This window comes from Nicotiana tomentosiformis, chromosome 3 (assembly GCF_000390325.3).
Source record: "Nicotiana tomentosiformis chromosome 3, ASM39032v3, whole genome shotgun sequence".
Lineage (NCBI taxonomy): Eukaryota > Viridiplantae > Streptophyta > Magnoliopsida > Solanales > Solanaceae > Nicotiana > Nicotiana tomentosiformis.
The window spans coordinates 112,835,225-112,907,313 of NC_090814.1; the positions used below are offsets into that span (position 1 = coordinate 112,835,225).

At 38.1% G+C, this 72,089-nt stretch overlaps 3 protein-coding genes across 3 annotated transcripts; 1 reads left to right on the forward strand and 2 right to left on the reverse strand.

Annotated features, from left to right (window-relative positions):
• Positions 1 to 5,274: 5,274 nt before the first annotated feature.
• LOC138908346 (uncharacterized) lies at positions 5,275 to 6,665 on the reverse strand. The gene is made up of 3 exons (XM_070199007.1): positions 5,966 to 6,665; positions 5,622 to 5,839; positions 5,275 to 5,571 (listed from the first exon to the last, which is right to left on the reverse strand). The coding sequence occupies exons 1-3, from the start codon at positions 6,663 to 6,665 to the stop codon at positions 5,275 to 5,277; spliced, it is 1,215 nt and encodes a 404-aa protein (XP_070055108.1).
• A 15,373-nt stretch (positions 6,666 to 22,038) lies between these two features.
• Positions 22,039 to 23,823, reverse strand: LOC138908347 (uncharacterized). The gene is made up of 2 exons (XM_070199008.1): positions 23,467 to 23,823; positions 22,039 to 23,181 (listed from the first exon to the last, which is right to left on the reverse strand). The coding sequence occupies exons 1-2, from the start codon at positions 23,821 to 23,823 to the stop codon at positions 22,039 to 22,041; spliced, it is 1,500 nt and encodes a 499-aa protein (XP_070055109.1).
• A 13,312-nt stretch (positions 23,824 to 37,135) lies between these two features.
• Positions 37,136 to 40,532, forward strand: LOC104095833 (histone deacetylase 6-like). Its single transcript, XM_009602049.4, has 5 exons — positions 37,136 to 37,888; positions 38,751 to 39,191; positions 39,302 to 39,444; positions 40,113 to 40,203; positions 40,294 to 40,532. The coding sequence occupies exons 1-5, from the start codon at positions 37,331 to 37,333 to the stop codon at positions 40,363 to 40,365; spliced, it is 1,305 nt and encodes a 434-aa protein (XP_009600344.1). The 5' UTR covers positions 37,136 to 37,330; the 3' UTR covers positions 40,366 to 40,532.
• Positions 40,533 to 72,089: the final 31,557 nt, after the last annotated feature.

Consider the following 72,089-nt stretch of genomic DNA (forward strand, 5'->3'; position numbering starts at 1 on the left):
GGCATCATAAAATGATTAGTAACAAGCTTATAGCAAAAAGAAGTCTAGCTTAAGTTAACTCATGCCACTTGTGTGCATACAACATGACTAAAATAGATCATAAAGACATCTGGGGAGAGGGCTTAGAGGCAGAGGCAAGGGTTTGGAGGACGAGATCCATTCGAGCATTCGCCGACATTTGCTCATTGAGCAGTTTCTCTTTCAGGTCCTCCAACTGTTTTTTGAGCTCAGCATTCTCCTTGGTGAGATGGGCAACTTCTTTACTTTGAGAGATACTAGAACCAGGTGCCTCCTGAAGCTGACTCAACTGACTCTCAAGAATAGCATTCCTTGCTTTTAACTGCCTTATCTCAGCAGTAACACTGTTCTAAGCGTTGATCAGCTGAGAAATGGTAGAAGTGCTTCCAACTCCTCCAGCACTATCAATGCACTCACATTCTTCCAGAGTGGACTTGGAGAATGTTTGCTTCTTAGTGCCCAGTTTAGCTTGTCCCAGAGAAAGCTTTAAGTACTCAAGGACCTTGGTGAGAAGGAACCCATAAGGCAGCCCATAATTACCATCTTTAAAATCTGCCACTTTTTGCATGTGCTCTATCATGATCCCATGCAGGTTGATGGTAGTGAAGTTGTCCAGTGCTTCCATGAGGAACAGGTCTACACGAGAAGTGATAGATCTTCTCTCAACACGAGGGAGCAAGACGTTGTTTACTATCTCAAATAGCAGTTGGTACACTGGAAGGAGGGCCTTCTTCTGTACCCGTAGCCCCTTGCTGAACTGCTCTGTCTTTCAAGATGGCGTTTTTGAAATTTTGAGAACAAGATCCCTGAACACTAGACACCCCTTCAGCAGGCACACCCAGAATAGATCCCAACAAAGCAGAGTCCATTACCATATCAACTCCATTCACCAGCACGCAGATGTGATCATCCTCAACTTTGAAGAGGTCGACATAGAAACTTTGAACTTCCTCATCATATACCTTTGGAGCATCACTTGTGAACAAATGTGTCCATTATTGAAACTCACAAATTTCAACCAGCTGTCTCATACTATCCTCCTCCAAAATGTCAGGGGCAAATGTGCGGTCCCACAGCATCTTTTGATTCCTCAACTTCTCTTTCCCAGCACTCTTTGGATCACCATCTTTGGCCTTCTTTGAGGAACTAGGTTTCTCATCAGTATGAACTTTTCTCTTAGCAGACTTGCTAATATTATTTTCTTTTTCATCAGACTTCATAGACTTTTCACCCAATTCTTCCATCATCCTCGCAGTAGACTCTTCTACCAACTTATCACCAGATTCTTTCACCATATTTTCACTAGCGACGGCATCATCAGACTTGTTCAGACTTTCAGCAGACACAGAAGATCCCCTTTTAGGCTTGGGGAGACCATGCTTATGTGAGCACTTTCTAGTCAAGGAACTAGGTTCCTCTTCTACTTCATCATCCACATTCACAACCGGCACTGTCTTCTCGCTCACAACTTTCCCATCTTTCACTAATTTTCTTCTCCTTGACTTAGCTTGATTGTTCTTAAGTGCAGACTCAAGATCCTTCTTCCTTTACAACCTTGTAGTAGGTCGCTTAGGATTGGACTCTTGAGCAACCATTGGTCTACGCCTAGTCAAGCTAGCAATTGGCATATCATCAAAATCCTCTTCACTTTCCCTAACTACTTCTTCATAATCAGATCTCATCTCAGGCATGACCACAGACAAAGGCTCAGCATCGCAAATGAGGGGAGGGAGCAGGATCAATACTGACATGGGGCTTTTGAGAGGACCCCTGAGTTAGATCCTTTGAGGAGGGATCAAGTCCCTCATTTGGGACCCTGATAGTATTGTCCTGTGCTGATTATTCAAGAGGCACAAGCTATCTACCCTCTACCACATTCTTAGACTCTTCCCCCTGAGCCTCAGGCCCATCCGCGCTTCTTTCTATAACAACCCCTTCATTAGCTATAGATAGCATGTTCTCTATTGCTTCTTTCTCTTGTAACTCCATTGAAATCACAAAAGAAGAAGAATTTGTACTGTAGGCTCAAGATTGGGAACTGAAGCATTCTCAGAACCAGCAGTTGGATCTACATTTAAGCCTTCATCCAAAGGAAGACTAGAGATTTCTTGATTCTCTTCTTCATCAACAGGACCCTTTTTACCCAGTTTTTCCGGCGAGGAAGGAGGAGATCTTGTAACCACAAATCTTTTAGGAGTTGTGATTTTGCGACTCCTATGAGAACCAGAACTCGATTGGGTAGAAGAGGAGACAGAATGTGGGGGTAACTCTGCCCTAAGGTTTTGGCTATTGGTGGTGTTGAGGGAGGAGTCTAAAATCGGTGGTTGAATGTCTGAGGACTCAATAGGGGTGTCACTTAGAGCACTTAAGGTTTCATTATTTTCAGCCATGGAGAGAAGTGATGAGTTGAGGAGAAGAGATACGTAGTTTGAAAGAGATAAAGAAGAAGGAAATTTTTAACGTTTGATGTGAGGAGTTGTGACAGTGATGGATGTATTTAAGATTGATGAGAGACCAGTTAAGAAAAGGCGACAGTTTTGGGAGTCGCCTCGATTTCTAACAGGTGAGACGTTTGGGTTCAAAAGATGCAAAGAAAAGAAACTGACATACTGATGATGTGGCACTTGTTTTAACCGTTCAAAATTGTGCATGAGAGGACAGAGAAACTACTAACTTGTGTCGGGAGAACCAGGTTCCCTGACTAATCTTGCATCTGTAAGCTTTTCCCTTTTTACCAGCACGTACTGCATCAACTACCTATTTGCTTTGTAATCATCATGTGTGTCTACCTGTAACGGTATAGAGATGAGTTAGACTTTGCCAGAAAATACCTTTTAGCTAATTTTACCTGAACATTTCTTTCATAGCCAATCATTGAGGGACCATGTTCTCAGTTGGGTTTTATCAACCCCATTGCCAGACGATTTTTTTCAAAATGTTCTCTGCTCAAGGCCTTGGTAAATATGTCTGCAATCTGATCTTCTGTGCTGCAGAATTTTATGCAAATGAGCCCCTTTTTAACATTGTCTCTGAGGAAGTGGTGACGCACATCAATGTGCTTGGTTCTCTTATGTTGGACTGGATTTTTAGCCATATTGAGTGCACTTGTATTGTCACACAGGAGGGGCACACAGTCAGAGAATACTCAAAGTCTTTCAACTGCTGTTTGATCCACAACAATTGAGCACAGTAAGAAGCAGCTGCTACATATTTCTCTTCTGCAGTTGAGAGTGCCACAGAGTTTTGCCTCCTTGTACCCCATGAGATTAGACAGGAACCCAGGAAATGTGCCATTCCATACGTATTTTTCCTGTCCACAAGATATCCTGGATAATCAGCGTCAGCATACCCAATAAGATCAAAGCTGTCACCTGAGGGATAGTAGAGAACCAGGTCCTGCGTTCCTTTGAGATATCTCAATATTCTCTTGGCAGCCTTCAGATGAGATTCCTTTGGATTGGATTGAATCCTTGCACAAAGGCCCACGATGAACACAATATCTGTTCTGCTTGCAGTAAGATACAAGATTGACCCTATAATCCCTTTATACATGGTCTGATTTACAGGAGAACCAGGTTCATCCATGTCTAGACGAGTAGCTGTGGCAATAGGAGTGTCAATAACTTTTGATGTTTCCATGTCAAACCTTTTTAGTAGCTCCTTGATGTACTTCTTTTGACTTATCATTGTTACCTTTTGAGATTGCTTCACTTGAAGTCCCAGGAAGAAATTCATTTCTCCCATCATGCTCATTTCAAACTGCTTCCCATGAGCGTTGCAAACTCTTCACACAGAGAATCATTTATTGCATAATGAGCAGGTTCCTCCCGCGTTTCTTCAGAAATAGAGTGTTGTCAATTTTTCCTCTTGTAAAGCCATTTTCTAGAAGAAACTTGGACAACCTTTCATACCATGCACGGGGAGACTGCTTTAGTCCATATAATGCCTTGTCAAGTTTAAACACGTGCTCGGAATGCTCATGGCACTCGAAACCAGGTGGTTGCTTGACAAAGACTTCTTCTTTTAGAAATCCATTCAGAAAAGCACTTTTGACATCCATTTGGAACAATTTGAATTCCATATGTGATGCAAAGGTAATAAGAATTCTCATGGCCTCCATTCGAGCAACCGGAGCAAAAGTTTCATCATAGTCAATCCCTTCTTCCTGATTGTAGCCTTGAACTACTAGCCTTGCCTTGTTCCTTGTTGTGTTTCCAAACTCATCAAGTTTGTTTATGAATACCCACCTGATTCCTATAACAGTTCTGTCAGCAGGTCGAGGAACCAGGTTCCACATGATGTTTCTCTCAAATTGATGAGGTTCATCTTGCATAGCAGTAATCCAGTCAGTATCCTTTAATGCTTCCTTGATATTTTTGAGAAAAAAACATTTGCAGCCAAATGTCCTCAAATGTGTTAGCTTGGGCTTCCTTCCGTTCAGCAGTTCATACGGGGTTTTGTTCAGGAAGGACCTGATCATGCACCTGTTCACCAAGTAGCACGCAGTGTTGACTGCTTCTGCCCAGAAATTTTTCACAATGCCACTTTCAATCAACATTGTTCTTGCCATGCCTTCAAGAGTCCTATTCTTCCTACTTCTTGAATGTATCCCTTTTTGCCATTTCCAAAGGACACACTCCCTTCTTGCAGAGCTTTGAGTGAAAGGAAATCATTGATGCTTCCAGTCATGTGCTTAGAATAGCCACTATCCATGTACCATTTTTGGCTGCTTCCTTTCACTGCTCCCTGCACAAGAGAATCAAGTGTTAGACTTAGGAACCCAAACAAGTTTGGGTCCCTTGTAATAAGGAAAAGGGGGAATTAGACTTCTTCTTGTCCAGGCAGGCAATATACATTTTTAATGGAGGGAGCAGGTTCCTTAGTAGTGGTTACCTTTTCAATAAAAAATTTATTTTTCTGTTGGGACTGAAATCTAGCTTTACAGGTTTCTTTAAAATGCCCAGTGTTACCACAGTGTGTGCAAAGCCAATTCTCAGGTACCGTAACGTACTTGCTATGAGGGTTGTAGGGATTTTTTTCCCTTTGGAACCCGATTCCATGTCTGTTTCCCCCATTGTTTGTGTACATGGCAGTGATAGCATCAGAGGACCAGGTCCACTTAAGAGATTTTTCTTGGTCACTCTTCACTCTGCCTAGATCTTCCTGAAGTTGTCTGTTTTTCTCTAGCTCAGCACACATACTAGATTTCACTGATTTTAGCTCATTTTCAAGCCTAAGGTGTGCCTCACTTGCAACTTACTTTCCCTTTTGAGTGTTCATAAGCCTACTTTCCCTTATGAGTTCCTTAATTGTTTCCTTTAGGTCTACAAGTATTACCAACAGGTCATCTCTCTCATGCTCTATGTTTGCACTTCTCTCAGTCAAAATATCCTTTTCCCTTTTTAAACTCTCAATGGTCTCTCTTAGATCAACCGCAACCACTACTAGATCATCTCTCTCGTGTTCTATTTCTCTTAGTTCCGTGGTTATTGCATTTCTATCATTAATGAGACTATGAAAAACATCAATTAAAATATTAGCCAAAGATATAAGCTTTTTTGAGAGTAAGACTTCAAATTTCTTTGAATGTCCAGAAAGTTTACCTCATTATCGTCAGATTTTGCCATCAGAGCAAAAATGGAATAATAATTAGCTCCTTCACTTTCTACTGTCATCATGGAGTTGTCACTTTGTGCATCATCTTCTCCAGATTCGCTAGAAGAGTATCCCCATGCAACAAGAGTTTGTTTCACAACATTATCAACAACTTCTTTTCTTTTAAATCTTTTGTCAGGAACCGGGTTCCTCTTGGCTGCTTTGTCTATGTTGTGCTTGTACTAGTCTTGCTTGAGGAGAGGGCAATCCTTGATGAAGTGCCCTGGCTTCTCGCACTTATGACATAAGTCATATCCTCTTGTCTTGATGGAGCTGCCCTTCTTCGTAATACCTCCATTTTTGAGGACCATCTTCTGAAATCTCTTTGTCAAGTAAGCCATATCAGCATCCCCACAACTTGATACATTGTTGTCTGTCTTGAGGACCAGGTTCTTCTCCCTTTTGGGCTCTTTACTCTTATGATCCTTTTTCTTCTTCATTTCATAAGTTTTCAAATTACCAATGAGTTCATCAATGGTTAGCTTTTGTAGATCCTTTGCCTCTGTGATAGCATTTATTTTGCTTTCCCAAGAACCAGGTAATACACTGAGTATTTTTCTGACAAGTTTGTTCCTTGGAATGATTTCTCCTAGGGAATGGAGCTCATTGATGATAGAGGTGAAGCGAGTGTGCATGTCCTGAATGGACTCATCGTCTTTCATCCTGAAGAGTTCATACTCAGTGGTTAGCATATCAATCTTCGACTGCTTGATTTGAGTTGTCCCTTCGTGTGCTATTTGGAGTGCTTCACAGATCTCTTTGGTAGATTGACACGCTGAAATCCTGTTGTATTCATCTGGCCGAATGCCACAGACGAGGATTTTCTTTGCTCGAAAGTTCTTCTCTATAGACTTGCGGTCAGTATCGCTGTATTCCTTCCTAGACTTGGGAACTGTCACTGCTGGTTCTCCAATGGTTTTCATAGGAACAAAGGGACCATCGCAGATAACATCCCAGAGCTCTGAATCTTCAGCTATGATAAAATCATGCATCCTTGTCTTCCACCATCCATAGTATTGGCCATTAAATCGTGGTGGTCTGTAGGTTGATTGTCCTTCTTCAAAGTTTGGTGTAGCAGCTATGAGGATCCTTTCTAGGTGTTAGTCTGATAGAAAGAACCTACTCTGATACCAATTGATAGAATTTAAGGGTCCACCAAACTATATAGAGAACCAGGTTCTATATTAGTTCCCACAGAACACACGCACACTGCAGTAGGTAAATGAGACAAAGAAGTTTTACGTGGAAAACTCTCAGATCACGGGATTAAAAATCACGACCTACCCTTGTAGGATTTCAACTTTACTACTAAGCAAACTTTAGATTACAACTTATTGTAACCTAGGAATTAACCTCTTAATCCCTCCCTAACTTGTAACAACTTTATTACAAGCCACTTTGTAATAACTCCATTACAAAGACTTTACAACTCGACTAACTCTAGCCAAGACACAAACACAAGGGTTTATGATTTACAAAGATTTCCTACACAATGCTTTTAACTAAGCTAAGTAGGAATTACAAGTAAAGAACTTTAACAAAGGTGCAACACAACTAAGGACATGTAATGACTCAATACATGAAACTGGTCCTTCGTTATGTTGTTCTTTGTTCTTGATGCTCTTGAGAATCATTTGCAAGATTGGCACAGACTTGAGAGAAAATGCTTGATCAATTCTTGAATGCGCAAGTATTTTGTTTTATCTTTGCTTGATGTAAATAACTCATTTGTGACATCACTTGAATGATGTAAGCAAGTTAGGTAAAGGGCATTCCCCATAAAGTTGACAGCTGCACTGTTTCTGCAATGTAGCGTATGCAGGCAGCAACTTTACAGCTGGGGCAGTTGACTTGTGCAGTTTCCTCGGAAAACGGTAGCTATTTGTTCCCTCTATTGTTCCTTTGACTCTGAAGAGTTGAACCATATCCCAAGCTGGAACCTTTTTATCGTAAGGTCTTGAGAATGTGTAACAGGTTCCTTATCTGGTTTTTAACAGTAAGTTTGTTAGATCATCAAAACATAATAGGGATATACATATAGCCTATCAAATATGGATATTGTAATACCTATAGATATGGTTGCTCATTAATTCACCAAAAAGGATGGCCAACCTATTGTAAATAGCCCTCGAAAATATAATATATCACCATATGCAGAACCAACATGATGGATTTAAATGCGTTAGCGAGTGACATCTGAAAATAATAATAACAACAAAACTAAATAGTCGTTGGGCCAGGGCATACCCTCACTAGTAGACCATATAAGCTTGGGGTAATATCGAACACTGATTTTTCAGTTTCTTAAATAAAAGTAATTTTATGTAGAAGTTACTCTACTTTGAAAGTACTATCAATTATATTCTTTTAATTTTGTTACAAAAAATATTTGAAAAATTGTCGTAATATAAAAATTGGACAATGAGTACCTGTTTGTATGTTTTCACATCTCAGACCAATAATAATGGGAAAACTTTATTTAGATAGGGACCAATCATAAGACATGTACCAACTTGTTCGACATATATTTAAGAATATAATATTTTACTCCCATCTTCTCCTATAATCTCTTTCTTCTTTATTCCCCTTTTCTCAAATTTTCTTTTTTGGGTTTTCCAATTCGTGGTGAGGGATGTTCAGGCCAAGAAGCTGCATTGCTGCTTAATAGTTATAGAGGTCTTATCCTACAACATTATCCATCTTAGGGTGGACCCTTTTAGTCTTCCTACCACAATATATATACATAAAAATATTGCAAACTATATTTGAATTATGTGTAAAATATGTATATCTAAGAGGTCGATCGAGTTGTATTGTCTCAGTTTTGGTCCAGTGCAGTAGTCATATAGAGGGTAGACTATTTAGTTGTTTTGTTTGTAGCATCACTTGAACTTCTTGAAGCCTCAGACATTTCTCTAATTAGAAAAGGTTTTTCAGTTCTCGCTTCATATCCAAGGAAAATCCAACACAAAGGATAGATGCAAGAGATTTCTCGATATAGTGTTGGTAGATATATTGATGTGCTTCATCATAAACGAGGGTTACACTACCTTTTTATCTAGAAAATGGTAAAACCCACAAAGGAAGGGGAAAGAAATACTCCCTCCGGTCCAATTTAATTGATTTTTTGACCTTTTTTTACGATCCATAATGTTTGATTTTTTAAGATATCAAAAAAAGAATTAATTTATTTTTTCAAAATTGCCAAAGAGTCTCGAAAAATATGTTATATTCTCAATGAACAAATTGAAAAGATAGAAAATTTTAATATGGTCAGTTTTATTGTTAATTAATGTTAAAAGGTAAATTCCTTAATATACATAAAAATAACTAAAAAAATCAGTTAAAGTGGATCGAATGGAATAAAACATAACCAATATACTCAAGGAGCTTAGCTATCAATAAACTTGGTGAAAACGATGAAAGAACAAGGTCCAAATCTCAATAAATAGAGACAAAATATAATTAATTTCTTTTAATTTGTCTAAGTCTAAATGAATATATTAATTACATCGATATATGAGAATAGCAAGCAGGTGAAATGGTCGAGAGATCTGCACGAGTTGGCCCATACACCACCGTTAAAAAAAGGACCGGCCTGAGTTCCTTGCGGATTGAATAATGAGGCATTCATTAACAGCATGACCGCAGCCTGTCCATGACTTGTTGACTAGTATAGTCTGGTCCGTATGAATTAATGGAAGTGAGACATTTCTTTTCTGATGATGAAGGCAGCAATTATACCAAGAAAAGAATAAAATATATAAAAGATACAAAATTGGATTTTGCGTGGTCATGCAAGCAAGATGCGTTTTTGTGAGAAGTGGAAATGATTTAAAGGACATCACACCAACCATTCTCTAATATCACTAATGATTTTATTAATTATCGCACTGTTAAATAAACGACTTCTTAACGGAATTATTAAATTATTATAGGTACAATATTCATCTTTTTCTGCTTTTTACGAACTTTGCAAGTGAAGAAGCAATTAAATCTGCTTGAACCATCCAGCCAACGAATGTCCAGGGACAGACGGCACGTTACTCGAAATGGTATCATCTGACAGGATTTGACTCCTTTCCATTTCCTATTACCTTCGGTTACTCAAGTTCTTACTTGGATAGGAGACACCTACACTATTTTAAAATTAATGATCTAGATTTATTTAACTAAAATAAGGCATTAATCATAGTTAAGTAATAAATATTTCAAATATAATTTTCAGAAATTTTGATATTCCCTCCTACAAACTTCATTTTTGGCGCCAAAAATTATCCCCAAAAAAATTTACCAACATGCATGTCAATCCTTTTAAAAATTTAAGTTGCAATCTACTGTAGTAAATTTACCCTTTCATTCCACAATTTTCTTTTCATATTCTGAAGTTCATTATCCTTTAATTTTTTTTTTGAAATAATTATTTAAAAACTCAATCTAATTTTAACTGAAAAATTAAACTTTATTCGTAGTAGAACCATGTATCGGAGAGCTTTGAATTATTATTGTTGTCTTACTTTCTCCTTTTCAATGGTAGATTTGTGGTCACATCTCAAAATTAACATATGGATGTTTATCAGATAAAATTTGATTCATTTAGACTTGCATATGAATACTACGCAGTGTTTTAAAAGGCGTGGGGCGTAAGACGGGCGTTTTACATATGCCTCGGCGAGGCTTATGCCCCGTGCGTAAGCCCCGAGGCACGGGGTGTAAGCCTCATAGGTATTTAATTTTTAATATTTTATAAAATAATATAATTACAGTAAATATATATATATATATATATATATATATATATATATAATATCTAGCATGATTCTTAAGTATAACTAATGCATACAAATCACGTATAACGTCTTTAATTTTCAAATAATTAAAAACTTACAATTTCTTTAAAAAAGGGATCAAACTTCACATTTTACCTTCCTAAAAGTAAATAATTAATAAAATCTTATTAGTACGATAATTAAAATATTACTCCTTCATGAATAAATACAAATTAGTTTAAGATATCAAATTAATAAAAGTGTATAACAATGAGGGATAAATGAACTAAGACACGACCAATAACAAGTGAAGATATAAATTCGCAATACTATGTCTCATTATTAGAGTTATGCTCAATCTTCATATTTCTATCGATGAATAGAACTTTTATCATTAATTTGTTAAAGAATTTGAAGGTCAACGATATTAATTAGGAAATTCGACACGTGATTTGCGTTAGAACTGTTACGCGAGCCCCGAGCGTTGGGCGCTAGGCGTGTTTAGGGCGCACGGTCGGGCGCTTGGGGCGTAAGCCTCACAGAACTAAGCCCCATACATGAGCCCCGGGACGTTTTGCAGTGCCCCGCCCATGGGCGAGCCCTAGGCGAGTCCCAGAAATGCCTTTTAAAACACTGAATTACTACGAAAGAAATTAAAACGCTGCTAGAATTGGTTGGAAAGAAAATTACTACAAGAAAGAAAGAAGAAATCTTAGATAATGTGTAGCTATAATTGTGGGATTGAAAAAGATATTATTTGGGAATAAATAAAAGAAAGAATTAAATACTTTATTAACTATGATTAGGGCTTTATTTCATTCAATTAAATCTCATATATTAATATTTAATCATGACAAATATCTCCGATCTAAGTAGGAACTTGGAAAAATTGAGAGAATAGAAAATTGAGGGGAGTTAGATCCCATCTGACATTTCTTCGTCGTATTGTTTTTCTAAATATACATATAAATAGTGTACCAGAAAAAGGATATATTAGTAAAATGACACCATTTGACAAACAAGTATTCTTGGTTTGATGGACTGCGCGTCCATTTCCCCAGAAGGGTGGGCGACGATCGAAACCCAGTCATTGGATCTTTTGCATATTTTTAAAGCATTTTTAGCTTAAAAATTAGATTATGTAAGGAATCGAACTCTATCCTCTAAGCTAAAAACATTGGTTAAACCAGTACGCCCCTATAATTATAAATATCTGTTCCATGCGTACATGCACCCGTCTTATAGCTTTATATTTTATTTCTTACATTTCTTTAATTATATATTGGGGAAGGGGAATGTGGAGGGCATTATATAATGAAACATGGATTATTATTATCATTATTTTGCGAATAAAATCATTCAGATAAAATTGTAGATTGCGTGAAAGTTATACCAACATTTTGGTCTTAATTAAGGCTAATGTCATATAAATGCTCCTCTTTTAGTTTCATACACTTCACTTCTCATTTTTAACAAGAATTTAAAGGTTTCCACTTCTCTTACGTCTTGACATCGGTTAATGTAACACAAACAAATGAGCATATAGTACATTTTACAAGAATTTTCACATTGTAAACTTTTTTGTTCTCCTTCTCCACTTGTTTTCGGGTTTCCCAAAAATATTGTACAACACTTCTTTTGAGCTTCCTTTTAACATATTCTTTCTCTGCTCCGATCTTTTTGTGGAGCTTAGAGTTGAAATTCCTATGACCTTCCAAACTAAAGAACCTATTTTTAGAAGCCACGTACGTGTATTTTAGTCCCAAACAATGAGGAAGGGCGAATCTACGAGTATAGTAGTTAAGGGCGAGGTAGACCAATATCATTTATTGATTAAGTTTTGCAAATAGTCAATTTTGGAATTAATGGAAAACATGAAAATCTTAATACACAGAAATTATCAACTAAAGTTGATGATTAGACAAAGATGGAAAGGTTTTCTTCTTAAAGCACTACAATTACAACTTTTGACTTGAAGCAAGAGGATTTGGGTCCATGAAAAATATGTTGGCCATGGAATCTTGATACTCCTGACTGCACCTTAAACAAAGACAATACTAACCCCTGTTTGAAGTTAAGGTTGTAATTATTTGACAAGATATGTCCCACTAATCAACTAATGAGCATCACTATATATGTCTACTAACTTACAGCAGAAAATTCTCTTTATCTTTTTAATTAACCGCTTTTATATTGCAAAGATCATGAAAAGTAGCTTACTTGGTACATGTACAATTCTATGATCTCACTCTAAACTTTCTTCCTATTTTCTTGTTTTGTTTTTCTTTTTAAACTCGTGCACACAATTTTTCTCCTACAACGATGAGTAGAAAACAAAATTAAACGTTTCAGAGGAAAAAGTAAACTTTTACTGCCAAAAGAAAGGTAAGTAGTTTCTTATTATGCAACTCTTCCTGTAAAGAAACTAAATCAGGAAGGATACGATCAGAGGCGGATCTATGTATAAAGAAGAAGGATAACCGGTAGGGGTGTTCATATAACCCCGAAAAATCGAACAAAACCGAAAATCGAATCAAACTAAACCAAAAAAAGCAATACCTTTTTGGTTTGGTTTGGTTTGGTTTTAATTTATTCTTGAATTTTAAAAACTGATCAAATTTAGTTTGATTTTAATTTTAATAAAAAAAATAACCGAAAAAAATTGAACCAAACGACTATAGAAGTAGCTATTTAAAATTTATTATTATACCTATATATATATATGTATATTTTTATACAAAGTTGCTAAAATTTTATGGTACATGTTAATCGTTTGCACTTTTAGTCTAGTTCTTTGTTATTATAATAATATAGTGCTTACCTTTACATTCTAATTTGATTGGTAATTTTATTTTGGTAAGTATAAGAATCTATTTCATGTTAAAATTAATCTATTTTTAATTGATTCCTTAAATTATTCATCATTATTTGATTCAATTATCATCAATATATCTTAGTAAATGATAAATTTCTCAAAGAGCAATGTGTTTGATAGTGTTATGTTAAAAATGTAGTCGCCAAAATATATGTTTGGCAGTGTATGTCTCATATTTAAGAAAAAACTGATAAATAATCAAAAAAATCGAAAAATCGAAAAAATCCGACATAAACCAAATCGAAAAAAACCGACTTTATTGGTTTAGTTTGGTTCCAATATTTAAAAAACTGATGTACTTGGTTTGGTTTCTTTTTAGAAAAAAATTGATTCAAATCGAACCATGAACACCCCTAGTTACCGAACCCCGTTAACATCGGCAAAAATTCTAAATATATATGTACATATATATTGAAAATGATTATATATATATTGCTTGAAACTTTTAAACCAAACGTTCGATATGGCACTGGCTGAGCAGTCTGCTCTTGTGTCCTACCACCTTCAAATCCTGGATCACCCTTGATGGTAATCATGACTTTAAAGAATTTTTTGTGGTCGGGCCAATCCCAATTTCTTTTTAAGAAATTATTTATCCGTAAAATGGTACAGTTGAATTTATACGTGGTTTATAGACAAGTGAATTAATTTGATCCCAAGATGAGTAAATTAGATTTTTAAAAAAGTAATACTTAGCCTTGAAATGGAGATGAAACAACAAAAATCATAATTCCGGGAGCAGGGCATCCTGGGACAATAATAACGATTTAAATGAGTAAGAAGATAAAATTATATTGAGCTTTGAACAGAGTGTAGGATATGTTTGTCAGGAAATTTGTGTCCTTTACAATGATAATAGAGCTCACTATGTTGCACCTAAGGAACAAGGTCCTAGGATCAAACCTCTCTTTAATGACAATTATGAGGGCCATTGAACAATGTGTAACGGTAGGCAGTGACATATTCTCTGTAACGGGCCACATACTTAATGTTATAGAATATTCTTCATTAAATACTATCGGGTGACAGACATTTATTTTACCTTTATGAGTATCATTCTCTTCGGTAACAGACGACACTGTTGCCTTCGGATCAGACCGCCTTCTGTCTTTGGCTCCACGTGTCACTTTATCATGCGATCATTTGATATAAACACATTTCACCCTATATAGATAGTCCCTGTTTTCCGGTGGCATAACTTTATGTCACTGAAAAATTGATAGAAATACCTTTTTTGGCGGAAAATTCTTTGACCCCCTCTAAAACGTTTCAGACGGTTGATTAGATGCATATCTCTCCGCATTTAATACCCCGAACATGCGTCATCACACGATTCAACACCACTTTTACCGGTTATCGAGGTAATTATAGTCACGATTTTAGCCGCCTATTCCTTTACTTATATGAATCAAACTTCTCCATTTACATTTCATAACCTTCGAAACTCTCTTGAATTCTCTTTGCTTAAATCATACTTGTCTTCAACTTTCCCAAATCTTCTTCTTTAGTAAAAACCATTTCCTCTCTTCTGATAGAATTGGCCTCTTCTTCCAGAAACCCTAGTTCTTCAAAGTACGTAGGTAAAGTTGATCACGCTTCTCCTCCTACGGTGAGCATCATCATCCCAAAGAGTCTTGTCTTAACTAAGGACTTCGAAGACAAGTTTCCTACCGCGAATCCTCGCATGTGGGATGTTGGCGTGTATTCATCTTCTATACGTCCTTCCAGCATCCTTACTATGAAGGAAGACTAAAATTGCCCTGATTTAAACATCATCTCTCATGACCTAGCGGAGTGGATAATCTTATCCAAGAAGAGTTTTATGTATGTTTATACGTATCCCTTCACTTTGGGGACAATCTCTTTGAGCGGGGAGCTTGACTTTGTTATCACGGAGTTCTGCATCCGTTACCAGGTATGCCTGGCACATGTGAGTTCTTCTGTGTGAAGGACAATTGCTTTTCTTAGGAGTATATGCCAGGAGACGGGAGAAGAGCTAACCTTGGCTCGATTAATGAACCTTTATTTCCCCAAGAATTTTCGCAGGGGAATGATAAATTTCAGCAAGCGTGGACACTATGCTCTGCTATCCAGCATGGATGATGACAACGACCGTGGATGGATAGAACGGTTCGTTGTAGTTGCCACCAGTGATATCATTCCGTCCACCGCTTCGTCTTTTCCTGAATTATGGAATCGCACTCGTAAGTTTACTATTTGTCTTTTCTTCTATTAAAGATCGCCTCATATCATTATTGACCCTTCTTCTTTTTCTTATTTGAGCAACTCGGTGGGTACCACCTAGGGTTGAAGGCTTAGACCAGCGGGTCCAGAAAAATTTGGACGTTACTATGCCCGAGACCTGCACGTGAAAAAACCTGACCCTTAAATACGGGTGGAAGGCCAAAAATCATGGTAAGTCGAACTCATCTTGTTTTTATCTTTCGTATAAGGAAGTTGATTAACCTTTCTCTCCTGTTAAATTCAGGTCTACCCCAGGGCTCAGTTATCGTCCCCGAGGAGGATGTTTTGGCTAATCCTGCTGATGTGGCGAGACTGCTACAGGAGACTTTTACCCGAACATGTGTTTCCGGGCTTGCTTCTGGTACAAGTGCCTCTTTTCGGAGTCTCCGGCGGAGAAAAGGCAACCAAAAATAAGACGTTCCTCTGCAGCCGGGGAAAAAAATAAAAAGGCAAAGAGTGTCGCAACCGAGTCGTCTCCGAAAATTATGGTGATGAGCCACGCGCCCGAGCCGGACATAGACAACATGGTGATCGACGATGATGGAGAATCCAGTGCGGAGGGGGCTTCTCTACATAGAAGACGACGACCTCCTCAGCTCAACAAAATGCTCAATTTGTTGAGTTAGTTACACCAACTAAGGACAATGCCTCGGCATTCTAAGGGGAGTATGATATGGTGGAAAATTCCAACTCCCATTTTCGAATCCCAATCGCCGTTCCCGGTACTGTGAGGCCGAGTACCGGGTCCATGTTGTCTTCAGTTGATGAGCAACCAATAACCCGCACTGCGCTTGTCGCAACCACTTCTCATCCTTCAACGCCATCAACTTCATCTCCTTATTCACCAACTCTGCCTTCGCCACCAGCAGCTGCTATATCATCTCCACCGATTGTGGTTGCACGAGAGGAGAACGTCCCTCCTCCACAGTCCCCAGTTCACGGGAACTTGGGGCAAAATTATGCTGCCCCCTCAGAAGATCCCCAAAGGAGGAGGAGCGTCACCCTCTCGGTTTCTATGAGATGCCATCTATTGTCCCGGCCAGAGGAACTTGCTAACTATCTGAAACCTTTGGCTTCAGAGAAATATTGGGAAAAAATACAAACTCTCTCGGGAAAGTGTTTGTTGAACAATGCCATGCACAATGCAGCGACAGTATAGTCTTTGTTTTCTCTGATGTTTCTTCTATATGTGTTATGGCAGGGTTTTAAATTTACATTCTTATTTTGCAGGCCAACTTCCTTGCTTTCGAGGGCGTTTAAAGACTGATTCGTGATAAGGAGGAACTTACCTCCGAGCGGGATCAACTTTTGGTCAATGGGGACCAAACTACTGCTCGCATCTCAGAACTGGAAGCGCGAGTTGTTGAGGCCGTTGAGTTAGAGGCTCGGTTGCAGCAAAGCGAGCAAGAAGCGGTGACTCTTAGCCTAGAGGCCACCCTATTAAGGGCACAATTTGAAGAAAGTAAGGCCAAATGACTTGAGGTCCACAATGTCGTTCTTGCTGCATCCTATGGAGGTTGAATAATTTGGAGGCAACCTTAACCTCCAAAATTGAAGAAGTTACTACTGTCGAGGCGAAATATGCCCGGTTGGAGGAGAAGCATAAGAGTTCCCTCGAGTTCAATAGGGTTTACAGCTCCACTGTACACGAGCTCGATGTCAGCCTCCGATCCACCAGATCCGCGCCGGATAATCTTTCTGCCGAGGTCGACCGACTTCAAGAATAACTCTAGCGCTGAGCGAATTCTCTCATTGTTGAAAAAACATATGCTATGTATAGCATGAGGAGAAAAACTTTGGAAGAGGCTAAAGCGGGTGTCATTGACTTTGATACCGAAATAGCTAAGGCCCGTGAGCTGGAGTTAACTGCCAAAAGGGGTCTTCCAGCCCGGCCTGATGCTACCGATTCTTCTGGTTTCAGTTTTGAGTTCTCGAGAACTGAAGAAGAAGCGGAAGGTGATAATGTTGAAGGCCAAAATGATGTAGTCCAAAATGATGAGCCGGCGACGGATCCATCCACTTCTCCTGGGGGTACAAATGCTTCTCTTCCTCCGGGTTCCGGAGATACGGTAGTTTAGTTTTTTTTTTCTTTTCTTTACCATACTTTTTTATTTATGCTCCTTGGCACGTTTGCTGTGAGTAGAAGTACTTTTTTTTAAAGTATTGTGCAAACTTTTCTCTTTGCATACTTTTTCATTTAAGTATTTGTGTAAGTCTCTACATGCTTTTCATTTAAGTATTTGCGCAAGTTTTACTCTTTGCGTTGAATTGTGCAATGCTTCGGGTACGTTTTTCCCGAGAGCGTTTGGATTTTGGACATAAGTTCTTTCGAAATCAACACTTTAACGTGAGAGTTTTATAAGAGAGGGCCCTCTTGTGTTTACGGTGCTTTTGAAGAGGACGTCTCATGTTTATTATGGCACTAGCATTTGAAGTACTTATTTAACTTTCAATTGATAAAGTCAATTCATCGTTCATACAAGAAACAAGATAGAAATAAAAAGACTTTACTTTATTCCTTCTATTTTCAAAAGTACATAAGCATTCTGTGCTAAAAAGAAATTGCCATTAACTTGTAAAACTTGTTTCTACGGGGTTGGCCGTGCAGTCCCCGGTCCCGATGATACAACTATGTTTTCGGGTTTCGTCTTCCGGTCGATGTGGAAGTTATTGTTGTTGTAACCTCATATCATTCCCCCCTTAGTGTTCGAATACGAAGAATGCGAATTTGAACACTGAAAGTTTTACACCTTCAAGGATTCCACTAGTGAATTGCTAGACAATCTTCAGTCCGATAGCAAACTTCACTTCCCCTTGAGAATTTATGCTATCGAGCCAAAGATTGTCTAACAATCCCCAGTGGCTTGAACTTGTGAACGGTCGGGTAATCTCTATTCGACAACAAACTTTACTTCCCAGTAGGAACTTTGTTATCGAGCAAAAGACTATCTAACCACTTCGTAGTGGTTTTTTGCTTGTTTGCCTTGTCATTTAAAGGTCTTATTGTTACTGATGAAGCTTCCTTCGTAGTATGCTTTCTGTTACTGCCTCATTAAAAACCTTGCCAGAAAAATCTAATTGAGACAAAAATTGAACGAAGGGAAAAATAGTGCAGCACATACTTTTAGTAAGGCGATGTTTATCAGCAATAGTATCTCTTAAGGTATGCCACGTTCCAATTGCTTGGCAACTTTTCTCCATCTTGATTTTCTAACTCGTATGACCTTTTTTCGGTGACAGCTAAAACCCGGTATGGGCCTTCCTATGTTGGACCTAGCTTCTCCACATTGAGATCTCGGGTGTTCTGAGTTACTATCCTTAAAACCAATTTTCCAACTTTGAAATAACGTAGGTTGGCTCTTCGATTGTAATATCTCTCTATTCTCTGCTTTTGGGTTTCCATCCTTATGTGCGCCAAGTCCCTGCGTTCATCGAGCAACTCCAAATTGACTAACATTGCTTTATTGTTAGCTTCTTCATTCGCCTAGAAATACCTCAAGGTAGGCTCTCCTACTTCCACTGGGATTAGGGCTTCAGCCCGTACACAAGATAGAAAGGAGTCTCCCCCATGCTCGATTTGGCCGTTGTTCGGTACGTCCATAGTACACCTGGCAGCTCTTCGGTCCATTTACCTTTAGCTTCTTCCAATCTCTTCTTGAGATTTTATATAATCACCTTGTTCGTTGATTCTACTTGGTTGTTTGTGCCTGGATGATAGGGTGATGATGTGATCCTCCTGATTTTCAAGTCTTCAAGGAACTTTGTGACCTTTGCGCCTAAATATTGTGGCCCGTTATCACATGCTATCTCTTTTGATATCCCAAATCTGCAAATTATAATCTCCCACAATAAATCTACCACTTCACGTTCATCAATCTTCTGATAAGAACCTGCTTCAACCCACTTAGAAAAATAGTCAGTTAAAATCAAAAGAAATCTTACCTTACCGAGGGCCGGGGGCAGTGGTCCGACGATATCCATTCCCCACTTTATGAATGTCAAAATGACAAAACTGAGTGCAATGGTTCCGCCAGTTGAGGTACCAAGGTGCGTAGAGTTGACATTTATCACATTTTTGAACATAAGCTTTGGCGTTTTATTCCATCCGAGGCCAATAGTATCCTGCCCTAATTAATTTTAATTCTAAGGAATCTGCGCTTGAGTGATTTCTGTAGATCCCTTCGTGGACTTCTCGTATAACATAATTGGCTTCGGAGGCTCCCAAACATCGGACCAACGGTCCTTGAAAAGATCTTCTGTACAGTTGACCCCTCTTGCAATGTATCAAGATACTTTAGCGCATAGTGCCCGAGATGCCTTAGGATCTTCAGGTAATTTTTCGTGCTTGAGATAGTCAATAATCTCATTTCTTCAGTCCTAGACCAAATTAGTCGCTTTTACCTCGTAATAGCTATCCGCGTCCAATATTGAATGCATAAGTTGTACTATCGTGCTGGAATCTGATCCCTTCATCCGTGTGGACGATCCAAGGTTGGCTAGTGCATCTGCTTCTGCATTCTCTTCCCTCGGGATATCCTAATTGACCACTCCCCGAACCGAGCGAGCAAAGCCTGGACCTTCATAACGTATTGTTCCATGCGTTCCTCTTTGACTTCGAAGATCCCGTAGACCTTATTTACCACCAACTGGGAGTCACAATTGATTTCTATGATCTCGTAGTATAGTCCTCGGGCCAATTCGAGCCATGCAATCAAAGCTTCATACTCCGCTTCATTGTTAGTTAGAGGAACAATTCTTATGGCCTGCCTTAGGGTTTCTCCCTAGGGCGTGGTTAACAATATGCCGAGCCCGAACTCTTTCACATTGGAAGATCCGTTCGTGAACAAGGTCCAAACTCTTGATGTCGATTCCGACACCATTACTACTTTTTTGGTAGCCAGAGGTAAAAGTCCTAGACTGAAATTGGCCACAAAATCTGCCAAAACTTGTGACTTAATTGCAGTCCTAGGTTTATATTCTATGTCAAATTTGATCATTTAGATGGCCCACTTGGCCAGCCTACCTGAGAGTTCAAGTTTATGAAGAATATTTTGTAGGGGGAAAGTGGTCACCACAGCTATCGGGTGACATTGGAAATAAGGCATTAGATTTCGAGCGGTGACTACGAGGGCTAAGGCCAATTTTTCCAGATGTGGGTAGCGAGTTTTCGCTCCCGTCAAAATTTTACTTATATAATAAATAGGAGATTGCAAACCTTCATCCTCGCGGACTAAAACAACACTTACCGCAACCTCCGAGACTGCTAAGTAGATTAGCAGTTGTTCATTTTCCTCCGATTTTGACAGTAACGGCGGACTTGACAAATACCTTTTCAGATCCTTTAAAATCTGTTGGCATTCTGGTGTCTATTCGAAGTTATTCTTATTTTTGAGAAGTGCGAAGAAATGATGGAATTTTCTGAAGATCGAAAAATGAATCTGCTCAAAGCGGCCAGTCTCTCTGTTAGTCTTTGAACCTCTTTTACGCTCGATAGATGGTCGGGGATGTCTTCGATGGCTTTGATTTTATCGGTGTTAACCTCGATCCCCCTTTGCGACACGATGAATCCCAAGAACTTACTGGAGCTGACCCCGAATGCACACTTCTCGGGGTTAAGCTTCATGTTGTGTTTCCTCAAGATGTCAAAGGTCTCTTGCAGGTGTTTCAGATGATCACATGCGTTCAAAGACTTAACCATCATATCATCTATGTAAACTTCCATAATTTTCCCTATTTGCTTCTCAAACATTTTGTTTACGAGCCGTTGATAAGTGGCTCTGGCATTCTTTAGCCCGAAAGGCATCATATTGTAACAATATGTGCCAAAGTTTGTTATGAACGAAGTTTTGTCCTGATCCTCGGGGTTCATCTTGATTTGGTTGTACCGGGAAGTAATCATCGAGAAAACTCATTAACTCGTTCCCGGTCGTCGCATCAATCATTAGATCAATATTTGGTAATGAGAATGAGTCTTTCAGGCAGGTCTTATTTAAATCCTTATAGTCTACACACATGCGAAACCTATTCTTCTTCTTTGGAACTACTACTATGTTAGCTAGCCAGTAAGGATACCAAGCGAGTTACCTCTTCTTTGACAAATTTGTTTCTGACCTCAGCAATAGGACATTTTTTTTGTCTTACCGGAGGGGTGCTAGGGTCCAAGCTTAGTTTGTGCACGACTACTTCTAGCGGGATACCTATCATATTTTCATGCGACCACGCAAAACAATCAACATTAAATTTAAGAAATTCAATAAATCCATACTAGAGTTCGTGGTGTAGTCTTGTCCCCAAGTGGAACTTCCTCTCCAGGAACTTTTCGAACAATGCGACTTGCTCAAGTTATTCTATTATGGACTTTGTTGCGTCCATCTCTTTTGGTACCTGGAAATACCTTAGTACCTGATAGGATACTGATGACTCCTCTCCCTGGTTGACTTTGCTCGGCTCAGGAGCAGGCACTTGTTCCTGTAATTGTTATGCCTCATGCTCCTTCCCTTTGCTACTGGAGACTGAGATTGCATTCATCTCCCTTGCCTTTGGTTGGCCACTTCTTATTTGTTTAATTCCCTTATTAGTTGGGAATTTCAGCAACTGATGATATGTTGATGGCACAACCTTCGTCTCGTGCAACCATGGTCTCCCCGGGATGATATTATAACCCATATCTCCATCCACTACCTCGAAAAGGGTCGTCTTCATCACCCCCTCGGTATTTGTAGGCAACAAGATCTCTCTTAGGGTTGTCACACTTGCCATATTGAACCCTGCGAGAAGTTTCATGGCCGGAATGATACTTTCGGTGAGCTTGGCTTGCTCCAGCACCCTCCACTGGATAATATTGGCTGAACTTCCTGGGTCCACCGGAACACGTTTAATTTTAAAATTTAAGACATTTAGAGAGATTACCAAGGCGTAGTTATGCAGTAGCAGCAGTCCATCCGCGTCTTCCTCCGTGAAAGTAATGTTTTCCTCGGCGACTTCCCGAAGTCTTTTGCTATGGGTTACCAACACCTTTGTTTTTTTTGCCGCCGAAAATGTTACGTCATTAATCTCGTTTCCCCCCAAAATTATATTGATCGTCAAACATGGAGGATCATCTCCTGCTTTCGAAGGCTCAGCGTTATCGCAACCGTGGCCGTAAATATTTTTAGCCAGATCACTCAAACATTCCCCGAGATGGTCATTCTTCAGCAATATCGCCACCTCATCGTACAGATGTCGACAGTCCCCAGTCCGGTGGCCGTTTGTCCCATGGTATTTGCACCCCAAATTAGGATCCCTTTGGTTAGGATCAGATCTTATTGGCTTCAGAAATCGTGCTTCTTTAATGTTCCTCATAGCCAACACCAGCTCCACAATGCTGACATTGAAGTTGTATTTGGAAAGCCTGGGGTAGGAAAAATCTCGAGAACCTGTTGTCTCCTTGTCCTGTAACGACCTGTTATTTTGGCCACGATCAGTTCTCCTATCAGCAGCGAATTTATCCACCGATTGAAAACCTCTGCCATGTCCTACGGCCCGTTCATAGGGAAAAAACCGACCCCTTGAAGACCGTCGATCTTTGTTGAAGTCATTTTTCGATTTCTCTTTATTCTTCTCCTGGTCCCAACCCTTGGCCTACACAGGGAAACCGAGCTGATTATCCTCAATTCTTATCTTTGACTCGTACCGATTGTGAACATCAGCCCTAGTTGTTGCTTGGAACTCGAGCAAACTTTCTTTCAATTTTTGGGAAGCGTCAGAACTTCTCAGATTCAGACCTTTAGTGAATGCTTCAGCTGGCCAATCGTCAGGTACGGTCGGTAGCAACATCGTTTCCTTCTGGAATCTGGTCACAAACTCCCGCATCAACTCGAATTCTCCTTGTGCAATCTTGAATATGTCGGCCTTTCAGGCATGTACCTTTCTAGCCCCGGCATGGGCCTTGATGAAAGGGTCTGCGAGCATCTCAAAGGAGTCTATGGAGTGCTCGGGCAACAGCGAATACCATGTCAGGGCTCCATTCGTAAGAGTCTCCCCGAATTTCTTCAGTAAGAATGACTCAATATCGTGGGGAGCTAAATCATTCCCCTTCATCACCGTTGTATAGGTAGTGATGTGCTCCTGAGGATCTGAAGTCCCATCATACTTCAGAACGTATGGCATTTTAAACCGCTTCGGGATCAATTCTGGTGTCGCGCTTGGTGTGAATAGCAATTGTGTGTACTTCTTTGAGTCCGGCCCTTTCAGCACTGGTGGTGCACCAGAAATTTGATCCATTCAGGCATTTATTTCCCTCATAACCGTATAAGTTCGATGTTAAAGGGGTCACTCTCGTTGTTGTCGTTCCCCCTGGTTCCATCGAAGCCGACCTCGCCCCTCGGGTTGTTGTTGTCAACCCTCTGCGTTGTTTGATTTGCGGGAGCATCGGGAGGAACTGGACCTCGTCCATTTGCGTCGTTGGAAGCACCCGACAACGCCTGCTTCAGTTCCGTCATGACCTTATCCTGTTGTGTGAGGTGGCCTATAATGGCCTCTTGTTGCTCCTTCAAAATCCTTACTATTTCGACGACGTGCTCGTCTTCAGCATTATCAGAAGTCGCCTCTCAAAGTTGTCATTGTTATCGTCCGTCGTGGACCGGCATGGCCTCATCCCCCTCGTTCTGGGTATCACTGATTGAATCCTCGTGCTGAGGCTGATTTCCTTGGGCCTCAACGTTGTGTGCGATGTTGACATTGTTATCTGTCATTTTCTATGATTTATTTTGCTGAGAACAAATAATCAAACGAGTTGGTAATAGATGCAAGGATCGACTCAATTACACAACTGTCTAAGCCCCACGGTGGGCGCCAAACTGTTTACCCGTAAAACGGTACAGTTGGATTTATACATGGTTTATAGACAAGTAAATTAATTTGATCCCAAGACGATAAATAAATTAGATAAAAATACAATACTTAGTCTTGAGATGGAGATAAAACAACATAAATCATAATTCCGGGAGCAGGGTTTCTGGGGACAATAATAACGATATAAATGAGCAAGAAGATAAAATTATATTGAGCTTTGAATAGATTGTAGCATATGTTTGTCAGGAAATTTGTGTCATTTACAATGATAATAGAGCTCATTATTTATAGTTGCACCTAGGGAACAAGGTCCTAGGATCAAGCCCCTCTTTAATGACAATTATGAGGGCCATTGAAGAATGTGCAACGGTAGGCAATGGATGTCATATTCTCTATAAATGGTGTGTCTAATTAAAGCAAAAAATAAAAAAGTGAATATGTATTAATGATGTGATGGATAGTTAGGAAACCAATTTTTAGAAGAAAAGACATATGCTAATAAATAACTTAATACATTAAAACTCTATAATATTGCATTAATTCCATCACGTTTATTTGAGAATGTTAAACGGACTGCATAAAGCATTAAAATTGAGAAAAAAATTCCTACGATAATATATTATTATATTATATTTGAACTGTTTTCCTACTCAAATAATATTTTTTATTATTTATTTTTTTTATGTAATATAGAAAATATACCCAATTATTAAAGAACAACTAAGAAAATTTTTAAGAATATAAATGTGTGAGAAAGAAAAAGAAAAATATTGGTACGAGTCAATACCACTAATAATTTTGCAAACATAAAGTTATAAAACTAGAATGTCATATCGATATTTTTACTCTTTGAAAATAAAATGTATGATGGATAAAACTATAATTACGGTTAAGTATTCAAACATGAGATGAACTAATATTAAGAATCTGAATCAACAGAAAATAAATTATTTTTATGTTAAAACGAAATAATCAAATCTTTTAATTAATTATTTAGCAAGAGAATCTAATTAAATTATTTTTTAAATTCATCATATGAGTAATATTATTTTTCTAAGTTAAAAAAATCTTATGGTACATAACTTCATTCCATAAAAAGAGTGTTAGAGAATAAAAAATTTAGATCATAAAGTAAAAAATATTAGTATAATATTTAGAAGGCCATACAAGTGTTTGAAGAAGCACAATCAAAGCTAAATTCTGAACAAGAATAAATTTTCAAGACTATATTATCAAAAATCGACTCTGGTATAGAGAGATTATCCTTTGTAGATGCCTTCGGCGGAATCGAAATAATATTCATATGTCATGCATTACTTGCAAATTGTTAGATCAGGAGGCATGATATTGTAAGCAATAAGAACAAATGGTGTACCAACAATAATTTTATTATGAGTCCGTACAACTCACTTTAGATTTGATATACCTCTTCAAATAATTGAAATAACCATCACAAATATACTAAAGCAGAGCAATAATACTAAATTTATAAGGAAAGCAAAAGTGATAATATGGGATGAAGCGTTTTTGGTTAAGCGTCAAACGATAGAAACAATTGCCCAGAGTTTTAGAGATATATTGTATATCAATGAATCGTTTGGTGAAAAATTAATAGTTTGGGAGGTGACTTTTGTCAAGTACGATCAGTAGTTTCAAAATTGATGAAAGCAGAAACTGTAAAAGCTAACTTGCCAAAATTTTACTTATGGCCTCAATTGAAAAATATTCAAATGACAAGAAATATAAAAGTAAGAACAGATCCAACATTCAGTGACTTCTTACTTTGTGTCGTAAACGAAAAAGATGATCTAATAAAAGATAATTTGGTTCTTCTACAATACTTTATTATCAACCCCAATGAAAATAGTAGTGCATTTAATAAGGAAAGTATTTTCATCATTAGATTAAAACGCAATTTGTGTAATTACATGATAGAAATTAAAGAGCTATCTTAACTAGCAGAAATGAATATGTTGATTAACTACATAAAAGGTTGATTACTAAGTTTTATGGTAAAAATAAAATATTTTCAGTTTTGACTCAGCAGAAGATAATACCAACAATTACAACTAAGAAAAATACTTAAATACTTTAATACCAAATGGCCTTCCACCGTACATGTTTGTTGTCAAGTTCATTATTTCTTACCTATGTTAGTGTCACAATATATATATAATAGACTAAGTTAAAATTGATCTTCCATTGCATATAGGTTGATTTTGAAGAAAAATATGTTTGTCATGCTACTGAAAACTTAGATCTGTTGAATAGCTTATGTAATAGTACACATATGATATATAAAAGTTTCGATAATAACGTCATACATGCAGAACTTATGTGTCACGACCCAAATTCACCTATAAGTCATGATGGCGCCCAACATCCCACCTAGACAAGTCAACTAATGATTTAAACATATATTCATTTCTTTAAAAATTATTCGAGCAATAAAACTCGGAGTACTTGCAAAAATTAAGACAACGTGAAAAATAAGATAAATTAAAACCCAAGTAAAATAATTAAATCCAAAAATTCTACTAGTGTGTGTCAAGACCTGGTGTCACGAGTATATGAGCATCTAGTAAATTATACAAAATTCTAAATACTGTCTGAAATAAAATAGACAGAATGCAAATACAAGAAGAGACACTAGTTGCTGTAGAACGGCTCAGAAAGGCAGCTCACCACTAAGCCTCTGGATAACGTGGGTGCGCTCCGATAGATCCTCCGATAGTACATGTCTCGGGTCCTGCACAAAAAGTGCAGCAAGCGTAGCCTGAGTACGTAAACAACGTGTACCCAGTAAGTATCAAGCCTAATCTTGAAGAAGTAGTGACGAGAGATCGACTTAGACACTCACTATGGGTCAATAATATTACAATAGATATATTTAATTAAACATGATTTTTGGATGAACAACAATAAATTTCTAAACAAGCAGAAATAATTAATTCCTTACATTCCAATAATTTCTAATTTATCAATTAACTTCACAAGCAGCAATTAAAGTACCAAGGTATCGTGTAATTATTATTATTAGGCATGAATTCTGTCGAGGTCGTACGGCCCGATCCAGAGTATCGTGTACACTGCCGAGGGACATGCGACGCGATTCATAGATGCATCTATACTGCCGAGGTGTTCGGCCCGCTCCACAAGAAAGGAGGACATTTTCTTATGAACCTACGGAATGAGAAGTTATTATAATATTAACACGTAGGATGTTCAATCTCTATTAACAATTCGATAATTTACACAAAATTCAAGTATATGAAGTTTCGATCTTTTACTATTTCCTCAAACAATTTACAATATAATTTCAGTAATTTAATTAAATAAAAAGAGCAATTATTACAAGTAATTCATGATTTGAGTCCTAAAACTATCCGGACATTAATATAATTAGTAGCTACGCACGGACTCTCGTCATCTCGTGCGTACGTAGCCCCCACAATTAACAATAATTATTAATGTGAATCACCTATGGGGTAAATTTTCTCTTACAAGGTTAGGCAAGAGACTTAACTTGTCTCAAAGCCCACTCCCGATCACAATGTCGCGAAAAATCTCAATTCAATGCTGAAAAATTCGAAACTATCCAAAAGTTATATAAAATAATTAATATATACTCAATAATTCGAAATTAGACTATTAAATAAATTACCCTATCTAAAAATGGTGAATTCCTAAAATTTACCCGGACCCACGTGCCTGGATTCTAGAAATGTTTGGAGGAAAACGTTACCCATAATCTCAAGAACTCAAATATACAATTTTCATCCAATTCCATAACCATTTTCGTGGTTAAAAGCTCATTTTTGTCAAAATATAGGTTTTTCATCTAAGCCCTTGATTTCCAAGATTTACATGTTATAATATACCCATAATCTATATATTTAACTCAAAGTATGTAGAATTAACTTACCTCCAAGTTGCTAGTTGAAATTCTCTCTCAAAAAGCTCCAAAATCGCCCAAAAATAGAGGAAAACGGACTAAAATGACTAAGCCTCGCCCCCCTTTTTAACATTCTGTCTAACAGTCATTTCCGCACCTGCGGAGGCTTAGCCGTACCTGCGGTTCCGCACCTGCGGAAAACGTCTCGCAGGTGCAAGATTTTTCCTCTTGGCCTGGCTCCGCACCTGCGCCCAAAGGACCGCACATACGCGTCCGCTTCTGCACCCCAAGCCTTCGCACCTGTGGAATTGTTCGCTTCTGCGAGCTGAATGTCGCACCTGCGGTTGGCCAAGCGCAGGTGCGATTCTGACAGCAGCTGGGAGCTTCAGTTTTTGGGCTCCCAATTTCCAACTTGGTCCGAGCCTCGTCCGATTGACACTCAGGCCCCCCGGGACCCCGTCCGAACATACCAACAAGTTTAAAATCATAAAACGGACTCGCTCGAACCCTCAGAACGTGTAAAACAATATCAAAACTAAGAATCATACCTCAAACCAAATTGATTCAACTTAAAATTTTTAAATTCTTCAAACTTATTCTGAACATGCCGAAATATACTTATACTATTCAGAATGACATCAAATTTTGCGTGCAAGTCTTAAATCACCATACGGAGCTATTCTCATGCTCAAAATTCCAAACGGACCTCAATTACTCCAAAACCTACTCCAAACCAAATTTAAAGAACATTAAACCTTCAAATAGTTGATTTTTCCTATTAAGCGCCGAAACACTTTCGGGTTGTCCAAAACCCGATTCGAACATACGCCCAAGTCCAAAATCATCATACGAACCTATTGGAACCGTCAAATCCCGATTCCGGGGTCATTTTCTTAAAATGTTGACCGAAGTCAAACTTAACATTTTAAGGCCAACTTAAGGAACCAAGTGTTCCGATTTCAACATGTACACGTCCAAATTCCGAACCAACCGTCCCCGCAAGTCATAAATTAGTAAAAGCACATACAAGAAATTTTATTTAGGGGAATGTGGTTCTAAAAGTCAAAATGAACGGTTGGGTCTTTACATTATGATACTGGTCAATGTGCTTCTAAGTATGTGTTTATCCCCGAATTCAACTTTCGTCTTCCGAAATAAAAGAATATCCTTTTAAATTTGTGTGAAAATAATTTTTATTATGTTTATGTTTTGTAATTATAATAAATAAAGCACAAGGAAAAACATCCTAAATATTGGACTATATTTACAATAATTTATTTTCTTACACGAATAATTATATGTTGCACTTTCAAAAGAGATATCAATATCGACAAAGAGTTCTGGTTATGGCAGAGCAACCAAAGCACTGGAAGAAAATATATACAAAAAAATATCGTCTATAAAGAAGTGTTCGGTAAGATACCATCACATTATATACCTTTAAACTACAATACATAGTTAGCTACTTAACATGACTAAAATTGATCATTATAGTAAGTTCTGATGATATCCATTCATTTTGAATTCAAGTATTATGCTAATGTAATAATATTTTTGACACTTAGATGATTGTTATATTTTTATATATAAAATTTCTCTCATTAATTAAATTTTATTATTCCTTTATATAAATAAATATTTAAATCATCATATATCATTAGTAACATGCATCGCACGTTTATAGATACTAGTTCACTAAAAAATGGGTTGGATAATGAACTTTTTAAAAACGGGTCAAATATGAATAAAAACCATATTATCCATTTAGAAAATAGATAACCAATGGATAATTAATGAGTTTAACTTTTATATTCGTAAAACCTCAAATTGGGGGTTCCTCAAGTTTGGAATAGTAGGAATTCTCCCAAAAGTGAACATATTCACGAAGTCATAGATAATAGTTACCCACATTATCCGCCGGTTAACCCGTTTTTATCCGTATTAAATATTGGTCGGATCGGATAATTTATCCATTTTTTCATTACCCTTTTTGACCCGTCCCATATCCGACCTGACTCGCCCGTTTACCACCCCTACTTCGTGGGGACAAGTATGATTTTTAGCATTTCCGCTTAAGACCAAAAATAATTTAGCTAATTCTTAAACCATTTATTGAACTATAAGGTCTAGTATCCCACGTGACGTAATAAACGAGGATTCAATTTCACTATTATTCTTCCTCTTTCCCCTTCCTTGCTGCACCCATATAATAATAAAAATTAAGAGAACGTTTAATGAATTTAAAAACGTGGGTTAATTGGATAAATCCTTATTCAACTTAGTCCCCATTTCACAAAAACGTCATTGCTTAAAGATATTTCTGTTGTGAGCTCCTCCATTTTGCCATAACACACCTTTTCAACTAAAGGTTCAAATTTACCCTTGATGTATTCGATTTATTTTATATTTGTCCTATATGTTTACCCTTCAATCCATAAAGGCCCTAATCGTTAATTTGATCTCCTATTTGCCCCTCGCTTTAACAATTGTTTAGCTTGGCTCCAAACGTTAGCTGGAGCCACGTAAACTAACAAAAGATCCAAATTTACCTATAAATAATCAAGTTAGTCTGTATATATAGTATGCAATACTTAAAAACATGTCCTTGAACAATTGAAAAAGCCCAAATATACTCTTGTACAACTAAAGATATTCAAACCAATGGAAAATCATTAGCGGAAAACCAATAGTGGGAGGGACATATTTGTGACTAAAGATAAGAGTAAATTTTATGGATGGTCATTCAGTTTTGAGTTCATTATCCAAAAGTTACTTTTCTTTTTTTTGTTACGTAAAAGTTATTTAAATTTGCGTTTATTACCTAAAAGTCACTTTTCTTTGTTTAGTTACACAAAAATCATTTCACTATGCTCTAGTAATCACGATAATCACTTTGACAAAATTTTATCTACCTGAAAAGTCTATTATACCCTTGACATTATAAATTCTCCAATTTATATAATACATTCTATATTATATATTTTTACCTAGGTATTTTACTTATAATTATTTTATATTATTTTATTTATTATTTTTATAATATATTAGTACGTTTAATTTTCCCATAATACTGAATTTGTTTAATCATATTCGAGGATGAACAGATTTTCAAATATGAAAACGACAAAAAAATAGTTATTTGAAATAAGAAAAAAATATTTGTTTAACAAATGATAGATTTTTATAGTTAGTAAAACTTTTAATTTTTAAAAAATATATTTGAGTTTAATATAAAACTTGTAGGCTTTATCTGTTGAAATTATTTATTTAAAAGTGTTAATATGATGTGTGAGTTTACTAAATGTGGGTATTTTATTTATTGGATTACCAAATATGGCTTGACTTATAAATTTGTGAGCTTTGATTTTATAATTCTTATTAAAAATATTTCACTAGGCAATTTAAGAACGTTAAGTTGAGATTTGTTCATAATAAAGTTACTGACAAATTTAATAACTCTACCAATATATCTTGAAAATTAACGTTATAAAAATAATAAATAAAATAATATTAAGTTAATTTAGTTATAAATAAAATACATAGGTAAAAATATATTATATAGTATATAATATTGAAGGTATTACATAAATAGGAGGATTTATATAATATGAAGGGCATAATAGACTTTTCAAGTAAAAATATTTTAAAATCTGACCAAGGTGACTTTTATGATAACTAGATCAAAGTAAAATAATTTTTGTGTAACAAAAGAAAGAAAAGTGACTTTTGAGTAATGAACACAAAGTTAAATGATTTTTATGTAACAAAAAAAGAGAAATGACTTTTGGGTAATGAACACAAAGTTGAATGACCATCAATAAAATTTACTCCGAAAGATAACCGTGGAACTTCTATGTGTCAAAAGGCAAACAACACATAAATAAAACAAATCGCATATGTTAGGTGTATATTTGGAATTTTTCCCTACCAATCTATATATTATTAAAAGGAGAGGAAAAAGCTTTCTCATTAAATCAAGTGACAACCTAGGAAAAAGCCACATGGTATAAGTAGTTAATAATTAGTTATTGGTTATTATTTTTAAATTTAAATATCTATAATATAAATAAAATAATATACTTTATAATAAAAAACGAAAATTAAAAAAAATCCGACCATTCAAATTGGAGAGTAGTTTCAAGTTGGAGTTTTTAAATTATTTTAAAATAAAAAAACTAAAATTAACAAAAAATAAAAAACTGCCAATTCAAAATTTCTTTGTTTTTCTTAATAATTTTTGTTTTTATTTTTAAAAATAAAAATTTAATTTATTCAGAAAATATTATTGAGAATAATAGAATAAAATATAAAATAAAAAAATATATTTAATTATATTATAAAAATAAAATAGCATAATTTTTTTAAATAAAGTAATATGCTAATAAAAGTTTATATTAACAATGCAATAATACTAAATATTGGATAATATAACAAAGAAAAATACCTAACAAGCCTATTATTCGATGCCTATATAAGTCTCATTATTTTAATAGAGATTTTATTCATTAAAATTCAGATAATATTATTGAGAACAATAGAATAAACTTAAAATAAAAAATATTCTAAGAGTAATAAAATATATATCTTCTATTATATTATAAAAAGAAAGTAGTAGACAAAACTATTAAATAAAGTAATATGCTAATAAAAATTTCTATTAACAATGCAATAATACTAAATATTAGATAATATAATAAAGAAAAATACAGAACAAAAACGTTATTCAATGACTATACACTTTCTTTAATTTAACAGAAATTTTATTCATTAAAATTCAGATAATATTATTGAGAACAATAAAATAAAATTTAAAATAAAAAAAAATATTTCAAGAGTAATAAAATATATATCTTCTATTATATGATAAGAAGAAAGTAGTAGAAAAAAATATTAAACAAAGTAATATGCTAATAAAAATTTCTATTAATAATGTAAAAATACTAAATATTGGATAAATATAATTAAAAAAATATAGAACAAAAGTTATTCAATGACTACACAAGTCTCTTTAATTTAATAGAGATTTTATTCATTAAAATTCATACAATATTATTGACATTATTAGAATAAAATTTAAAATTTAAAAAATATTTCAAGAGTAATAAAATATATATCTTCTATTATATTACGAAAAAAAGTAGTAGACAAAAATATTAAACAAAGTAATATGCTAATAAAATTTTTTATTAACAATGCAATTATATTAAATATTGAATAATTTAATAAAGAAAAATACATAACAAAAAAGTTATTCGATGACTATATAAGTCCCTTTAATTTAATAAAGATTTTATTCATTAAAATTCAGATAATATTATTGACAACAACAGAATAAAATTTAAAATAAAAAATATTTCAATATTAATAAAACATATATATCTTCTCTTATATTATAAAAAGAAAGCGAGCAAACAAAAATATTAAACAAAATAATATACTAATAAAATATTTCTATTAACAATGAAAAAAATACTAAAGATTGGATAGTAGGATAAAGAAAAATGTAGAATTAAAAAGTTATTCAATGACTATATAAGTCCCTTTAATTTAAACCCGATCAAAATTTAATTTAATTAATATTTTTTAATATTGACCGCGCATCGCATGGCAGAAAAATTATTCAATGACTATATAAATCCCTTTAATTTAATAGAGATTTTATTATTGGATATATCATATTGACAAATAAGATGACAATTGAAATTTATTAAAGCAATAAGATATAATATGTTCAAACAAATCCGATCACAATTTAATTTAATTAATATTTTTTAATATTGACCGTGCATCGCGCGAATACGACTATTAGTTATGAATTTATATGACTGACTCATTATCTAGGATTAATAGATGGAAATTAGCACCATGTGACAACATATAATAGTAATTGATATATTTTTGGCCTTAGATTATATTTGACAAAGGCAGCCCAAACAAATTGGCATTATATAGCCAAATCAAAAAACCCTACTTTATGTAACCCTCTCTCTATCTCTCTTTGGGGTCTCCCTCTCCCTTTCTCCTCCCAATTCCACCACAAAACTGCCGAAACTGCCACTCGATGGCCTTCACTGCCTCCATACTCACTATCTTTTCTGTCTTTCTTCACTCTTATCGTTCTTGTTCGGGCAAGACTCGACACAAACGAGAATCTGTCAAGATTCAAAAATTCAAGGCCATAAACTGTTGAATTCATCCCCATGTGAAATACTTTTGTTTCTAATTGTTAGACTACAATTCTTGGGAATCGTTTTTAAAGTTTGAACTTGAATGGCTAGTATGGTTTTCTTTTTCAAAAGTTAGTTGACAATTGATCACGTAAAATTAAGCACAAAAAATTCTTCTGTCATAGTGACAATTCAAAAATTACAGAGAAAATTATTTGAGGTTGTTCTAAATCATGAACTTATTATTTCAAGTCAATTTTTTTAATGTTCCTCAACGCCACGACTGGACAGGATTTATATGTTTCTGCCAACGGAAGGAAGGCGAGGGTGCAATAACACTATGTATGTTTGTGTTAGTGGGCTGCTACTTTTTGAAGACCATAAAGGAGGAGAAATTGGCATACAAATAAGGAAAATAAATTTTGGTATATATATTTGTGTATATCTACAAGAAATTGTGTTATACAATGAGATATACAAAGAAGAAAAATAAATTTTTTGATATACATTGTGACATACAAAGAATAAAAATAAAATTTTGATATATAGTTTGATATACACAAAGAAGAAAAATAAAGTTGTGATATACATTTTGGTATACACATTATTTTTAATGTATTATATATTTATACAAATAATATAATTATTTTTGTGTTATGCATTTAGATATATTCAAAGAAGGAAAATAAAATTTTGATATACAAAAAGAAGGAAAATAAACTTGTGATAACATTTAGATATACATATTATTGTTGTGATATATATTTATTAGCCATTTGGTGCCAATATCTATAATTAGGGCTTTTTTCTCCAAATTATGTGGGTACGTTATCGCACCGTGTCAAAATCCCTGCGAAAAAAGAAAAATATGGATTGGGTCGAATATCCTAGTGATGCCTAAGCAATAACCTGCGAGGCTTTTGAGTTATATATTTTTTTAAGCCAAGTCCACATGAATGTTAGGCCCTTTAGAAAAGAAGTTCCGAAAAGATATTCCAAATACTGAAAAACAGAGATTCAATTTTAAAAAGGAAAAACAATACCATCCAAGACACTATTATAGAGCTGTCATTATAGGTCTGGCCGGGTTAGCCCAACTCAATTCATATGGGCTTTAACAATTGATGGGTTGGGTTGGGCTAGCCACTACTTTAATGAGCTTTATAATTATCAGCTCACCCCAGCCCTATGTGGGTCGCGTCCCCTACAGATCGGCCCATCATTTTTTAAAATATAATTTTATATTTTTTTTTTATAAACTCTAACCTAAAAAAAGATAAATTTTTAAAAGTTAAAAAATATCTTATTGGAAAAAATTCGCAAAACTTAATAACTTTTTATACTGTTCCAATATATCACAATAAACACTAAAAAAGTAAAAGACAGACTATAGTTCATTACTAAAAGTCAAAACTCAAAACAAACCATTCAAGAGAACGTCCATGAATATCCAATACATCATCGTCATCAAACACATTTGAATACGCTTGTGACAAGGTTGTCTTAACTCTTAACATCTTCACTTTTATCTATATCTACAATTCATATGCAATATTAATTAGTTAAATATTAATAATAAATAAATGTTAAAAACTAATAATATTCAAATTCACATAAAAAAAATATTACCAGTTTGAATTTGGAAAAAGCCGTATAGCCAATTTCGAGTAGTAACAAGTGTTTGGATATTTTCATGATAGATGCAACTTCTGTACTTTGTCAGAACATGCCCACCAATGCTAAATGTTGATTCCGATGCTACAGTGGTAATAAGAATACTAAGTACATTGCGTGCCATTAGTGGAAGGTCGGGATATTTTCTAGAATAGTCCTTCCAATACATGACAATATCCATCTCTTGGAACTTCTCAAGATCAAACTTTGGTTTCTCTAAGTAAAGACCCAATTATGACTTTCCATCACTAGATACAGTATACCTTTTATATTTTATATATTTTAACTAATTATTTTTATTAAGCCCACGGGCTGGTCCAATCCAGCCTCAGTCAAGCCTTATGGGCCACGGGCTTGCTCGGGCCGGACTTAAAAATCTTGTTTTTAAATGGGCTCCAAAAATTTTAACCCAATCCTGCTAAATCACGGGTTAGGCTGGGTTGGCCTAACGAGCCAAGCCCATGTTGACTGCTCTAACTATCAGAGAGTTTCACTCGCGCAATTCGATTATTGTGGTTTCGAATTCTAGGACATTGTTATGAAATTTCACTTGCACCGTTTCGAACTCTAGGAATATATCTTGAAGCTCTTGCGATTATTTTTCAACTACTTTCCCTCAATTTAAGCTACGGCGAAAATTTCTACTTCTTTCATTGTTTTGTGTCATTATTTTTACATTTTAATTAAATAAAATTGTTTAATCCATGTCCTTTAGAATAATGTAAAATCATTTTAATCTATTTTCATTAACAAAGTGATTTTTTATGTCATTTTTCATAATTTGACTCTCAAATCATCTTTTGAAAATATTGACCAACACAAATTATTTTCCAGATAATGAAAATAGTGTTTCCCAAAAATATTTGCCAAATACAAGCTACTCCTCCCTCTAAACTCAAAGTACTTATTTAAAAAATCCTTTTAATACAATTATATATTTCTCAAAATAAATAGGTAGAATCTTGGCCGAAAAGAATTCATAGTTCCTTTTCCAACTATAAAAAGGTTTTGGAGCTTTACCTTGCTTTTAAAAACTAACGAAAAGGCTTTACTAATTCCTTTTGGATTAGGTATGATTTCCAACTTATAAAAAGGTTTTGGAGCTTTACCTTGCTTTTAAAAACTTACAACGTATTTAGTTGCTCTTTTAGGTGAAAGTAACAGCAGTTATTTTGATAGGGAACGGACATAACAGTAGAGAATGGACTCTTCCATTTCAACAGTGGAGGGCGGCGCGTCGCTTCCTTCGACGGGGACTGACGCGACAAAGCGCCGTGTCACTTATTTCTACAACCCTTACATCGGCGACTATTACTACGGTCAAGGCCATCCAATGAAGCCTCACCGTATTCGCATTACCCAAAATCTTGTTTGCCACTACAAACTTCATCGCCGAATGGAGATCACTCGCCCGTTCCCGGCGAGTGCGGAGGATATTTGCTGGTTCCACTCGCCGGATTACGTGGACTTTCTCTCTTCCGTTTCACCGGAGACTCTTTACTATCAGACACATGACGACCACGACCTTAAACGCTTCAACCTCGGAGAGGATTGCCCTGTTTTTGATGGGCTTTTTGGTTTTTGTCAAGCTTCTGCCGGTGGTTCCATTGGCGCCGCCGTTAAGCTTAATCGACAAGATGCTGACATAGCCATCAATTGGGCTGGGGGATTGCACCATGCAAAGAGAAGCGGGGCCTCCGGATTTTGCTATGTTAATGATATTGTTCTTGGAATTCTTGAACTTCTCAAGGTCCACAAGGTAAATATACATCTCAGTTATACTCTGTTTTTCTTGTTTTATTTGTTTCTTTGCTCTCCCGAAAGTAAGCTCTTTTTATGGTCTTGTTTGTAGTGGTGGACCGTGGTATGTGAAAGGACAAGAACTTTTTCCTAATTTATACTTAAGAATTTAATGTGACACCCCATGTTTATGTTGAATATTGACTACATATTGTATGCTAGGCACTTTTATAGACACTAACTCAAGGTAGTTTGCTCTAAGGGGTGATGCCTTTTATTTATTCGTATTGTTGTTTAGACTGACTTGGATTGGCTTTGATGAATATTAATATAAGAAGTTTTGAATGTGCTTGTTCTTTTGAGTTTGTAAGGGGGATATGTTAATAATAAGTCTTGCGGATGTGTAAAAGGATTAAAGATAGTATTAAATTCAGTATAATGTTACAAATTGTTTTGTATTGTTGTCTATGAAGAAGTAATTACTATATTCTTTTCTGATAATTTTGTTGATTACCATTAGAGATAGGAGGTCTTTATGTAGGTCATACTTAATCGGATGGAGCGAGTAATTTGGAGGACAAAATCCTTATCCAATAGTATTTTAAAAAAAAAAATGGAACTTAGTTGATCACTCATTATCTCTCAAGATATTGAGGAATTTATCTCTGTGTATATTGTGGGAATATACTGGGTATGTTGTTGCTTTTGTATATTGATGAATTTATCTAATAGAATTCCAATAATTATTGTGTCAATTGTCTATAAGCATTGCTTGTAGGCCATAGCTGGATTGCATCTTTTGCTTCAATGGTTTGTTTTGCCAAAAGCGCAGCTTATTATAAAACTATTGTGCCTAACATGCTCGGTGTTGTTGTGTGCAGCGTGTACTGTATATTGATATTGATGTTCATCACGGAGATGGAGTTGAGGAGGCTTTTTACACCACAGATCGGGTTATGACAGTGTCTTTTCATAAGTTTGGGGACTTCTTTCCTGGTACGGGGCATATCAAAGACATTGGTGCAGGTTCTGGCAAGTACTATGCCTTAAACGCCCCTTTGAATGATGGAATTGATGATGAAAGTTTTCGTCGTCTATTCCGTCCCGTTATCCAAAAAGTAATGGAGGTCTATCAACCTGAAGCTGTGGTTCTTCAATGTGGTGCTGATTCACTAGCTGGAGACAGGTTGGGCCTTTTCAACTTGTCTGTCAAAGGCCATGCTGATTGCCTTCGATTCCTCAGGTCTTTCAATATTCCTCTAATGGTATTGGGAGGTGGAGGTTACACAATTCGGAATGTTGCTCGGTGCTGGGCCTACGAGGTCTGTCTCTATCTCTATTTTGGTGCTTTTTCCTGTCTTTGGATTTTCACCTATTACTGTTTACTTGTCTTCTAAGTTGCGCTAAGATTGAACTTCTTTAATGTTTACAGACAGCAGTTGCAGTTGGAGTAGAGCTTGAGAATAAATTGCCTTACAATGACTATTACGAGTATTTCGGCCCAGATTATACTCTTCATGTTGAACCAATACCCATGCAGAATAAGAATTTGCCCCGGGATCTGGAGAAGATCAGGTAATTTGAAAATCATTCTTTTACGGCTTTGCCTCTTTTAAACTGTCGAAAAATACAATTCATTAATAGTATATGTTTGAAGCTGTATAGGGTAGGCAATTTTCCTTGTCTAATCAATTTGTGAAGCATCAGCCAGTGTGAGATCATGAACAAATCTTTGTTAACCTGCAATCAAAATGTAGAAATAATTTTGAGATATAGAGAACCCCTGGTGGTGGAGAATCCCTAATTTGTCTTATAAAGATAAATTATTAAGTGGAGGTCCAAATGGATTGCAATAAGGATTTATATTAACTTGAACTGGTTTGGAATTGAGTTGTTATTTTTGTTGTAAAAAATGTTAGCGTAGATATAGAAAAGTTCTTATCTTCCTTTTACAGCTATGTTGAATTGGTTTAATTAAAAATAAGCATTTGCAACCCTCACTGTCACACAATTTAACTCCACTAGAAGAATATCACTAGATTTTGTTTAACTTTTCTTCGTGATGTTCAACTCTCTTTGCTTTTCTGTTGCGTTGTTTGGAAATGGTATGCGGAGATATTCCCCTTTTCTTTTATCAATGTAGAATTTCTGCGTTTCCTCTTCATTCCAATTTTCTTACTCGTTTCCTTTATTTTTCAATTTAAGATGATGGGTATTTGACGTAAATGATTGGTGGATTGCAGGAACATGTTGCTGGAACAACTCTCGCAATTACCCCATGTACCTAGTGTTCCATTTCAAATGATACCTTCCATTACAGAAGTTCCTGAAGAGGTTAGCTCTAGTTCATCTGCAAATTCATTTGATTTTCTATACTATATATGTTACCCGACCTGATCCCCGTTTAACTACTTCTGTATGCAGAGAGAGGAAGACATAGATCAAAGGCCAAAACCACGGATATGGATTAAAGAGGAATATGAGTCTTATTGCTGATTAAGATATGTGTACATTTGAAGTAGTGTCTTCAGTTTCATCTTTGATGTTCAATAGATTCTTGTATCATACATTTGAAGTAGTGTCTTCATCAGTTTCGCTAGAATATTTGATGTTCAATAGATTCTTGTATCATATTCTTTCTACATAATCGTTTAGTTGTATGTCATGTGTATATACATGCATGCACACATTTTCTTTGCTATGGTCAATTTTTGCAGAATTTGTGTTTGAGTGGAAGTTAGATGGGCAAAGTGATACTAACAAGTGAAAAATGGGATTCTCCCTTAGAGAAAATGTCCAAAATCATCTTCTACATCTGAGGTTTTATTCAAGGGAACCGTCCGTATACCCCTTTAAAGAACCCTTAGCACTATATATTTTAATTATGAAATTACATGTAATACACATCAATTAATTATCCTACATACCCATCAAAGATAATAACTGTCCAATAAACTTGCCCCCTAAATTAAAGGAAACTATCTTGTATGAAACAAATACAATCAAAATCATATTCTTTCCGACCAAACTTTTACACGAAATGCTGATTGAATTTTTATCTTTTAAAATTATTTTTATATTGAATAAAATGTAGTGTAAATTTTTATTAATATTTAAGATTTAAAATTAATTAAATTTTGCTTATTAAATCTTTTTTTATTTGAACTACGTAGGAAATTCAAATATTTAGGACTTTAAAATGGATTATATATATAAAAAAAAAATATCTAAATTAATATGTATACACACACTTAGTGATTTCAATAACTTTTTATAGTAATTTATTCGTCCTATTAAGTTTTTATGTATTAGTAATATTTTCTTTGCTCACGCACATTTCGACAAAGTTATGTAATCATAATTTTTTTTCAACAACTAAAACCTCATTATGTGGGTAACATTAAACCTCTGAAGGAAGATAAACTAAGAAGACATATGATTCAATTTTTTACTTTATTTTGTTTGATAAATCTTTAAAGAATAGTAATAAAAGCCTATATGTTTCAGAAAAAATGTTAAATACTAAATCTTCAAGGGCTATGTGTCTTTATGAAAAATTAAAAACTAAAAAAGAAGCACGATAACTTGTGAAATTAAACTGATAAAATTATAAAATAGGAACATAATTTAAGGTGAATTTATTGAATAATAATTGAGGACTTTTATGAAGAATGTTTTTTCTTTTATTGAGTTAGTTGTACAGGCGAAAACTTCATTTTATGTGTTTGACCTGGTCAATGGTGATAAAGCCTCTGATGGTTGTGACGTGTTGATATAACTCCAAAAGGCCGAGGTGAGACGTGAAAGACGAAGCGCTGTCGAGGTCAAAGTGGCTCAGCAGAGGACAAGGATGAGGACGAACATCCATCTTTAGTACAAAGTGATGATCAATTTTAGGATTTAGATCACCTAGAAAATATTCTATTGGATATTCCTTTCTATTGTACTATCTAGGGATTTGTGGCCCATGTGCTTTTATAAATAGAAAGAGTGGAGATGAGAAGATGAGAGGGGATTGGACATTTTGTAAAGAAATTCATCAACATTCTCTATACAAGATTCCTACTTTATTAAATAGAAACAAAGTTTGACTTTATATTTTTCTCATGTTATTCCTCTCTCCCGATCCAAGAAGGATTTGGATTGGAATACACGATTATTTATCATCACCCATCATTTTCCAAAAAAGAATCTCATCCTTGTCGGGTGATCTTTGTCTCATTTACTATTTAGAAGCCATTTATTATTATTTATTGCTATCCTTTATACTTCTAGGTCTTTATTACTTCATTATTATCTAAAGTTGTCTTCTTTAGTATTGCACTTTAAAATACTTATCATAAAAACGTTAGATATGTCCTTGAATATTGATTTGACTGTGATTAACCCCGATTTTCTAATAATTTAATTGTATAAAACCAAAACCTACTTTTGGGGTCATACATTAGTTATATAGGATTAATATTCATCAATTTCAAAAGCTTACACTTTATTTATAAATTAAATATAATTTTAAAAATAAGATATAATTATCTTACAAAAATTACTATTGAGATAGGATGCGCGTACTTAGTGTGTGTATATATTATGTATTTTCACAATTATATATTGTAAACATAAACAATTTAGTACAAATCCTACTCTAATTTCAAGACCATGAAACTTAAACAATTTTTACAAGAACATAAAATAGCAATAATTGAATTATGTTATTAGAAATATGTAAAATCTTTTTAGCAAAATTTGACCAAATACTAATTATTTTTCAATTATGGACAAAAGTATTTCTCACAATATATTTGACGGACCAAATACAAGATATCTTCTCTCAAGGTACTTATTTAAAAATTATTTTAATAAAAATGTTTCCCGGCTTTAGACACTTGGCGGAAAAAGACTTAATAACTCCTTTCCAGTTTGTAGAATCATTTTCTTGTAAACTTTGTTCAACCATTTACTTTCATTTCCAACTATAAAATGGTTTGGAGCTTTACCTTACGCTTTTGAAAAGTTAGTACTACTTGGCAGCTGTTTTGGGTGTGATTGTGCAGAAATTTAGAAAGAAGAGCAGCTTTTTGAGAGTGAACGTACATAACAGTAGCGGCAGGCAATGGACTCTTCCACTTCAACCGTGGAGGGCGGCGCGTCGCTTCCTTCGACCGGTACCGACGCGACAAGCGCCGTGTTACTTATTTCTACGACCCTTACATCGGCGACTATTACTACGGCCGGGGCCATCCAATGAAGCCTCACCGTATTCGCCTTGCCCACACTCTTGCTTGCCACTATGATCTTGATCGGCGAATGGAGATCACTCGGCCGTTCCCGGCGACTTCGGAGGACATTCGGCGGTTCCACTCGCCGGAGTACGTTGACTTTCTCTCTTCCGTTTCACCCGAGACTCTTTACTACCAGACGCATGGTGCCCACGACCTTAAACGCTTCAACTTCGGAGAGGATTGCCCTGTTTTTTGTCAAGCGTCTGCCGGTGGATCCATTGGCGCCGCCGTTAAGCTTAATCGACAAGATGCTGACATAGCCATCAATTGGGCTGGTGGGTTGCAACATGCAAAGAGAAGCGGGACCTCCGGATTTTGCTATGTTAATGATACTGTTCTTGGAATTCTTGAACTTCTAAAGGTCCACAGGGTAAATACTCTTCTTCTGATGCTCTGTTTTTCTTACTACTCGTATTTTATTTGCTTATTTACGCGCACGAAAGTAAACTCTTTCATATTGGAGCATATATCTATGTGTACGGTGAATATTGTTATTCCCGGTCAATATTCCTGTATTTGTAAATATTAATTCTGCAAAATATAAGTTAACGTAATGAAACAATAATAATGAATTCGAGCCCACTGAATTCACAGTGTTTCCTTAAGGAATTTAATCCCCTCCTAGTACCCAAGGTAATGGATTATTTCCTCCCAGGATAGAACGAATTACACACTGGTGTAGCGGTACTTCAAACCCCAGTGTTTCGGCGAACACAAAGTTCGGTAGCAAATCACACTTACAGTTGCTTTGTTTGAAGTTTAAAAACAATGCAGAACAAAGGAGGAGATACTCAGAAAATCGAATGGAAATGCTGAGAGGAAGCAATGCAATGTATAGCTAATTGTATGTTGAGTTCTTGTATCTTCCTTCAACATTGCTGCTCATTTATATAGCAACCAAGAAGGAGTGCAAGACCAAAACGTCCACCCTTCATGGTGGAGCAAGCATTAAGTGTTTGTGGAGCAAGCACTTCATGGTGTGTGGAGCAAGCACTTCATGGTGGGAAGACCATTATCCGGCTGCCAATTATCAATACACGGATTGGAAAATATCCGTTACAAATACGGATAATCTTACGTTAATATTTACTATTAACAAATAAATTTGGTCCAAAAAATTAATCAATCAATCGATCATTTGACCAAATCCGAATCCGAATCCGAAGCCGTAGCCGTAGCCGTAGCCGTAGCCGTAGCCGAAGCCGAGCCGAGCGAGCGAGCGACGACGACGGCGCGAGGCTTGCTTTCTTCTTAACTCTTTAAGAGCTACAAGAAGAGCAATCATATATATACCCACCAAAAATGTCTTCCACTTCCAATATGGGACAATGTCTTATTGTTAAGAGGGGGAAACTTAAAATTTTACTCAAAATTTCATTTTCCCTCCATTTCCCATTCACCCTCATTTTAAGAATATTACATCTTAAAATAAAACCTCAACAAATATTTTGTACCTTCTTGGGTATTCTTTTGGGCATCGCTGATGTACTCCGTTTCTGGGTGTAGCGGAGTCGGTGCAATGGTATAGCCCCTCTAATTATGTGTTTGATATGTTATGGCAGTTACTGCTATTTTGTGTATATTCGTGGTGTTGATATTAGGATAGCTTTGGGATATTTTAACTGCGTTGCTGAAAAATCTGAAATGTAACAGAAGTATTTTATTTCTGAAAAGTCAAGCTGTCTGAATTTATGTGTAATTGAAAATTGTTGCTTACTTGATCCTGTGAGTATTTCGAAATTTTATTAGTTCTTCTTGGTGATGGTAAATCTCCCAGAAGGAATGTTTATTGTATTGAAGATTCCAGTCGTTGTTAGGCATAAATTTAGCTCACTGAAGAGAGAGTTTGGAATGAATCACTGCTTATGGTTTGGCTAAAAAAGGTCCAGAGAAAATTGATGTTATGTAATCTGCCTCCCCTTGGATTGAATGTAAATATGGTTTTCGGTCAAAGATCTTCAAAGTTCCTTTGGTTCATGCAATTCTAGTTATGGAGTTACCATTTTAGTATTTCAATATTTAAATTTCTTCCTACCTTGAAGCTGTCTAAGAAGTCAAAAGTCCTTTTAATTTTGTTGTTAGTATGAAGATAAGCTCTCCGCTAAATAATGGCCTTAGCAGGTCAGAACATTTTCCCTTGGGAAACATCAGGCATCAAGTATGTCGTAGTATTCTGTAATATTATCATATATCTCCTGTATGATAGTGTATATGAGAGGAAAATCACTTTTTCTTAATTTATGTTAATGAATTTAATGTGACACCCCATGTTTATGTTGATTATTGATTGCATATTGGATGCTTGGTATAGGATATTCCTTGTGTTTTATGTACTACTTTTCTGTTAACCTTTCGGGAAGCAAAAAGAGAAGATTGATTAGAGGTGTGCCTGAGGCACATAGGCATGGCAAGTCGGGCCTTTATTCATGGTGGTACATCGCAGGGATATTATCATTGGAGTATAACCTAAATTGGCTGTGCAATGTACTGAAGGCTAGGCACTATTGAAGACACTAAATCAAGGTAGTTTGCTCTAAGGTGTGAGGCCTTAGCATTGTTGTTGAGGCTGACTTGGGTTGGCTTTGATGAATATAAAGAGGAAATTTTGAATGTGCTTCAATCTTTTGAGTTTGTAAAGGATATGTCAATAATAAGTCTTGAGGAAGTGTCAAAGGATTAAAGATAGTATTAAATTCAGTATAATGTTACAGATTGTTTTGTGGTGTTGTCTATAAAAGAAGTAATTACTCTATTCTTTGCTCATATTTTGTTGATTACCATTACAGATGAGGGGTCTTTATTTAGCTCGATCTTTAATTGGATGGAGCAGTAATTTGGAGGACAAAATACGTATTTGCTATTTTTTTAAGAACTGGAACTTAGCTTATCACTCATTATTTCTGTAATTATGGAGGACTCATTTGCATCCCCTGGATGCTTAATGAAAGCTAACTTTATGTGATCTTAATTTTTCTTTTGTAATTATTGAGGAACTTAGCTTATAGACAATTGTTGTATCAACTGTGTATAAGTGTGCTTGTAGGCCATATCTGGAAAGCATCATTTTCTTTAATGGTCTCCTTTGCCAAACACTACTAGAAATAACGTGATTTCCGTCCAAGGGTTTCCGATCGAAATCGGTCGGAAAAAAATCCGACCGAAATAAGAGTATTTGGTAGCAATTTTCGACCGAAATCGGTCGGAAATTGGTCAAATATTTGGTTATACTTGTATATAATGTACAAAAATAATTATTTATTAAAATTTTTCCAATTTTCCGATCGAATTCGGTCGGAAATTGGTCAAATATTTGGTTATACTTGTATATAATGTACAAAAATAATTATTTATTAAAACTTTTCCAACTTTCTGACCGATTTCGGTCGGAAATTGGTCAAATATTTGGTCATGCGTGTATATAATGTACAAAAATAATTATTTATTAAAAGTTTTCCAAATTTTCAACCGAAATCCGTCGGAAAGTTTGAAATAATTAATTTCCGCCCAAGACAAAAATTATATATATTTAATTAACCAACCAAAATAAGTTATAATTAAATATTTTCGACCGATTTCGGTCGGAAAAATAATTTTAAAATAATTAAAATATAAATTTATTAATATTTGTGTGTGTGTAAATAATAAATAGCTTTTAAATAAATAATATTTAATACTTATATATATATATATATATATATATATATATATATATATATATATATATATATATATATATATATATATATATATATATATATATATATATATATATATATATATATATATGGATCACAAATTAAATAAACGAAAGAAGATATTAGTATTAAGTAAACGTGTTAAATTAATAGGTCAAACATGGTCAAACTTTAACAAGCTATATATATACACACTAACATATACTATAACAAGCTATATATATAGTTAAAGTATTACAGTGAAGTGTGTTTGTGTGTGTATATATATATATAAGAACACGAAGCGCTAGGACCATATGGTCGGGTTCTTTTAGGGATAGACTTGGGAAGATACTAATTAGTATATATATATATAGAGAGAGAGAGAGAGAGAGAGAGAGAGAGAGAGAGATCTTAATATAGCTAATGTTATATCGAATATAGCTTATATACTATACACTTATTATATATATTATACTATACATTTATATATATATATATATATATATATATAGCTAATATTATATTGAATATAGCTTATATACTACACACTTAGTATATATATTGTACTATACTATATATACATCTAATATACTATACTATACTATACTATACTATACTCTCTCTCTCTCTCTATATATATATATATAGACATCTTAATATAGCTAATGTTATGTCACGCCCCAAAATTCTCTCATTCGGACCGTGATAGCGCCTAACATTTCACTTGCTAGGCAAGCCAACGTTAGAATAATATTAACCAATTTTTAAATTATTAATTATCAAGGAAACAAAGCGGAAGCAAAGTTTAAAATATGGTGAAATAATCCATAAAATAACGGTGTCTAAATACCATCCCAGAATTGGTGTCACAAATGCACGAGCTTCTAGGATAAATACAAATAAAGGTCTGAATAAAATAAAGCTGTCTGGGAATAAACACACAGCTAAAGTAAAATAGACAGGGACTTCAGAACTGCGGACGCCATGCAGTTATACCTCAAGTCTCCTATGGTAGCTGAAATCCGAGCAAGTCTATGGTACGCCGCTGGGACCAACTCCAAAATCTGCATAAGAAGTGCAGAGTGTAGTATCAGTACAACCGACCCCATGTACTGGTAAGTGCTGAGCCTAACCTCGACGAAGTAGTGACGAGGCTAAGGTGGTTCACTTACATTAACCTGTACGCAATATTAATAACAACCACAAATAATAGAAATATATCAGATAACTCATTTATAATAATTGAATCCAACCCAGCAGCCATAATCCATTATTGTTTCAACCAATTCTGTTGTAGCGTGCAACCCGCTCTCATAATATATTCACATTCAATTCTATTACAGCGTGCAACCCTCTCTCCCAATATTTTTATTTTAATCAAGTCTGTCATATATTTATTTCAATCAAATATATATATATAGACTTTTAAATAAGTCTGTTGCGGCGTGCAATTCGATTCCCCAATATTGACTTTTCAATAAGTCTATTGCGGCGTGAAATCCGATCCCCCAATATTGACTTTTAATAAATCTGTTGCGGCATGCAATCCGATCCCCCAATATTGACTTTTAATAAGTCTGTTGCGGCGTGTAATCCGATCCCCCAATATTGACTTTTAATAAGTCTGTTGCGGCGTGCAACACGATCCTCCAATATATCAATTATTATAGAAGAAATTTCTCCAATAAATACAATAATTAATATAAAATTATAAGACAACAATCATACAACAATTATAATTTAATTATGAAAGAAACAATGGCAAATAACAAATTCTTATAAAAATCAGGGAGAAAATAGGCAGTTTAATATTTAATATGCTAAATGTCAAATAACAATTAAAATACATAATTCAAATAGCATGTAACAATTAATGCAGCAATTCAAGAATTAATATTTGACAAAGAATAAGAGAGAAACAATTATTATAATTTATAATAAATTTTTTTTAATGATTTTTCAAGTAAGCAGACAAACAATTAATTTGACGACGTATAGACACTTGTCACCTCCCCTATACGTCGTTCACATGCAATTCACATAACAAATAATTTAAGGTTTTTATTCCCTCAAGTCAAGCTTAACCCCGATACTTACATCGTTTTGTAAATTCCAATCAATTATTCAACCACAGCTTTTCCTTTTAAATTTGCCTCCGAAAGCTTCAAATCTATTCACAAACAATTCAATATATTCAATACTAATCATAGAAATTAATTCCATATGAATTTACATATTTTTCGGATAAAATCCGAAATTTATTAAAATATTCGACAGTGGGATCCACGTCTCAAATCCCGGGAAAACTCGCGAAATCCAAATACCCGTTCCGATACGAGTTCAACCATAAAAAATTTGTCCAATTCCGATATCAAATGGATCTTTAAATCTAAATTTTTCGTTTTTGGAAGATTTTAGAAAAATGTGATTTTTCTTCCATAAATTCATGGATTCATGATACAAACGAGTATGAAATCATAAAATATAATCAATATAGGATAAGGAACACTTACCCCAATATTTTTCCGTGAAAATCGCCCCAAAATCGCCTTACCCGAGCTCAAAAATGGGAAGGAGTTGAAAATGGGTCGAAACCCCATTTCCAGAACTTAAGTTCTGTTTCTGGGATTTTTACCCTTCGCGTTCGCGAAGGTACTCTCGCGAACGTGAAGCACAACTTTGTGCTGTCCAATTTTTACTATTTGCGAACGCGAGGGCTACCTCGCGAACGCGATGCTTGCCTGGCTTGGCCTTCGCGAACGCGAAGGCTAATTTTTCCTGGCCAGTCTCTTTCCCTTATCTTTGACCTCAACTGTCGGACCTGCCGGGCTATAATAGCCACCGGCTCCTCCTCGTAAGTCAAATCTTTGTCCAATTGGACTGAGCTGAAATCTAACACATGGGACGGATCACCATGATATTTCCAGAGCATAGACACATGGAACATTGGATGAACCGCTGATAAACTAGGTGGTAATGCAAGCCTGTAGGCTACTTCACACACCCTTTCAAGAATTTCAAAGGGTCCGATATACCTAGGGCTCAACTTGCCCTTCTTTCCGAACCTCATTACACCTTTCATAGGTGAAACTCGGAGCAATAATCGTTCTCCAACCATGAATGCAATATCACAAACTTTACGGTCGGCATAACTCTTTTTCCTAGACTGAGTTGTGCGAAGTCGATCCTAAATAATCTTGACCTTATCCAAGATATCCTGTACCAAATCGGTACCCAACAACCGAGCCTCTTGCGGTTCAAACCAACCAACTAGCGATCGACATCGCCTTCCATATAATGCCTCATATGGAGTCATCTGAATGCTCGACTGGTAGTTATTATTATAAGAAAACTCCGTAAGTGGCAAGAAATGATCCGAAGAACCTCCAAAGTCTATAACACAAGCGTGGAGCATATCTTCCAATATCTGCATAGTGCACTCTGATTGTCCATCTGTCTGTGGATGAAATGTTGTACTCAACTCCACCCGCGTGCCTAACTCATGCTGTACAGCCCTCCAGAAATGTGAGGTAAACTGTTTACCTCGATCTAAAATAATAGACACGGGCATACCGTGAAGGCGGACAATCTCACGAATGTAAATTTCAGCTAACCTCTCTGAAGAATAGGTAACTGCCACTGGAATGAAATGTGCTGACGGGTCAACCTGTCCACAATGACCCAAATTGCGTCAAATCTTCTCTAAGTCCGTGGGAGGCCAACAACAAAATCCATAGTGATACGCTCCCACTTTCACTCAGGAATTTCTAACTTCTAAAGCAACCCACCAGGTCTCTGATGCTCGTACTTAACTTGCTGACAATTCAGACACCGAACTATATATGCAACTATATCCTTTTTCATTCTCCTCCACCAATAATGTTGCCGCAAATCTTGATACATTTTAGCGGTACCTGGATGAATAGAATACCTAGAACTGTGTGCCTCTTCAAGAATTAATTCACGAAGCCCATCCACATTAGGCACACAAATACGACCCTGCATTCGCAGAACTCCATCTTCCCCTACAGTAACCTGCTTGGCATTACCGTGCCGCACCATGTCTTTAAGGACAAGTAAATGAGGATCATCATACTGCCTCTCTCTGATGCGCTCATATAAAGAAGACCGAGCGACTGTGCAAGCTAGAATCCGAATGGGTTCTAAAACATCTAACCTCACGAACTGATTAGCCAAAGTCTGAACATCTGCAGCTAATGGCCTCTCACCAACCGGAATATACGCAAGACTGTCCATACTCACAACCTTTCTACTCAAAGCATCAGCCACCACATTGGCCTTTCCGGGGTGATACAAAATGGTGATATCATAGTCTTTCAACAATTCCAACCATCTTCTCTACCTCAAATTAAGATATTTTTGTTTGAACAGATACTGAAGGCTGTGATGATCAGTAAATACCTCACACGAGACATCGTAGAGGTAATGCCTCCAAATCTTCAGCGCATGAACAATGGCTGCCAATTCTAAATCATGAACATGATAATTCTTCTCGTGAACTTTCAACTGCCGCGACGCATATGCAATTACCTTACCACCTTGCATTAATACTGCACCAATCCCAATGTGAGATGCATCACAATATACCGTATACGATCCTGAACCTGTGGGTAATACCAACACTGGCACCGTAGTCAAAGCGGTCTTGAGCTTCTAAAAGCTCAACTCACACTCGTCTGACCATCTGAATGGGACACCTTTCTGGGTTAATCTGGTCAATGGGCTTGCTATAGATGAAAACCCTTCCATGAACGGACGATAATAACCTGCTAAACCAGGAAATTTCGGATCTCTGTAACTGAAGTAGGTCTAGGCCAATTCTAAACAACCTCAATCTTCTTAGGATCCACCTTTATGCCTTCTGCCAATACAACATGCCCCAAAAAGGCAACTGAGTCTAACCAAAACTCACATTTTGAAAACTTGGCATATAACTGATTATTCTTCAAGGTGTGAAGCACACTTTGAAGATGCTGCTCATGTTCCTCTCGACTGCTGGAGTAAATCAAGATATCCTCAATGAATACAACCACAAAAGAATCCAAATAAAGCTTGAACACACGATTCATCAAATCCATAAATGCTGCTGGGGCATTTGTCAACCCAAATGACATCACTAGGAATTCGTAATGCCCATACTGAGTTTGAAAAGCTATTTTAGGGACATCAGATGCCCTAATCTTCAACTGATGGTAGCCAGACCTTAAATCAATCTTTGAAAATACCTTGGCACCTCGAAGCTGATTAAATAAGTCATCAATTCTTGGCAGCGGATATTTGTTTTTTATAGTGGCCTTGTTCAACTGCCGATAATCTATACACATCCGCATAGATCCATCTGTCTTCTTCACAAATAATACTGGTGCACCCCAGGGCGATACATTGGGTCTAATGAATCCCTGATCAAGCAAGTCTTGTAACTACTCTTTCAATTCTTTCAACTCCGGCGGGGCCATACGATATGGTGGAATAGAAATAGGCTGAGTGCCCGGAGCCAAATCAATACAGAAGTCAATATCTCTGTCGGGTGGCATCCCCGAAAAATCTGCAGGAAATACTTCTGGAAATTCACGAACAACTGGTACTGAGTCTATAGAAGGAACATCCGCACTGGGATCGTGAATATAAGCCAAATAGGCTAGACACCCTTTCTCTACCATACGCCGAGCTTTCATATAAGAAATAACCCTGCTGGCAGAATGACCAGGAGTTCCTTTCCACTCTAACCGAGGTAACCCTGGCATAGCTAGGGTCACTTTCTTGGCATGACAACCCAATATAGCATGATAAGGGGACAGCCAATCCATACCCAAGATAACATCAAAATCTACCATATCAAGAAGTAGAAGATCCACACTAGTCTCAAGATTACCAATAGTAGCCATACACGAATGATAGACATGATCTACTACAACAAAGTTTCTCACCGGTGTAGATACACACACAGAAGCACTCAGAGAATCACAAGGCACAACCAAATATGAAGCAAAGTAGGAGGACACATAGGAATAAGTAGATCTTGGATCAAATAGAACTGAAGCATCTCTATGGCAAACTAGAATAATACATGTGATCAAAACATCAGATGACTCGGCCTCAGGCCTAACTGGAAAAGCATAAAATCGAGGCTGGGCCCCACCACTCTGAACTGCATCCCTGGGACGGCCTCTGACTGGCTGGCCTCCACCTCTAGCGGTCTGATCTCAACCTTTAATGGCCTGACCTCCACCTCTAATAGCCTGACCACCACCTCTAGCTGCCTGACCCCTACCTCTAGCTGGCTGTAATGACCCGGCCGGTCGTTTTGAGAGTTATAGCCCTGTTTTTCCCATTTCTACTTATTTTGTTTTATTCAGCTGTATTATGTTATATCGGATTAGTTGGTTCGGGACCAGAGTGGTTTCAGAGTGAATTGAGACACTTAGTCTCTTAAGTAGAAACTTAAGTTGGAAAAGTCAATCGGATGTTGACCTATGTGTAAACAATCTCGGATTTGAATTCTGATCATTACGTTAGCTCCGTTAGGTGATTTTGGACTTAGGAGTGCGTTCGGAATGTGATTTGGAGGTCCGTGGTAGAATTAGGCTTGAATTGGCGAAATTGGAAATTTGACGATTTCAGTCGGCAGTGAAAAATTTGATATCGGGGTCGAAATGGAATTCTGGAAGTTGGAGTAGGTTTGTAGTGTCATTTATGACGTGTGTGCAAAATTTGAGGTCATTCCGACGTGGTTTGGTTGGTTTCGGAATCGGTTGCCGAATTTGGAAAATTTAGAAGTTCTTAGGCTTGAATCCGAGGGTAATTTGGTGTTTGGATGTTGTTTTGAGTGATTCGAAGGTTCGACTAAGTTTGTATGTTGATATATGACTTGTTGGTATTTTTAGGTTAGGTCCCGAGGGCCTCGGGGTGATTCCGGGTGGTTAACGGAGTTGTTGAATTTGGAAAATGCAGCTGGAGCCGCAGGTGCGATAATCGCAGGTGCGTTGAAGGCTCGCAGATGCGGAAATGTTCGCAGATGCGAAGAATGGGTCGCACCTGCGGGTTCGCAGGTGCAAGGAGACTGCTGCAGGTGTGAAGTCTGGTTAGCTAAGTGGAATGCGCAGGTGCACACCGGTGTCCGCAGATGCGGAAGCGCAGGTGCGAGAAAGGGTCCGCAGGTGTGAAAAACCTGGGCAGAATCCTTAAATAGAACCCTTTGCGAATTTTGGTCATTCTTCACAATTTCAACTCGGCTTTTGGAGCTGTTGGGAGAGGTTTGAAGAGGGAATCAAGGGGATTTCATTGAGGTAAGTTACATAAGCCCTAATACTTGTATATATGGTGATTTTCCGTCGTTTAATCATGGTAATCCGTGAAAATGAGGGGTTAGGGCTTGAAAACTTTGGAAAAAGTAATTTAAGGATTTGAAGGACCAAACGATGTCAGATTTTGATGAATTTGGTATGGTTAGACTCGTGAGTGGATGAGCTTTCTAGTTTTGTAAATTTTGTCGGATTTTGAGACGTGGGCCAGGGGGCCGGGTTTGAGCTAATTTTGGATTTTGGTCTAATTTTATAGTTTTTCTTGTGGAATTTATTCCATTAGCGCGTATTGATGGTATTGTGCTTATTGTGAATAGATTCGGAGTATTTGGAGGCTGAGTCCAGAGGCAAGATCATTGCAGGTTAGAGAATTGACCGGTTTGAGGTAAGTAATGATTGTAAATCTGGTCCTGAGGGTATGAAACCCCGGATTTCGTATCATTCTATTATTTTGAAGTGATGCACATGCTAGATGACGGGCGTGTGAGCGTGCACTGTTGGGGATTTGTGACTTGGTCCGTCCCGTAGCAACTGTAAAGTTGCATACTTTGTTGAAACCATTGATACTTATATGTTTTAGAAATATTTTCTGTAAATTGGGCTGAATGCCATGTTTGGGCCTTGCGCCAATGCTGTTTGGACCCTTAGGGACTGTATCTTACCATCCTCTCACTATTTTTGATTGAAAATTCTATACTCAGTCATGTTTATACTTGTTTACCGCATAACTCAGTTTTATGACTCTATTTTGATGCATATAAATATTTTGGGCCGAATGCCCTGTTTTACTGAAATGCCCGAGTGGCTTGATTTGTGAGGATGAGTGTGGATCAGGGCTGCCCGCCTGCAACATACTTTATGACTGAGTGAGGCCAAGGGCTTGATTTGTGAGGATGAGTGTGGATCAGGGCTGCGCACCTGCAGTATACTTTATTATTATCGCACGTGAGTTGTCCATGCAGATTATAGCGCTTGTGCTGAAGGAGCCCCTCCGAAGTCTGTACACACCCCCAGTGAGTGCAGGTACCTACTGAGTGCGAGTGCTGAGTGCTGAGTGACTGGGAGGCATGAGTGATTGTGAGATATGCCCGAGTGGCAAGAGTGATTGTGAGGTTTGCCCGAGGGGCTGTATATGAGTGATGTTTTGCCCGAGGGGCTGTTTATGATTTCATCATTTTTGCTCACTTTTGCATTGAGCCTTCGTTTGAAAAACTGTTGGAAAAATATCTTTAAATGATTTTTACTGGAACTGGGTTAAAACGAGATGTTTGATTCAAATCCTGATTTTAAAAGCATGTGGTATTTTATTGAGATTTCCTGATATGAACGTTATATGCTTTATTGCTCGTCACTACTGCTCAGTCTTTATTTATTGTTGTTACTTACTGAGTTGGCGTACTCACGTTACTCTCTGCACTTTGTGTGCAGATTCAGGTATAGCTGGACACTGTAGCGGTTATTGAGTATTCTGGTTGTGGATTCTCTTGAAGATAGCAATGTAGCTGTTTGGCGATCGCAGCCCCTGCTCTTCTCCCTCTTATCTTCCTCTAGTTGTATTTAGCTATTTTTCAGGCTGAGTTAGCCTTGATATTGTTAGACAGATTGTAGCTGATGCTCATGACTAGTGACACCCCGATGTCGGGCTTTTCTTTTTCGCACTTCTGTTTTTCTTTGATTTGATCTCTTTTAATGGAGGTTTTATGTCAAATAAACTTGAAATTATCTTTAAAAATGAAATATCGGTTGTTTTGGAAATGAGTCGGCTTGCCTAGTTCCACGATAGGCGCCATCACGATAGGGGTTAGCTTTGGGTTGTGACACATTGGTATCTAAGCCTAGGTTACATAGGTCTCACGAGTCATGAGCAAGTTTAGTAGAGTCTTGCGGATCGGTACAGAGACGTCTGTACTTATCTTCGAGAGGCTGCAGAACCTTTATGAAACTTCACATTCTTGGATTCTTGTCGTGCGAATTTGTTGATTCTAGTAATTAAACATCTGTTGTTTCATTCTCTCACAGATGGTGAGGACTCGTACTACCGGTCAGGAGGGCTAGCCACCAGTACCACCAGCCAGGGCCGCGAGAGGCCGAGGCCACGGTAGAGGCTGTAGTAAGGGCAGAGGTGCAGCCCGTACAACAGTTGGGGCAGTACCTACAGATCCACCGGTTGTCCCAGATCAGGATGAAGTTCCAGTTGTTGATACACCAGCTCAGGCACCACATGTGCCTATTGTGATTCCAGGCTTTTAGGAGGCCCTAGCTCATATTCTGACAGCGTGTACTGGCCTTGCTCAGGCGGTCTCTATTTCGACGGCCGCAACCACTTCTCAGGCTAGGGGAGGCACTCAGACTCCCGTCGCTCACACACCAGAGCAGGTGATTCAGGGACTTCAGACACCAGAGCTACCACCAACCCAGCCGGTTGCTGTTGCTCAGGATTATGTGGTTCCTGCTATGCCTGAGGATGATCAACGTAGGTTGGAGAGGTTTGGGAGACTTCATCTACCACCTTCAGTGGCACAGAGAGAGAGGATGCTCAGGACTTTTTGGACAGGTGTCAGAGAATACTCTATACTGCTGGTATTTTGGTGACTTGTGGGGTCTCATTCATTACCTTTCAGTTTTCTGGGGCTGCACTCAGATGGTGGGAGACTTACGAGAGGCATAGGCCTGTTGGCGCAGCACCCCTTACTTGGCAGCAGTTCTCCGTGGTCTTTTTGGAGAAGTTCGTGCCTCGATCCCGCAGGGAGGAGCTGCGTAGACAGTTTGAGCGGCTCCGCCAGAGTGATATATCTGTGACGTAGTATGAGATGCAGTTCTCCGAGTTGACCTGTCATGCTATCTGGTTGGTTCCCACGGACAGAGAGAGGATCATGAGGTTTATTGATGGCCTCACTTATCAGCTACAGTTGCTCATGACTAGGGAGCGGGTTTCGGGTGCTACCTTTGATGAGGTTGTTGACATTGCTCAGCAGATTGAGATGGTTTGCGGTCAGGGGAGGGTTGAGCGGGAGGCCAAGAGGCCTCGTGGTCAGGGTGGATTCAGCGGTGCTCCTTTTGGGGGTCAGTTCCAGCACGGTAGAGGTCGTCATTTCATACAGGCTCAGTCAGCTCGGCCATTTCATCGGGGTGCATCATCTGGACATGGTTCTCACAGTTCTCATCAGGGCCACTCATCACTTAGTGCCCTTCCAGTTCAGAGTTCATCCCGTGCTCCACCTGTTCAGGGCTCTTCCATGCCAGGTTCTTCTACCAGTCATCCCGGTGCTAGGGGTTCCCTTCAATTTCCGCCGCCAGCACCATGGAGTTGTTTTGAGTGTGGGGAGCTTGGGCATATATGGAGGCAGTGTCCTCGTCGTCATGGAGGTCTATCTCAGTAGAGGAGTCAGCCTCTGACTACAGCACCAGCTACCTCACCATCCGCCCAGTCAGCTCGGGGTGGAGGTCAGTCAGCTAGGGGTCGCCCTAGAGGGGGAGGCAGATCAGGGGGTGGTCAGGCCTATTTCTATGCTCTCCCTGCCAGACCAGATGCTATTTCTTCAGATGCTATGATTACAGGTATTGTCTCAGTTTGCCACAGAGATGCCTCAGTATTATTTAACCCTGGTTCCATGTATCCATATGTTTCCTCGTATTTCGCCCATTTTCTGGATATGTCCCGTGAGTCCTTAGTTTCATCTGTACATGTATCTACTCCTGTGGGCAATACTATTATTGTGGACCGCGTATATCGGTCATGTGTGGTGACAATTGGGGGTCTGGAGACCCGAGTAGATCTATTGTTGCTCAGTATGGTTGACTTTGATATGATATTGGGTATGGATTGGTTATCTCCATGTCATGCTGTTCTAGATTGTCACGCTAAGATAGTGACGTTGGCTATGCCGGGAATTTCGAGGGTTGAGTGGAGCGGTTCTATAGATTATGTACCAAGTAGGGTGATTTCATATTTGAAGGCTCAGCGCATGGTTGAGAAGGGTTGCCTATCTTATTTGGCTTTTGTGAGGGATGTTAGTACAGAGACCCCCGTCATTGATTATGTTCCGGTGGTACGTGATTTTTCGGATATGTTTCCTGCAAACCTACTGGGCATGCCGCCTGATAGGGATATTGACTTTCGTATTGATTTGGTGCTGGGCACTCAGCCCAATTCTATTCCACCGTATCGTATGGCACCGGCGGAGTTGAAGGAATTGAAAGAACAGCTTCAGGAACTCCTCGATAAGGGGTTTATTCGGCCTAGTGTGTCACCTTGGGGTGCACCGGTTCTATTTGTGAAAAAGAAGGATGGTTCCATGAGAATGTGTATTGATTACAGGCAGTTGAACAAGGTCACAGTTAAGAACAAGTATCCTTTGCCTCGTATTGATGATTTATTCGACCAGCTTCAGGGAGCGAGGGTGTTCTCCAAGATCGATTTGAGGTCCGGTTATCACCAGCTGAAGATTCGGGATTCAGATATTCTTAAAACAGCTTTCACGACCCGATATGGCCATTATGAGTTCCTGGTGATGTCTTTTGGGCTGACCAATGCCCCAGCAGCATTCATGCATCTGATGAACAGTGTATTCCAGCCCTATTTGGACTCATTCGTCGTTGTATTCATTGACGACATCCTGGTGTACTCTCGTAGCCAGGAAGAGCACGCTCAGCATTTGAGGGTTGTATTGCACAGATTGAGGGAGGAGAAGCTTTATGCAAAGTTCTCTAAATATGAGTTTTGGATCAGTTCAGTAGCATTCTTGGGACATGTGGTGTCCAGTGAGGGTATTCAGGTGGATCCGAAGAAGATAGAGGCGGTGCAGAGTTGGCCCAGACCGTCCTCAGCCACGGAGATTAGGAGCTTTCTTAGTTTGGCGGGTTACTACCGTCGCTTTGTAGAGGGATTTTCATCTATTGCATCGCCCTTGACCAAATTGACCCAAAAGGGTGCTCCATTCAGGTGGTCGGATGAATGTGAGGAGAGCTTTCAGAAGCTCAAGACTGCTTTGACCACAACTCTAGTGTTAGTTCTGCTATCAGCTTCAGGTTCTTACACCGTGTATTGTGATGCCTCGAGGATAGGCATTGGTTGTGTTTTGATGCAGGAGGGTAGGGTGATCGCCTATGCCTCGCGCCAGTTGAAGACCCATGAGAAGAACTATCCTATCCATGATCTTGAGTTAGCAGCCATTGTTCACGCCTTGAAGATTTGGTGTCATTATTTGTATGGGGTTCATTGTGAGATCTATACTGATCATCGGAGTCTGCAGTATCTGATAAAGCAAAAGGATCTTAATTTGCATCAGCGGAGATGGTTAGAGATTCTTAAGGACTATGATATCACTATTTTGTACCATCTGGGGAAGGCCAATGTGGTGGCCGATGCTTTGAGTCGTCGGGCAGAGAGTTTGGGGAGTTTAGCATATCTTTTAGCAGCAGAGAGACCTTTGCCATTGGATGTTCAGGCCTTAGTGGGCCAGCTTGTCAGATTGGATATTTCGGAGCCTAGTTGGGTATTGGCTTGTGTGGTCTCCAGGTCTTCTCTTTATGACCGTATCAGGAAGCATCAGTATGATGACCCCTACTTGCTCATTTCTTCAGGACAGGGTTCAGAGAGGTGATGCTAGGGATGTGACTATTGGTGATGAGCGTGCTGAGAATGTAGGGCCGGATATGTGTGCCTAATGTAGATGGGCTTCGAGAGTTGATTCTTGAGGAAGCCCACAGCTCGCGGTATTCCATCCATCCGGGTGCCGCGAAGATGTACCAGGGTTTGAGGCAGCACTATTGGTGGAGGCGGATGAAGAAAGATATAGTTAGGTTTGTGGCTCGGTGTCTAAACTGTCAGCAGGTTAAGTATGAGCATCAGAGACCGGGTGGCTTGCTTCAGAGGTTAGAGATCCTAGAGTAGAAGTGGGAGCGGATCACTATGGACATTGTAGTTGGGCTCCCACGGACTTCGATGAAGTTCGACGCTATTTGGGTTATTGTGGATCGGCTGACCAAGTCCGCACACTTTATTCCAGTTGGTACTACTTACTCTTCAGAGCGGTTGGCTGAAATTTACATCCGAGAGATCGTTCGCCTGCATGGTGTCCCAGTTTCCATCATTTCAGATAGGGGTACTCAGTTCACATCGCAGTTTTGGAGGGCCGTGCAGCGAGAGTTGGGTACTCAAGTTGAGTTAAGCACAACCTTTCACCCTCAGACGGACGGGCAGTCCGAGTGCACTATTCAGATATTGGAGGACATGTTGCGCGCTTATGTCATTGACTTTGGGGGTTCATAGGACCAGTTTTTGCCACTCGCGGAGTTTGCATATAACAACAGTTATCAGTCGAGTATTCAGATGGTTCCGTACGAGGCTTTGTATGGGAGGAGGTGTAGATCTCCGGTTGGATGGTTTGAGCCGGGTGAGGTTAGGCTCTTAGGTACAGACTTGGTTCAGGATGAATTAGATAAGGTGAAATTGATTCAGGAGCAGCTTCGCACGGCGCAATCTAGGCAGAAAAGCTAAGTGGATAGGAAGGTCTGTGATATGTCTTTTACGGTTGGGGAGAAGGTCTTACTGAAGGTATCACCCATGAAGGGTGTTATGAGGTTTGGGAAGAGGGGCAAGTTGAGCCCCCGGTTCATTGGGCCTTTTGAGGTGCTTCAGAGAATAGGGGATGTGGCTTATAAGCTTGCCTTGCCACCCAGCTTGTCGAGTATGCATCCAGTGTTTCATGTTTCCATGCTCCGTAAGTATATTGGAGATCCGTCCCATGTTTTGGATTTTAGCACGGTTCAGTTGGAGGGTGATATGACTTATGATGTGGAGCCGGTGGCTATTTTGGATCGGCAGGTTCGAAGGTTGAGGTCAAAGGATATAGCTTCAGTGAAGGTGCAATGGAGAGGTCAGCCTGTGGAGGAGGCCACCTAGGATACCGAGCGAGAGATGCAGAGCAGATATCCACGCCTATTCGAGACTCCAGGTATGTTTCTAGACCCGTTCGAGGACGAACAAATATTTAAGAGGGGGAGGATGTAACGACTCGGCCGGTCGTTTTGAGAGTTATAGCCCCATTTTCCCCATTTCTACTTTTTTTGTGTTATTCAGCTGTATTATGTTATATCGGGTTAGTTGGTTCGGGACCGGAGTGGTTTCAGAGTGAATTGAGACACTTAATCTCTTAAGTAGAAACTTAAGTTGGAAAAGTCAATCGGATATTGACCTATGTGTAAACGATCTCGGATTTGAATTCTGATGGTTTCGTTAGCTCCGTTAGATGATTTTGGACTTATGAGTGCGTTCAGAATGTGATTTGGAGGTCCGTGGTAGAATTAGGCTTGAATTGGCGAAATTGGAAATTTGACGATTTCAGTCGGCAGTGAAAAATTTGATATCGGGGTCGGAATGGAATTCCGGAAGTTGGAGTAGGTTCGTAGTTTCACCGCCTGCCCAGCCAGTGTCATAACCCAAAACTAACCCCTGTCGTGATGGCGCCTATCGTGGAACTAGGCAAGCTAACTCATTTCCAAAACAACCGATATTTCATTTTTAAATATAATTTCAAGGTTATTTGACATAAAACCTCCATTAAAAGAGTTCAAATCAAAGAAAATTAGAAGTGCGGAAAAGAAAAGCCCGACATCGGGGTGTCACTAGTCATGAGCATCTGCTACAATCTATCCAATAATATCAAGGCTAACTCAGCCTGGAAAATAGCTAAATACAACTAGAGGAAGATAAGAGGGAGAAGAGCAGGGGCTGTGATCGCCAAATAGCTACCTTGCTATCTCCAAGAGAATCTGCAACCAGAACACTCAATAACCGCTACCGTGTCCAGCTATACCTGAATCTGCACACAAGGTGCAGGGAGTAACGTGAGTACGCCAACTCAGTAAGTAACAACAATAAATAAAGACTGAGCAGTAGTGACGAGCAATAAAGCATATAACATTCATATTATGAAATCTCAGTAAAATACCACATGCTTTTAAAATCAGGATTTGAATCAAACATCTTGTTTAAACCCAGTTCCAGTAAAAATCATTTAAAGATATTTTTCCAACAGTTTTTCAAACGAAGGCTCAATGCAAAAGTGAGCAAAAATGATAAAATCATAAACAGCCCCTCGGGCAAAACATCACTCATATACAGCCCCTCGGGCAAACCTCACAATCACTCTTGTCACTCGGGCATACCTCACAATCACTCATGCCTCCCAGTTACTCAGCACTCAGCACTCGCACTCAGTAGGTACCTGCGCTCACTGGGGGTGTGTACAGACTCCGGAGGGGCTCCTTCAACCCAAGCGCTATAATCTGCACGGACAACTCACGTGCGATAATAATAAAGTATGTTGCAGGCGCGCAGATCAGATCCACATTCATCCTCACAAATCAGGCCCTCGGCCTCACTCAGTCATAAAGTATGCTGCAGGCGGGCAGCCCCGATCCACACTCATCCTCACAAATCAAGCCACTCGGGCATTTCAGTAAAACAGGGCATTCGGCCCAAAATATTTATATGCATCAAAATAGAGTCATAAAACTGAGTTATCCGGTAAACAAGTATAAACATGACTGGGTATAGAATTTTCAATCAAAAACAGTGAGAGGATGGTAAGAAACAGCCCCTAAGGGTCCAAACAGCATTGGCGCAAGGCCCAAACATGGCATTCAGCCCAATTTACAGAAAATCTTTCTAAACTATATAAGTATCAATGATTTCAACAAAGTATGCAACTTTATAGTTGCTACGGGACAGACCAAGTCACAAATCACCAACAGTGCACGCCCACACGCCCGTCACCTAGCATGTGTGTCACTTTAAAATAATAGAATGATTCGAAATTCGGGGTTTCATACCCTCAGGACCAGATTTAAAATCGTTACTTACCTCAAACCGGTCAATTCTCCAACCCGCAATGATTTTGCCTCTCGACTCAGCCTCCAAATGCTCTGAATCTATTATCAATCAGCACAATACCATCAATACACGCTAATGGAATGAATTCCACAAGAAAAACTACAAAATTAGACCAAAACCCGAAATTAGCTCAAACCCGAGCATCGGGCCCACGTCTCAAAATCTGACAAAATTTACAAAACTAGAAAGCTCATCCACTCACGAGTCTAACCATACCAAATTCATCAAAATCCAACATCGTTTGTTCCTTTAAATCCTTAAATTACTTTTTCCAAAATTTCCAAGCCCTAACCCCTCATTTTCACTAATTACCATGATTAAACAATGAAAAATCACCATATATACAAGTATTAGGGCTCAAGTAACTTACCTCAACGAAATCCCCTTGATTCCCTCTTCAAACCTCTCCCAAAAGCTCCAAAAACCGAGTTGAAATTGTGAAGAATGACCAAAATTCGCGAAGGGTTCTATTTAAGGATTCTGCCCAGGTTTTTCGCACCTGCAGACCCTTTCTCGCACCTGCGCTTCCGCATCTGCGGACACCGGTGTGCACCTGCGCATTTCACTTAGCTGAGCAGACTTCGCACCTGCGAGCCGGCAGGTGCGACCCATTCTTCGCATCTGCGAACATTTCCGCATCTGCGAGCCTTCAACGCACCTGTGATCATCGCAGCTGTGGTTCCCAATCCGCAGGTGCGGACACACCAGAACAGTAGCTCCAGCCGCATTTTCCAACTTCAACAACTCCGTTAACCACCCGGAATCACCCCGAGGCCCTCGGGACCTCAACCACTAATACCAACAAGTCATATATCAACATACAAACTTAGTCGAACCTTCGAATCACTCAAATCCAACATCCAAACACCAAATTACCCTCGGATTCAAGCCTAAGAACTTCTAAATTTTCCAAATTCGGCAACCGATGTTGAAACCAACCAAACCACGTCCGGATGACCTCAAATTTTGTACACATGTAACAAATGTTCCACCCCATTCCCTATTTTCGTGTGCTATAGCCCCCGCCTTCCCAGTGGGCATGGCCCCTCGGACACGAATCGCCTAAATTTTTTTCGAGCCATCAAATACGACCTAAGGAACCATAGTCACTGCCCCGCCATGATCTCTCCTCGTTCATTTGCGTTTTACAACCAAAAAACTAGAATTGTGCACAATTCCCATATTTTCGTGTGCCCGGGAGCCATAGCCCACGCCTTCCGAGTGGACCCGGGCCCCCGGACCCCGATCGCCTAAAATTTTTTTGGGCCATCAAATACGACATAAGGAACCATATTCACAGCCCCGCCATGACCGTTCCTCGGTTTTTTGCATTTTACAGCCAAAAAATAAGAATTTTGCATGATTCACATTTGTTTGTGTGCTATAGCCCATGCCTTCCGAGTGGTCCCGGTATGATGGCACGAGAATCTTGCCGAGATCTGTTACTCGCTAATCTAGGGCAATACCTTCTGATGTGACCAATGTTCCCACACTCATAATACCCATCTTGATGCTGTGGCTGCTGAAGCTGAAGATGACCTAAATGGGCCGGATAACCGCTGTAATAACTCTGGAGTGGTGGTGCACTGATAGGAGCTGAATGTGCACTAAATACTGGCTGTCCAGAGTAAGGCATTATAGGACTGTGACTCCCTGAAGCACCGAGAGATGCATGAAGTGCTGAATGAAACGGTCTGGGAGGATGACCCTTACCAAAATTACCTCTGCCTCCAGACGAGGCACCACTGTAACCCCCGAACTGATGAGGCCTCTTATCAGACCTCTGCCCTCTCTCCTGTGCAAGAACCATCTCGATCCTCCTTGCGACATTAGCAGCCGCCTGAAAAGAAATCTCACTTCCGGTCTCCTTGGCCATCTGAAGTCTGATAGGATGAGTGAGTCCCTCAATAAACCTCCTCTCTTTCTCTCTCCCTCCGTAGGTAGTAAAAGGAGAGCATGGTGGGCCAAATCCATAAAACGGGATTCATACTGAGTAACAGTCATACCGCCCTGCTGTAGACGCTCAAATTGCTTGCGGAATTCCTCTCTCAGTATGATAGGAAGGAACTTCTCCAAAAATAGCTGAGAGAACTGCTCCCAGGTAACTGCAGGCGATCCGACTGGTCGGGTCAATGTATAATCTCTCCACCACCTCTTGGAGGAATCTGTCATCTAAAATACAGCAAAATCAACCCCATTGGTCCCAACTATACCCATGTTCCGCAGCACCTCGTGGCAGCGTTCAAGATAATCCCGTGGGTCCTCAGAAGGTGTACCACTGAAGTGAACTGGAAAGAGCTTGTTAAACTTATCCAGTCTCAATAAGGCCTCAAAAGACATGGCGGGCCTATCACCGATCTGTGCCGCAACAACTGGTTGAACTACCCCAACTGGCGGGGCTGCTGGAGCCTGAGTCTGGGGAGCCATCTGCTCCGGAGCGGGAGTAGTGGGAGTTTGTGCTCCTCCCACAGCTTGTGAGATAGCTGGTGCCACTGGAAATGTAACATTCTGGGCCACACCCTCCATAAGACTCACCAATCTAACTAGAGCGTCCTGAAGAACTGGAGTGGCTATGAATCCTTCCGGGACCTGAGCTGGTCCAACTGGTACATTTTGAACTGGGACCTCCTCCTGAAGGTCTACCTGAGGTTCTACAACAGGTGCAGCTGCTCGAGCTCTGGACTGAGCTCTACCTCGGCCTCTAGCACGACCTCGGTCTCGACCTCTACCCCTGGCCATAGTTGCCACCAGGGGTTCTGGTCCCTATCCATCGGTAGAGGTATTACATGTTATCACCATCTGCGAGAGAATAAGAGTAGAATGGTTCAATTATCGATGATAGAATAAAATCACACGATAGAATAAGAAAGTAGTGATATTGTTCCTAAACTTCATAGCCTCTGAGAGATAAGTACAGACGTCTCTGTACCAATCCTTCAGACTCTATTAAGCTTGCTCATGACTCATGAGACCTATGTAACCTAGTGCTCTGATACCACTGTCACGCCTCTAAATTCCCTCCTTCGGACCGTGATGGCGCCTAACATTTCACTTGCTAGGCAAGCCAACGTTAGAATAATATTAACCAATTTTTAAATTATTAATAATCAAGGAAACAAAGCGGAAGCAAAGTTTGAAATATGGTGAAATAATTCATAAAATAACGGTGTCTAAATACCATCCCAGAATTGGTGTCACAAGTGCACGAGCTTCTAGGATAAATACAAATAAAGGTCTGAATAAAATAAAGCTGTCTGGGAATAAACACACAGCTAAAGTAAATAGACAGGGACTTCAGAACTGCGGACGCCATGCAGTTATACCTCAAGTCTCCTCTGGTAGCTGAAATCCGAGCAAGTCTATGGTACGTAGCTGGGACCAACTCCAAAATCTGCACAAGAAGTGTAGAGTGTAGTATCAGTACAACCGACCCCATGTACTGGTAAGTGCTGAGCCTAACCTCGATGAAGTAGTGACGAGGCTAAGGCGGTTCACTTACATTAACCTGTACGCAATATTAATAATAACTACAAATAATAGAAATAAATCAGATAACTCATTTATAATAATTGAAGCCAGCCCAGCAGTCATAATCCATTATTATTTCAACCAATTCTGTTGCAGCGTGCAACCCGCTCTCACAATATATTCACATTCAATTCTGTTGCAGCGTGCAATCCTTTTGATCAAGTATGTCATATATTTATTTCAATCAAGTACATATATAGACTTTTAAATAAGTCTGTTGCGGCGTGCAATCCAATCCCCCAATATTGACTTTTCAATAAGTTTATTGCGGCGTACAATCCGATCCCCCAATATTGACTTTTAATAAGTCTATTGCGGCGTGCAATCCGATCCCCCAATATTGACTTTTAATAAGTCTGTTGCGGTGTGCAATCCGATCCCCAAATATTGACTTTTAATAAGTCTGTTGTGGCGTGAAACCCGATCCTCCAATATTAACTTTTTAATAAGTCTGTTGCGGTGTGCAACCCGATCCTCTAATATATCCATTTCAATCAATTATTATAGAAGAAATTTCCCCAATAAATACAATAATTAATATAAAATTATAAGACAACAAGCATACAACAATTATGATTTAATTATGAAAGAAATAATGACAAATCACAAATCATTATAAAAATTAGGGAGAAAATAGGCAGTTTAATATTTAATATGCTAAATGTCAAATAACAATTAAAACACATAATTCAAATAGCATGTAACAATTAATGCAGGAATTCAAGAATTAATATTTGACAAAGAATAAGAGAAATAATTATTATAATAATTATTTTATGATTAAAAATAATTTATGATTTTCCAAGTAAGCAGGAAAACAATTAATTTGACGACGTATAGACACTCGTCACCTCGCCTATACGTCGTTCATATGCAATTCACATAACAAATAATTTAAAGGTTCTATTCTCTCAAGTCAAGGTTAAACCCGACACTTACCTCGCTTTGCAAATTCCAATCAATTATTCAACCACAGCTTTTCCTTTTAAATTTGCCTCCGAAAGCTTCAAATCTATTCACAAACAATTCAATATATTCAATACTAATCATAGGAATTAGTTCCATTTGAATTTACACATTTTCCGGATAAAATCCGAAATTCATTAAAATATTCGATAGTGGGACCCACGTCTCAAATCCCAGTAAACTCACGAAATCCGAACACCCGTTCCGATATGAGTTCAACCATACAAAATTTGTCCAATTCCGATATCAAATGGACCTTCAAATCTAAATTTTTCGTTTTTGGAAGATTTTAGAAAAATCTAATTTTTCTTCCATAAATTCACGGATTAATGATATAAACGAGTATGGAATCATGAAATATAATCAATATAGAATAAGGAACACTTACCCCAATATTTTCCCGTGAAAATCGCCCAAAAATCGCCTTACCCGAGCTCAAAAATGGGAAGGAGTTGAAAATGGGTCGAAACCCCATTTCCAGAACTTAAGTTCTGTTTCTGGGATTTTTACCCTTCGCGTTCGCGAAGGTACTCTCGCGAACGCGAAGCACAACTTTGTGCTGTCCAATTTTTACTCTTCGCAAACACGAGGGCTACCTCGAAAACGCGATTCTTGCCTGGCTTGGCCTTCGCGAACACGAAGGCTAATTTTTCCTGGCCAGTCTCTTTCCCTTCGCGAATGCGAGGCTTATATCGTGAAGGCGAAGCTTTGAAACTCAAGCCTTCGCGAACGCGGTCGCTATGTCGCGAACGCGAAGCACAAAATGTACCGGCCCCAATTTGCTCTTCGCATTCACGAGAGTACCTTCACGACCCCAAATTCCCTCTGTAGGAGGTCGTGATGGCATCTAGTTTCTAAGATTAGGTAAGCCTATCAATGCGGATTAATCATAAATATCTGAAATAAATAAACTACAATTCAAATAATTACAACTCCCAAAACCCGGTAGAAATAAGTCACAAGCTTCTAAAAATTTATTCTCAATGTTTCTATGTATCAAGGTCTAAAGAAAAATAAGGAAGCAACATAAAATGATAGAAGGGGATTCCGGAGTCTGCGGAAGCTGGCAGATGTACCTCGAAGTCTCCGTGTGCAGGTAACTCACTGACGTCTAGGCTGGTAAGATGTACCTGGATCTGCACTGAAAGATGTGCAGAAGCGTAGTATGAGTAGACCACAGCGGTACCCAGTAAATGCCAAGCCTAACCTCGGTAGAGTAGTGACGAGGTCAGGTCAGGCCCTACTAAAAAATAGATAATGACATGGAAAATGTTTAAACAATTTAATAAGATAAAATGACTATGGAAATGAATCAAATAGTATGTCACATTTAATGACACCAGATAATTTCAAATAATATCTCGTGAAATCAAAACAGAATTCCTTTCAACTTTATGAAAATCAAAACAATTAATTGAAGGCAACTATGGCCATAAATCAATATCAACAAAGGCACTACCGAGGTACCGCCTCGTAGTCCCAAATCATAAATAAATTCACAATATCTTTTTTCTTATATCACCGCGGGAGCCTTCACAATTTATTTAATGAAAATATTTTTCCCAAAATAGCATCCCGCATTTTAGCCCCCCTTATCACACCGCATGACTTCTAGTAGTCACCCCTACTAGCCACGCGTATCAAGCCACCCTTATCTCACCGCATACGTTTCAATACCTTAACCTTATACCACCACATGTGTATCAATATCACAATATATCACAATTTGCACCTCAAGTGCCTAATATTTAAATTTTCCAAAAATAAATCAACAACAATATTTTTTCACAATAAAGAGCTTACAGCTTATACCAACATAAATCACCAATAATATTTTTCCGCAATAAAGAGCTCACAGCTCCATCACAATGAGTACAAAAAAATCTTACAAAAATATTCAAAAATAAATAATTTAGCAAAATAATATTTCAAAATCTTTAATACGTTGCTTCAATATTAATTTAAAAATGTCAAATACTTCATATTAATAATATTTAATTTAAATAAAATAAATTTCAAATAATGCACAGAATAAAAGAAACCAAGTTTTAACTAAACAGGTAAAACAATTAGCAGGAAAAGATCAACAAATTTAAGGTATATATCTCAGATCAATGATGAAGAATATAACAAGATAAAAATAATTTAATAAATGCGCAACAATGATCTACACAATTTAAAAATATAATCTTTCACATTTAGCCCGTGTATATACTCGTCACCTCGTGTACACAACTTTCAACACATTTCAATAATCACATTAATATCAATTCTAGGGGAAATTTCCCCTACACAAGGTTAGACAAGTCACTTACCTCGACTTGCTCCAATTTAACCAAGTAATATGCTTTTTCCTCGATTTTTCGATTTCGGTCGACTCGTATCTAGTCATAAATAATTCGATACAGTCAACAAAAATTATAGATTAATTCTATAAGAAAATACTATATTTTTCAATAAAAATCCGAAATTAACTCAAAAATGGCCCGTGGGGCCCACGTCTCGAAATCCGGCGAAAGTTACGAAATATGAACGCCCATTCAATCGCGAGTCTAACCATACCACAATGACTAAATTCGAATAAAAATTCGACCCTCAAATCTATCCATGAGTGTTTTTCAAAATTTTCCAACTTAAATCACCAATTAAATATTTAAACAGTGATGGATTCGAGTAATCTAATCAAGATTGAGTTAAGAACACTTATTCTAATGTTTTCTCTGAAAATCTCCCAAAAATCGCTTCAATCCGAGCTCCAAATCGTTAAAAATGGGAAATGGGATGAAGTCCCATTTTCTGAACTTAAACATTCTGTCCAGTGGTTTCTTCTTCGCGAACGCGACCCTTGTCTCGCGTTCGCGAAGCAGAAAAATGTGCTGCCCAACTTTCCTCTTCGCGAACGCGAAGCTTTGCAAACTCAGACCTTCGCGAATGCGTCCCTTATCTTGCGAACGCGTAGAACAAAAGACTGGGGTTCTCAGCTGCCTCGCTCTCCTTCGCGAACGCGACGCCCCTCACGCGTTCGCGATGCACACACAGACCATACCTTCGTGTTCGAGTCCTCCCCTTCGCGAATGCGAAGAACAAAACCTCACACTCAGAAAACAATCTTCACGAACGCGTCCTACTCCTTGCATTCGCGATGCTTCCACTGACCACACCTTCGCGAACGCGAAGAACAATCTTCTGCAACAAAAACCAAAAAAATCTGCTACTTCTCTAAAAGTCCAAAAATTACCCAGTGAGCATCCGAAACACACCCGAGGCCTCCCGAGATCTCAACCAAACATACCAATAAGTCCTAAAACACCATACAAACTTAGTCGAATCCTCAAATCACATCTAAAAACGCTAAAAACATGAATCACACATAGATTCAAGCCTAATAAACTTTGAAATTTCTAATTTTTACAAATGACTCCGGAACCTATCAAATCACGTCTGATTTACCTCAAATTTTGTTTACAAGTCATAAATGACATAACAGAGATACTCAAATTTTCAGAATCGGATTTCGACCCCAATATCAAAATTTTACGACCCGACCGGTCGTTTCGAGAGTTATAGCCTCGTTTCCCCCATTTCTGTTTCCTTTATGCTCTTAAGTTATATTATGATATACCGGGTTAGTTGGTTCGGGCTCGAAGTAGTTTCGGAGTGGAATGAGACACTTAGTCTCTTATTTAGAACCTTAAGTTGGAAAAGTCAACCGGATATTGACCTATGTGTAAATGCTCTCGGATTTGAATTTTGGTGGTTCCGTTAGCTCCGTTAGGTGATTTTGGACTTAGGAGTGCATCCGAAATGTGATTTGGAGGTCCGTGGTAGATTTAGGCTTGAATTGGCAAAATTGGAAATTTGATAATTTCGGTCGGCAGTGGAAAATTTGATATCGGGGTCGGAATGGAATCCCGGAGGTTGGAGTAGGTTCGCAGTGTCATTTGTAATGTGTGTGCAAAAGGCTGAGGTCATTCGGACGTGGTTTGGTTGGTTTCGGCATCGGTTGCCGAATTTGAAAATTTAGAAGTTTTTAGGCTTGAATCCGAGGGTAATTTGATGATTTGATGTTGTTTTGAGTGATTCGAAGGTTGGACTAACTTGGTATGTTGATATATGACTTGTTGGTATTCGAGGCCACTGGTGCGCGTGGGGAGTGCGCAGGTGCGGGCGAGCTGGGTGAAGGCTGGGAACGCAGCTGTGAAGAATTGGCCGCATCTGCGAGGCCATAAGTGTAGATGCAGAGATGAGAATTTTGGGCTGGTTTCGCAGAAGCGCACCAGGGACCGCAGATGCGAGTCCACATGTGCGAGAAAGGTTTCCGCAGGTGCGGAAGCTGGGGGATTAAGTGAGTTGCACAGGTGCGGCTCCTTGGACCGCAGGTGCGGTCGCGCGGGTGCGAGTAAATGGCCGCAGGTGCGAAAAACCTGGGCAGAAACCATAAATAGAACCCTTCGCGATTTTGGTGCATTCTTCACCATTTCTATTCGGGTTTTGGAGCTTTTTGGAGAGATTTGAAGAGGGAATCAAGGGGATTTCGTTGAGGTAAGTTACT

What these genes read in the sequence shown, in the direction of transcription:
- LOC138908346 (XM_070199007.1), bottom strand. Translation starts at nt 6,665, where the DNA reads ATGCATGATTTTATCATAGCTGAAGATTCAGAGCTCTGGGATGTTATC. An exon ending in GATGGTCCTCAAAAATGGAG is followed by an intron (nt 5,840 to 5,965) that starts GTATTACGAAGA and finishes AGCACAACATAG; the next exon opens with ACAAAGCAGCCAAGAGGAAC. An exon ending in CAAAATCTGACGATAATGAG is followed by an intron (nt 5,572 to 5,621) that starts GTAAACTTTCTG and finishes CTCTCAAAAAAG; the next exon opens with CTTATATCTTTGGCTAATAT.
- LOC138908347 (XM_070199008.1), bottom strand. Translation starts at nt 23,823, where the DNA reads ATGGATCAAATTTCTGGTGCACCACCAGTGCTGAAAGGGCCGGACTCA. An exon ending in CCCATGCCGGGGCTAGAAAG is followed by an intron (nt 23,182 to 23,466) that starts GTACATGCCTGA and finishes TTCCCTGTGTAG; the next exon opens with GCCAAGGGTTGGGACCAGGA.
- LOC104095833 (XM_009602049.4), top strand. Translation starts at nt 37,331, where the DNA reads ATGGACTCTTCCATTTCAACAGTGGAGGGCGGCGCGTCGCTTCCTTCG. An exon ending in CGGGATCTGGAGAAGATCAG is followed by an intron (nt 39,445 to 40,112) that starts GTAATTTGAAAA and finishes GGTGGATTGCAG; the next exon opens with GAACATGTTGCTGGAACAAC. An exon ending in TTACAGAAGTTCCTGAAGAG is followed by an intron (nt 40,204 to 40,293) that starts GTTAGCTCTAGT and finishes TTCTGTATGCAG; the next exon opens with AGAGAGGAAGACATAGATCA.